Source organism: Clytia hemisphaerica, unplaced genomic scaffold, assembly GCF_902728285.1.
Source record: "Clytia hemisphaerica strain Z4C2 unplaced genomic scaffold, Clytia hemisphaerica genome assembly, whole genome shotgun sequence".
Classification (NCBI taxonomy): domain Eukaryota; kingdom Metazoa; phylum Cnidaria; class Hydrozoa; order Leptothecata; family Clytiidae; genus Clytia; species Clytia hemisphaerica.
The window spans coordinates 2,993,460-3,054,407 of record NW_027104594.1 but is presented as its reverse complement, the minus strand read 5'-3'; the positions used below and the strand labels follow the sequence as shown (position 1 = coordinate 3,054,407).

At 34.9% G+C, this 60,948-nt stretch overlaps 5 protein-coding genes and 1 long non-coding RNA gene across 6 annotated transcripts; 3 read left to right on the top strand and 3 right to left on the bottom strand.

Annotated features, from left to right (window-relative positions):
* Window positions 1-1,155: 1,155 nt before the first annotated feature.
* Window positions 1,156-23,535, top strand: LOC136823826 (transcription initiation factor TFIID subunit 4-like). The gene is made up of 10 exons (XM_067079996.1): window positions 1,156-2,190; window positions 9,174-9,263; window positions 9,430-9,848; window positions 9,996-10,047; window positions 10,270-10,384; window positions 10,568-10,698; window positions 20,186-20,311; window positions 21,379-21,435; window positions 22,247-22,432; window positions 23,401-23,535. The coding sequence occupies exons 1-10, from the start codon at window positions 1,186-1,188 to the stop codon at window positions 23,509-23,511; spliced, it is 2,292 nt and encodes a 763-aa protein (XP_066936097.1). The 5' UTR covers window positions 1,156-1,185; the 3' UTR covers window positions 23,512-23,535.
* Window positions 10,651-18,195, bottom strand: LOC136823827 (uncharacterized). The gene is made up of 7 exons (XM_067079997.1): window positions 17,850-18,195; window positions 17,345-17,447; window positions 15,547-15,661; window positions 12,798-12,952; window positions 12,398-12,554; window positions 11,051-11,157; window positions 10,651-10,729 (listed from the first exon to the last, which is right to left on the bottom strand). The coding sequence occupies exons 1-6, from the start codon at window positions 18,156-18,158 to the stop codon at window positions 11,058-11,060; spliced, it is 939 nt and encodes a 312-aa protein (XP_066936098.1). The 5' UTR covers window positions 18,159-18,195; the 3' UTR covers window positions 10,651-10,729; window positions 11,051-11,057.
* LOC136823829 (uncharacterized) lies at window positions 13,088-13,968 on the top strand. Its single transcript, XR_010849071.1, has 2 exons — window positions 13,088-13,449; window positions 13,687-13,968. It is a non-coding gene; the product is annotated as an uncharacterized lncRNA (long non-coding RNA).
* A 2,762-nt stretch (window positions 23,536-26,297) lies between the features above and the next one.
* On the top strand, window positions 26,298-48,953 carry LOC136823825 (transmembrane prolyl 4-hydroxylase-like). The gene is made up of 12 exons (XM_067079995.1): window positions 26,298-26,386; window positions 27,292-27,423; window positions 28,040-28,153; window positions 28,828-28,909; window positions 29,271-29,396; window positions 30,029-30,102; window positions 42,017-42,078; window positions 42,682-42,882; window positions 43,067-43,255; window positions 44,302-44,392; window positions 45,278-45,413; window positions 48,243-48,953. Exons 2-12 carry the CDS (start codon window positions 27,304-27,306, stop codon window positions 48,389-48,391), a joined length of 1,344 nt encoding a protein of 447 aa, XP_066936096.1. The 5' UTR covers window positions 26,298-26,386; window positions 27,292-27,303; the 3' UTR covers window positions 48,392-48,953.
* Window positions 37,182-40,664, bottom strand: LOC136823816 (uncharacterized). Its single transcript, XM_067079988.1, has 2 exons — window positions 40,532-40,664; window positions 37,182-38,849 (listed from the first exon to the last, which is right to left on the bottom strand). Exon 2 carries the CDS (start codon window positions 38,817-38,819, stop codon window positions 37,914-37,916), a length of 906 nt encoding a protein of 301 aa, XP_066936089.1. The 5' UTR covers window positions 38,820-38,849; window positions 40,532-40,664; the 3' UTR covers window positions 37,182-37,913.
* A 9,174-nt stretch (window positions 48,954-58,127) lies between the features above and the next one.
* Window positions 58,128-60,677, bottom strand: LOC136823811 (hydroxylysine kinase-like). Its single transcript, XM_067079984.1, has 3 exons — window positions 60,503-60,677; window positions 59,521-59,951; window positions 58,128-58,978 (listed from the first exon to the last, which is right to left on the bottom strand). Exons 1-3 carry the CDS (start codon window positions 60,675-60,677, stop codon window positions 58,379-58,381), a joined length of 1,206 nt encoding a protein of 401 aa, XP_066936085.1. The 3' UTR covers window positions 58,128-58,378.
* Between the last annotated feature and the right edge of the window lie 271 nt (window positions 60,678-60,948).

The window sequence follows — 60,948 nt, the reverse complement described above, 5'->3', positions numbered from 1 at the left end:
CGCTTTCGAATGTTTTGACGTTGCAATGTCTTCATTTTGAATATGGTGTTCGGATCGTTCGCAGACTGGAACCTTTTTTATATCAACTACTGGTGATATGTTTCTATTGATTTTGAATTAATGAGCTAACATGTTTCAATGAAATTTTGTGTGATGGAAGAGATAACAGGTTTTTAAAAGAGGAAAGTCATTTTCAGAACTCTTCTTGCGCAAATTTTCTTATAAAAAACATTTTCTCTCGCGATCAGCCATGTTTACAAAAATCCCGATTTTCGTGATTTTTTTACTTGGCCTCGTTCAAAATCGGTTTGGTGTTGTTCTAGTGCTCCGTTTATTTTCATTTTTGGAGAGATTGCAAGGAATAGTTTGAGGATTCTGCTGCACAAAGGAAGTTCTATAGAAGTTTGTTTTTGGTTGATTTTTTCAAGTTCAAAGCCGCTCGTTCGTGCACTGGGGCCGTTCGTGCACTGGTGATATGACTCTATCGTAGAAAAAATGTACATAAAAAAGTGGGTTGTAGCCAAACTAAATACAAGACATTTGAATTAAAATTATCAAAGAAATTAACTTGCCTAAAACCAACACTACCACACCAGATCTCGACTTGATCAGAAGACCTCCATTTGCATTTTGAAATTGTGATTTGGCTGCTCGGCCGAAAGCGTTAAAGCATTGTTTCTACTAAGGTAAAATGAATCCTGTAAAAAAAAGCAATCTAGATAGACCCTTAAAGGAGGGCGTTATAGGGCGGGAATATATTAAAGTCCCCATGAAAGGCTCATTTTTGAAACAAAGGGGGAGAATTAGCATCAAAAGACCCAAAGTATCTTCAAAAATGAAAAATTGCAAAACAGTATTGGAAAACTTACCTAAAATCTATCACAAATATTTACGCCCTTAACGCCTTCGTCATCCAAGCGCTCCTGTACCATCTGGTACATAGGAATCTACTGACATCGGTTTTCTTGTACATAAAATAACCTTCACTACTCAGGAGACCATTTTGAAAAGTTCCAAGGTTACGGTGACGAATAGAAATATTCTCAGAGGATTCTCCATATGATGAATAAATCGGGTACCGTAAACTTAGAACTCCTCCCGCCGAACTGCCTATGACGTCAGAACCACAATCCAAAGCGCGATAAAGGTATAAAAAGGTTTGTATTTCATGGAAGTGAACATCAGATGGAGTCGTCTTTTCTAGAGGATCTTCTCAAGGGAGAAGTCAACCAAAGTGAAGTAAATCAGCTCGTAGGAAACTTAGAAAATGCGTTAGGCTCCTCGCGACCGAATGTAGTACCCTCTGGAAATGTTGTCGTGTCTGCTGGTAAAACTAACTCTGTGAGCCAGGCCAATGCTTTACCACAAATTATAACTTCTTTGAAAACAATACCTGTGTCAAAAATTGCAAACAATTCTACCGCCAAAATAGGTTTACCAAAGGCAAATGGAACAGCTAATGCTAATAATAAGACTAGTAGTCCTGCAGCTCCAAAAAGTAGTGGTGCTAACATCAAATCATCTGCCATAGTAGTAACCACCCACCAGCAAGTTATAACTCCTGCAGGTGTTGCAGCTGCTTCGATCCATGGACCAAGAATCATAAAAGGCCCGAAAGGTGCTGTTCCTATAGCACCACGACTAATGGTGACTCCACAACAAGCACGACTGCTAATGGCAGCCCGACCGCACCACTTTAACCCTGCATTATTGCAGAGTAATTTAGTACGAATGCCTGGCGGAGCTACAATCCCTGTGATGCCTCGTATGCCTGGTCATCCTGGGATGCCAGTACCACCTGTTATGAACACTCAAATACCTGGAATTCCACGTGGTGCAATTATTAGTATGACTGGAAAACCTGACCCAAGGATTATACGTATGCCTGGAGGACCATCCTCTATTGCATTAACACAAGTTAAAGGATTAGCAACCTCTGTTCCTGGACAAGTGAATTATCGTTTCCGTCAAATCCACCCCACTTCAATACCTGCTGCTTCAGTAGTAAATGGAGTTTCTTCGGCAGCATCAGCAGCAGCAAGTGCTTCTTCAGCAAATAATGTTACAATGATGAGAGAATCTGTTAAAAGACTAAAGGAATTCTTTCAAAATTTGATAAATTTAGCATGTAGTCCAAATCAACCTCCGGATATTGGGAAAATGGTCAAAGAACTTGTTCATAATTTAATGGTAATGCATGTTTATTTGTCTCAAAAAAGTAAGGCGAGGAGAATTAATGAACTGGTTTACCGTCGCGTTGGAAAAAATATTTGATGCAGAGAAATTTCATTTATTCAGTAATAAGAAAAATAAGAGTAATAAGAAAAACAACAAGTTTTTATTTTCAACAAAAGTTTTTTGGTAAAACAATCTTCAGTGCTAGATGTTTTAAAAGTCAAAAGTAAATGAAATTCAAAAAAGATACACTATTATTGTACAAGGTGACGTAAACCAGGCGTAGTTAATTGATATAATCGATAATCTTGAGTAATCGATAAATAATCGATAAGTAATCGATGGATTAGATATCGATTAACCGATAGAATCGTTAGGTAATCGATACTCAAGATTTTTTCAAAGCTCGATTATTTATCGATCAATTTTGTCATCGATTGTTTATCGATTATAGATCGATTATACTTCGATTAAAATTAAGTATCGATTAAAAATCGATCGGCTATCAATTACAGCTTTTGATCGATTACATATCGATCAAAAATTGATTAATCATCGATCAAATAGTTAATCTATCAACTATCGATTCGTGATCAATTATTTATCAGATTTTAGGGAGTGGTACTTTAATTGGATAAACTTTTGTCTTTGCCAGATTAAATTTCACGATTTCTCGAATTTTTGTCATTTTCGCGAAATTAAAAGCAACATTTTTCGCTGATCTCAATTGGGATGTACTTTTGAATTGAATCTAATCCGCTGGTAGCATAGGGCCTAGAAAAGCTACTACACTACACTCATTTTTTTTATAAGGCGAACCCTAAAAATATTTTTGTTTCCGGTCCACCGGGTGACGAAAAAAACACTCACCCGGCCGGCCGCAAAAAAATTTTTTTTGCTAAATTTCGATCCCAAAACTCGATTTTTTAAAGCACTCGTAGAAGTTAAAATGATGGTCTTCAGTCGGGTGTTTAAGATAAAAACTGCAATTATTGCTCTTTTCGGAAATTATTGCCGAAAACGGCAATTTTTTTAACGATGAAATGCTGAATCAGCAGAAAAATAAAAAAGTAAATAAATGAAAATTGCCATTTTCGGCAATTATTGCCGTTTTTGCAAATAAAAGCTGATTTTATTATTGAACACGTGGTATTTGACACCCTCGCGATAAGTAGGCCCACTGTGCCTCGTTTAGTTTTGTTTTCAACTGTTTTTTGTTGGAAATGCAGATAGCAAAATCGAGTCATTATGTAAACAAATTTACAACGGGGGTTTTGTTATCTCTTTCTGGCTGTGTTTCGGCATCGATGCAGGATCTTTTAACTTATTATTTTAGAACTTTTCATGTTATTGAGCAACGAAAAATTGAAAAAATCACTTTTAAAAATCCGAAAAACCTTTTTCTCGATGCAATTTTACTATTTTCAAACACCTCTGACATCTTTGCCCTTAAAAGGACAACACATTTTGCTGATTCAGCATTTCATCGTTAAAAAAATTGCCATTTTCGGCAATAATTTCCGAAAAGAGCAATAATTGCAGTTTTTATCTTAAACACCCGACTGGTCTTCTTTACCTTAAATCTGTAGTAACTTGACACCGCTACAGGCTTTGGCATAAGAAAAATTCACGTGTGATCATCGCACGCCTAGATTTTGATTTATAGTGGTCTAGGCGTGCGATTATTCAAATACTTAATTTTCATTGTTTATATTTTCAACTGTGTTACAATATCTCTAAGAACTGGACACTCTCTTTCAGTTTGAATATTTATCTTCAATTGCTAAAGGCTCCAAACTGTGATTACGAAGTGAACTTTTTTGAGAAAAAAGTAGAGTGAGAGAAACATTTCCCCAATTTTTTAAATCCTCACTTTATGAATGTTTCTTTTTATTTAACTCACAAGTCAGCACGATTCCTTTTATAAAAACAAAACTGTTTACTTACTGAAAAGTCCCCACTTTGTGAATGTTTCTATTTATTTTACTCACAAATCAGCATGATTCTTTTATAAAAACCAAGTTGTATATAAAAGAAAACATTCTTAAAGGTTGAGTTGCAAGCAAGAATTAACAAAAACAATGCAGGGTTTAGTTTGAGGTGAATAAAATTTCATTTCTATAACAATGATCGGCGTGCATTTTACAGTAGAATATAAAATATCACGTGCGATAAATCACACGCCTCAAAAACTGATTCTTGAAGGTTTTCCAAACAAACAAACTAACCCTAACCCTAACGATGATGTACAAAAAAAAAAATGCGGCCGGGTGACGACAAAATAAATTTTCACCCGGCCGGTGGACCGGAAACAAAAATTTTTTTCGGGTTCGCCTAAGCATACAGTAAATTTCGGCTGAAGCATTCTCAAACCCTCTGAAAGGCTGAACAAAAAAAAGTAAAAAAAAAAATTACTGTTTTATTTAAAGAAGGGGCGTTATTGAATGGTTTGCCTTTTTGGAGGAGCATTATTAATTCGAAAGCGGGCGTTTATCCAAAGTAATACGATTGGTATGAGATTTGGCGAATTCCAGAAATTTTCTTTACTTCATTAGATACCTTATCTTGGCCCTTTTTACGCCGGACCTTATTAACGTTATTTTTGGGCTCGTTGGTGGAATAAGGGCCGGCATAAAAAGGGCCGGTAATGTAGTCAATAGTCGGTCACGATCGATATATAATCGATAACGATACGTGAGCAAAGATAAGTAAATAATTGATAAGTAATCAATGCACGAACGATAAGTAATCGACGATTGTTTAACAATCAATACATGATTGATAAGTAATCGATAGGTTGTATGTAGTCGATATGTGATCGATAAGTAATCGATAGCTTGGAAATTATCGATCGCTGATCGATACTCAAAATTTTTTGAAGTTCTGATTACCTATCGATTCTATCGGTTAATCGATATCTAATCCATCGATTACTTATCGATTACTCAAGATTATCGATTATATCGATTAACTACGCCTTGCGTAAAATGTTGTAAAAATCTGAAAAAAGGTTAGATAAACTAAAATACTAAAACAGTATAAAAGATTGTTGATTGTTGTTTTTCTTATTAATATTTCCGATCTTCCAATCAAAAAGCGGGATTTAGATCATGTGATTACATCATGTGATTACATAGTTCCGATCTTCTAATCAAAAAGTGGGATTTTCAATCGCGTGACTACAGATATCTTCAACATCATTGAATTTTCCAATTGCAGTGCGCTAGAACCTCAAAAATGGTGTATGTGGAAGGTTTTATAGGTGATTTCAGATGATATAATATTGGGAAATTTTAAAAGAAAACAAGATAATGAACTTTTATTGAAATAATGAACTCTTTTAAGCGGCAGCTTGAAGGCATGCGAGCAGTAGACGGTAAGCTGGTTCATTAATTCCCTTCTCCCTTCTTTTTTGGTCTATAAAAACCTTTTCCAAATTACAATCTCATTTCCAGCCAACTCCAATCAATGTGTTGTCAGAGTTATTAAATTAATAAACATGGCATTATGATTAGAAAAAGTCCTATTGGAAACTTATGTCCCTTTTGTAGGACCAGGGGGGTCAGTGTACCAGAAGGTGGCATGTATCCTGGGGTGGGTGGGTGTTTGAGAAAAAAATTTGTCATGTACTACCTGTGTACTATAATTGGGGTGTTGGGTCCAAACTCGATTTTGATTTTTACTACCTGTGTACCAAAATAGGGGTGTTTGGTCCAAAATTGAATTTGATTTTTACTACCTGTGTACCAAAATAGGGGTGTTGGGTCCAAAATCGATTTTGACTTTTACTACCTGTGTACCAAAATAGGGGTGTTGGGTCTAAAATCGATTTTGATTTTTACTACCTGTGTACCAAAATAGGGGTGTTGGGTCCAAAATCGATGTTAACAGTGTGGAAACAAAAAGGTTAAGAAATTATCTGCTAAAATAGAAATGTAAAGTTGTTCTATTATAAATTGATCAAGCCAAGTTTGTCCAGGCCCGGCGGAAGCGGGGAGACTGGAGAGACTTCAGCCTCCCCATTTTTAACCAAAAGAGAGTTTTTGCTCAAATTCCTAGCGAATTTCATCTCATTTTGAGTCTCCAGCCTTCCCATTTTTACGGTTGGTCCGCCGGGTCTGTTGTCCAAGATCATTCTTCCAAACTTCTTGGAATGAATAGACCTTTTCATAAATTACGTCACGAACATCACTTACCTCGATTTGAAATTATTGCCATGGTGATTAACTTCCAGCAGATTTTATTGAAACTACTTTCTATTCATAAAAAATCATTTTTCTCTCAAGGGACATAATAACCATGCTAATTGTTTGAATACGAGGCAAGTGATGTTCGTGACGTAATTTATGAAAAGGACTATTGAAATCCTACCAGATCCCACTGAAATGAAGGTTTATCAAGTCAATGTAAACATTCGAACATTTGAATTCAAACATTCAACATTCGTACATTAGAGGTGCCAACTCTCACGCATTGGGTGTGAGACTCATGCATTTCTACATGGTCTCACGTAATTTTTGAAAAGATTGATTTCTCACCCATTTTGGATTTTTGAGAAAATTTTTCCTGTTTTTCCGATTTTTGGAAAAAAGTTTTCCCAATTTCCCGATTTCCCGATTTCCCGATTTTCCGAAAAAAAGTTTTCCCGATTTCCCGACTTTTGGAAAAATGTTTACCCGATTTTCCGATTTTCGGAAAAAAGTTTCTCTATTTTCCGGATTTTTCAAGGTAGTACCCGGTAGTAAATGGGGGGTATGGAGTGGTTTTGGTTTTTTACCAGGTACTACCTGGGTAGTAGTACTACCTGGGTAGTAAATATGGGGTATGGGGTGGTTTTGGGATTTTTCCATGTAGTATGGTGTACTTCAGGGGTGGGTGGGTGTCAAGTTTTGAAAAATACCTTGTAGTACACATACATGCCGCCTTCTAGTACACTGACCCGGGGGGGGTAGGACACAATGTTATGTTGGTAACAATAAAAGTAAGTTTGTCTAATGTCGACTTCCTTGTGTAATTCCAACACCCTTCTTAGAGATTAAACGGAAAGTCGGAATCACTGATTGAAAAAAAGGATGATTTTCTCTCTGACCACTAAATAGGGATCATTGATTCTGACCTTTTTATTATTTCCAGGTTTAAAGAAGGGTGTCGGAATTAGATGAGGGATGTAAACATTAGACCAACTTACGTAACAACATAAAAAAGTATAATTAGGGGGTATTCAAAAGGTACGCTCATCATCTAAGGGCCCCCCTCGGTCAACCAGAAAGCGAAAAAGGAGTGGAGGGAGTCAAGTGTGTCAAATTTATGTAGGCTTTTGAAGAGGGTGGTCTAGTTTCAATCTTGATCGAATAGATGACTTTTCTTTCTTTTCTTTACTGATCACACTTTTCATTTAAATCACAGATCTGACCGATTATTGATTAATTATTGTTCTATTATTCGTAAGATTAACCAATTATCCAGGGTAACAAAATTTTCTTTGAAGTCCCCTTTATTAGATTTTCAATAATTATCTTCAAGATGACTTTATAAACTCCATAATCATTTTCATAAGTTTTCATAAGTTTTAATATTGAAACTTTCAAAATTGGAGGGGTTCAGAATTCTAAGATTGAAAACAAGCATACTGAGGCGTGGGATTACTTCAAAACAAACACTGGCGAACAATAAGTCAAAATAGACATAATTATATTTAAGATGATGTCATGTCCCGCAAAAGATCTATTGCTCCAGCACAAAAATATTGACAATAACTATTAAAGACACATTTTACTTATGCAGAATGCCTCATTGTTCTAATGCAGGAGGAATAAGTTATTCAAGACCTCACTGTTTTTACGAAATGATCTTTTAGCACAGGGGGGGGTACCAAGTTATGGTACTGGACCAGTGCCGAAAAGTTGTACTTTCTTGTTTTTTGAAATTTATCAGAGACCACCACCACTTAGTACCCTGGTACTAAATTGAATATACCCCTTAAAATAGGTATACCACCCCTTAGTACCCGGTACAACCTTGATATCACCATTGAGAAATGACACACCACCGTTAAGTACATGTTTTTTATGAAGGCTCAGATTTGCAGAATTCCTAAACATAACATAAGCATATATGTCAGCCTGAAATATTTTTTAAGTTGTCATTTTTATTGGTTTAAAAAGGTTTGGTAGAGGTCAAGTAAAAAAAAAGACTTTCCACGGTTTTCTACATTCCACTGCTCCCAAAATCTGAACAAATTTTTACAAAATTTCTGAAATTTCACTAAAAACTTGGCTCGAGGTGAATCATAAGCATGATTCATAAGCATATAATAAGCATAATCTATGCCTGAATGCTTTGAGAACTTAATCATACATGAGCCTAACCAAGGGGCATACACTTGTTTATAAAAAAAAACATGTACCCAGTACTAAGTTGCTTCCCCCCCTCAAAATAAGTATATCACCCAGGACCACCAGTTAGTACCATGTACAAAGTTGTTTTTTACTTACCTTATCAGACCACCACCCGGCACTGGCCCCCACAACTTAGTACCGACCCCTCCCCCTGTTTAGTATACTGCAATGTATTACTAGTAATACACCTACAAAATCGAAAAATCAAATACGCAAAAAATGAAAAATAGGTAGAGATTCGCAAAGTTTTGAAAATAGAAGAGAGAATGAATTTTTATAAGGTATCAGTGATATTTTGTTACAATTTTGATACTATTTTTGCACCTAATACATTTTTAAGTTTCAAGCTAAATTAGTTTTTTTTGTTTTTAAACCCTTTTATTAAAAAATATCCAATTAAGTGAATCACAAAATTTAATACTTGTAACCTAAAAATTCCAGAATGAGGAAATGACAAAATTTTGTAATCATGACTGCTCACGATACACATTTGCCAGAAAAAAGTTTGTCATTTGCAAAAATTTAGTAATCTGCGAAAATGTATACACTTAAAGTATGTGGTTTTTAATTATTTTGTTCTTTCTTTTTCTTATTCTTCAGCAAGGGAAGGTCTCTGAAGAAGAGTTTATCGAGAAGTTGCAGAAAACTTTGAAGTCAGACCCTCAACCAAATCTTGTTCATTTTTTAAAGGTTTGTTATTCTTGAAAATCTGCAATAATATTTTTCACATACATTTAAAGACAGAAGTGCAGCTATCCATCTTTATCCACTAGGTCAGAAAAATTGAAGCAAATGAGACTATCATCCAAATGTTCTTGTAATCTTTAAAGTAAAATACTCATTTCTTTTATTTTAGAAAACATTACCACATTTGCGAGAAACAATTAAGAAACAACAAATGCAGCAAATTATCAAATCAAATGTACAAGCTGTTGTATCAGCAAGTCGTTTGAAACCTGGACAGACTGTGAATACTCCTATAACAGGGGCACGTTTACCAGCCACTCCTAATCAAGTTGTTAAAAAGAACTTAACCATTCCTGAGCAAATGTTACAAAAACAAATGTTTAATACAATCACAGCAACTACTGGTCAAACATCAGCAATAACCAATCTTATGCAAGGTTCTCATCCAAGAGGGGCAGCAGCAGCTCACCCAAGGGGTGGGGCAGCAGCTTTTCATCCAAGAGGTGCCGCAGCTGCTGGCCCAAAAGGTGCTAAGGCAGGTGCAGCAAACCAGAAAAATGACAAACAGAAAAGTTCATTCTATTCAGGGTAAAATTTTCTTTCTCTTAATAGTTCAATCTTAGGAAACCTTATTATTTTTTAAATACATCCAGACTATAACAGCTAATATATTTTTTGTATCATTATTCTTTGATTGATACTTTACTATTTTAATATTCCATTTTATTTTTGTAGAGCTGACGATGATATCATTGATGTTACCTGTATGGCAGGGGTCAATTTACAGGTACAACAAAGTTTCGGCCTTTCATGATTTTTATAGTCCTTTCCAGATTAGTAAAAAAAGTTTTTTTTGAATTTGAAAAGAAACAACGAGAAAAAACAACAAGCATGTTGTGATTTAGGCCACTCAAAATTCAATCCTGCTAACCCGTAACCGTGAGGTGTTTCAATATTTTAATAATTACAAAACCTTAAAAACTAGTGCAAACTTTTTATGTTTTTATAGGAAGAAAGTCAAAAGATTTTATCAACTGGTGATTTTATGTCATATCAAACAAGAAGCATCAAAGACAAACCTATACTGAATATTGATATTTTGAGGAGAATGATTTTGAAAAAAGGTTTAAGATTTGTTTTTTTTTAATTAAAACCTCTTTTTAAAATACTATAGAGTGTAGATAGATTTTTCTTGAAAATTATAAAACTTCTTATACTTTTAGTCTAACTAGTATGTATAGTCAATTTACTCGGAATGTAATACTAAAACTCTGATTTAAACAATGTTTATAAAAATCTTTCTCCAGTCCATCTTCACGGTATTGGAGAGGTTACAAATGATGCAATGGCTGTCATATCGCATGCAACTGAACACCACATGAGAAACATTCTGGAGCGGTTAACTGCTTGCTGTATGCATCGGAATGATCCACACAAAGTAAGTGTCATTTCTTTAGTGTGACTGCACCCTGTTAGAAAGTTAAAAAAATCACTTCGTAATACATAAGGGCAAAATTCATGAAAAAAATCAGAAATCTATTAAGGCTGATGGTTCTCTTTTATGATTCCTAAATCTCTGTGAGTCTTAAAATCTGAAACACTATTTGCTTTTTTTTACAATTAAAAATAAAGACAACAATTTTCTCGATAGTACGTTAAAATTACGTTGATGTTAATTTTGTTAGTCAACGACCTCACACAATTTTGCGAGTTTTACTTTTGTGAAATTGGCAAAAATTTGGACAAACTACGAAAATTAATCCGCTTAAATTAACGAGAGATTTATCTACCTTTACATTATTGAAATTCGCTTTGTTCTTGGATAAGACAAATTCTGTTTGTATCGTTTGGATTTTCAGTATATGTTGTTGCCTTCATACAATTGCAAATGGAGTTTCTGATAAAAATGTTTGTGAAAGAGTTAAGTTTTAATGCATTCAGAAATCGGAATGCAAGACATGCCTACTTTGTCACATCAGGGGGGGGGGTCAGTGTACCAGAAGGTGGCATGTATCCTGGGGTGGGTGGGTGTTTGAGAAAAAAATTTGTCATGTACTACCTGTGTACTATAATTGGGGTGTTAGGTCCAAATTCGATTTTGATTTTTACTACCTGTGTACCAAAATAGGGGTGTGTTGGGCCCAAAATCGATGTTAACAGTATGGAAACAAAAAGGTTCAGAAATTATCTGCTAAAATAGAAATGTAAAGTTGTTCTATTATAAATTGATCAAGCCAAGTTTGTCCAAGATCATTCTTCCAAACTTCTTTTGAAATAGAAATCCTACCAGATCCCACTGAAATGAAGGTTTATCGAGTCAATGTAAACATTCGAACATTCAAATTCGAACATTCGAACATCAGAGGTGCCAACTCTCACGCATGGGGTGTGAGACTCACGCATTTCCACATGGTCTCACGCAATTTTTGAAAAGTTTGATTTCTCACGCATTTTGGATTTTTGAGAAAAATTCTCCTGTTTTTCCAATTTTTGGAAAAACGTTTTCCTGATTTCCCGAGTTTCCGAAAAAAAGTTTCCCGATTTCCCGATTTTTGAAAAAATGTTTACCCGATTTTCCGATTTTTTCCAGGTAGTACCCAGTAGTAAATGGGGGGTATGGGGTGGTATGGGTTTTTTTCCAGGTACTACCCGGTAGTAAACAGGGGGTATGGGGTGTTTTTGGATTTTTCCATGTAGTATGGTGTACTTCAGGGGTGGGTGGGTGTCAAGTTTTGAAAATACCTTGTAGTACACATACATGCCGCCTTCTAGTACACTGACCCCCCCCCTGGTCACATAAATAATTGCATGCATCTAATAGTCTACACCTTGTTGGATTAACATGCCAAGTTAACAGTAGAAACCTCGAATTTATAAATAAAAAAAGAAAAAGAAAAATTTACTTCTTTAGTCCAAGTTAGCTGAAAAACAAGTGGTTCTTTCTTCTCAAACTTAATTTTTTTGGAAGAGAATGTATTGTTATGAATCCAGATAGCAAATAAATTGTTTGCTAAGATTTTACATTTTTAGGGGTTTGTATATATAGATTTTACTTTGCAGAATTAGTTTTTGCAATAAACCTTTCTAGTCGACACCGAAAAATATGAAAATAAGTTGCCTTAAGATGTCTCACTTACGTGACATCATACTTCATTGCATTGATTGTATCATCCGTCTCTCTCCTTCTATCAAAACAAACTTTTCTGCAAAAACCTTCAGTTAGTACTGACGGCTGGCTGTACTTTAATTCTGAGTGGCCGAACCAGTCACCGTTCACATAAAGGCACGTCAAAGCTGAAAAGAGTAAAATGAAATAAATATAAATAATTGTCCGTCCCAGCGGATTTTGTTGTGTGAAATCCATCTTCCATCTAAGATAATGACAAATGAGTCTGCTTTGACCAATGACAAATCAGGACCAATGTAGCCAATGTTTAGTAAAACTTTTGATGAAGAGGGTTTATTAAGGAATCAGTTTATTTTATCGAAAAAAAGAAAAAGAAAACTGTTTACGAAATTTCAAAATTTTAAACTCACTAGTATTTCTCATGCAATTTTTTCTTATAATTGTAAAGCATCCCATAGGAGACGTCTGAGGCTCAGTGTCTGAGTAACCTCCTCCATATCTTGCAGTGCACCATGCTTTACCATCACTTTGTCGGATGTGATAATCACAACCATCTGCCTCTTCCCTGAAGTTAAAAAGACATTTCTGAAAAAACTTTCCTTCTTTACTCAGTTGTCAATATGTTAGTCTTTTTTTTTTTGGGGGGGGGGGGGGGGGGTGGTGTCTTCCCTGGGAATTCGTTTTTATAAGGCTCTAATTGCTCCCGAAGGGAGCCTATGTTGCTTCACGAGGCCGTGCTGGGGATCGAGCTGGCGAAAAATTGTTCAAGAAAAAAAACGGGACGATGTAACCTAGTGACCGCATCTACTAAAATATTGCCGAGTGGTGAGCTTTTAAGCTAGCTCGACCGCGCGAACAAATATTTTGCGTTTTTGGCGCTCCAAAGTCATAGCTTGGAATACAACAACGCCGCGTGAACAGAAATTTAGCGTCTTTAGCGCTCCAAAGTCATAGCTTGGAATACAACAACAAAAAGCAACGAAGCAGGGGCAGGGACCAGTCTGCCAGTTGGTTTCAGAAAGTAGAAGGTATAATCCCATATACTGTTCTGCAACTTTGATAGTAAGTATATAATACTATTTTATCAAAAGTAATGTTTCAGATAGGAAAATTAATGTTTCAGATAGGATGTATGACTGTATGATTGAAAATTATTTTAAAGAATTTCTTTTTGCTTTATATCCTTGCTGTATAATCAGGCATCAGTTTAATACTTTACTGTTACTTTTGGGTAATTATTATCAGAAATTGGAAAAAACATTGCATACCACCATTAACGAACCTTCTGTTTATCTCCAGGCGATGTCAATTGAATTCAATTGATCCAAATTTTCGCAATTGAACTATCAAATTTTATCAAACAGAATCAAACTATAGGTGTTTGGTTACTGAACCTGATCGAAGACGACCCTGTCGAACGAAAAAATATTTCTATCCCCAGACAAACAAATTGCGCTGCCAGATAAGTGAACCACGCGGCTGGATAAGTGAACGTGTTGTCACGAGTAAACGCACGGTCAACTAAGTTTGCATGAAAGCGGGCAGAATAGGGATGGTGAAATTGACGCCCATGTGTGATCGCCCAATTTTTTAAGTACGTCTCCCAGACCATGCGTTTTGTCCGGGGTAAGTCTCAAAAAGTAATGTTAAAATCCTCGGACACGCAACAAAAATATCCCTTGAGTCCGGGGAATCGGCAGGGTCGTTCGAACATAATTCAACTTTACCAGAGCAGAATCTTTTAGTTTCGTGACTCTTCGATTTGGTTGCGGTAATCTAACACCTATCGTTTGATAATGTTAGATTAGATTGGTACCCGTGAAAAAGGGTAATTTGCATCATTTGAGGGAAACTTTACATTCCCTCCAAACTGCAGACTTCTTGGTCAGCACTTTGTCTAAGATAAAATGTAAATTAAATGTTTTTGACTTTTGAATTTTTACAATTTTATTACCAGAAAGCTCTACTATTTGGAGGCGATACCAGTTTCCCTCCAGTGATACCTTTTTCACGGTAATCAAACAGTCTGATTGACATCACCTGGATGATCTGTTTGTTGTTGAAGAGGATGTGACGATAGAGAGAAAAAGCTGACCAGAAAGCAGTATGTCCCATGTTATCTCAAGTAATCCCATTTTAGAGCAGTTGACGGTACACAAACTTGACATTAACACTCCTTTTGTTGGAGAAATTCCTGAAGGATATTTCATGTTATGTTCCTGTTGTTTGGTTGTATTTTGAATCATTTTGGTTTTGGAATGCTTCTGTACCCACTGTATTCTTTACAAAACAATATTACATTACGATATAGACAACAACTTAGCTGAAAATTTTATCATTGTCAAAATATAGTCTTGGAAATTATAAATTAATGTTTTGATATGTTTGTTATTTTTATTTTTGTTATTGTTGTTTCAAAGGAAATGATTTTGAGAAGAAAGTCATTCTAAATATTTCCTGAAGATTATTCCAAGACCCTGCCTATAAAACATGAAAAGATTTTTAATTCAAGCTTTATAAGGTATCTATTAAAGGGGGCGTGTTTAGTGCAAGCTATGGCTGAGAAAAATTGAATACTTTGCAATATCACTGTATTTCTGACAAAAATAAACACAGCATTTCGCCTTTTCTGAATTTCAATCAATCACTGTCAAATGCCTGTCATCGGGAGCATCATAGCGAAAGCTACTTGCTAGTATTAACTTAGAAGCATATTCATGAATGTTTCTTGGATTTGACCACGTAAGGATGGTTCACCAACCTTACCGTCTCCGTTGTAGAAAACCACACACACAGAAACTCGGTAATGTGTAGACTGCTTCAGACATTTTGATGTCAATCCTTCCTGGTAAACTCTAACTCAATCTCTATGCTTTGAGGTTTAACAGGTGTACCTCAAGTGGATCGATTTTCGCGAATTGAGAATCCAAAATTTTCGCGTGGATTGGATAAAATTTCGTGAATCAGCCTCTTTTTCCACCAATTTCTTTCATTTTCCTAGGGGTTTTCGGCGAAATTCTGATTTTTAAATTCTTCGCGAGGACTAGTTTTTGCGAACATAGCCAAAATTCGCGAAAATTATTCCACGCAAAATTTAATACACAAGACGTGTTATTTACCAAACAATGTCATCGCTGAAAGGCCAAAAAGCAATAATACCTGATGCATCTGTTTACACAATGAGACAAAGAATCAAGTATGCCGAAATGATTGTTTGTCTTTGTCGCAGTGTGAGTATCAATACAGTAACCAAAGTATCTTTCCAAACAAATATCTAAATATAATTAAAAAATTAATGAACTATCTTTTCGGGAAAATTCTGTGTTTTTTCTATTCCATTGAGAAATTACAATATAGTCAGTCTCTACCCTTACACTTATCACCGTTTAGCAAACGTATGTAGTTAAGGGCTCTGACCATAGTGAATTTTTCAAATTTGTCACATACAAAATATAAATTTCTGCCTGATATCGCTAAAAAAACTTTGACATGTTATACATTTTCTGTTAGGTCAACTATCCTTGAGTCTGAAAATTTAAAAATTACAAAGAAAAAATTTGATGAAGAAGAAAATGAAAACTTTAGTGACGAAGAGTATTTCAACTTGGAAGAGCTTATTTTCAGCGAAGAAATATTTTGAAAAACTTTTTGTGGTAGATGGTGTATCTTTTTTACCGAACTAAAATAATATTTTCGGAAAATTTTTCTAAAAGCATGCTTGTCTCAAAATCTTGAAAAAAGTGCTTTTTGACCAATTTTTCATTCCAATTTGTATCACTTGTAGCACTTGTTATAAAAGAAGGTGATGCAACACATTATTAACGTATTTTTAAAGTTCATAACCAGTGGCGTTGTGGCAGGGGGGGCCGGGGGGGCCATGGCCCCCCCAGCGGAGCTTTTTTGAAGGGGCGCCGAGGAGCAAGGGGCGCCAAAAGAGATTTTCTAAACGCCCCAATCTTAAAAATCATACTTTATGCGCCTTAAATTGCGCCCAGGACCAATTTTACTGAGATAATTTTAAAATACTTGCATTTTTTTTCGCTCGCTTCGCTCGCAATAAAGTTAATTGGTAACTTCTTTGCAATCTAGGTATTTTACAAGTTTTTTTTGTGTACAATATAGCATTTTTTATTAAATGAAAATCTAAGTGCGCCCCAAGACTAATTTGCTGACAACAATATTGAAATCATAAACCATCAGTTTTTCCGCTCGCTTCGCTCGCATTACACATTGTTTCTTTAAGTTTCTTTTCACTCTAGCAAGTGTCAAATTTGTCTATTTTCATTTAGTGATTTAGGGTATCTTGGCAGCCGATTTTTAAAAATTTTCTAGTCGGCCCCAACCATGGTGGGGCCTGTTTTTTCCTTTTTCCATTCATCAAAGATATATCTACTCTTCTCCATTAAATATTTCCTTCCTCGTTATGCCTAGGCAAATGAAGTAGTAATTAAGTTTAGAAAATGGTGGGTGAGGACACCACTTTCGAAAATTGGGGGGGGGGCGCCATTTCTAAAAAATTTACTTTGGCCCCTCCAGAAAAATTTTCCCACAACGCCACTGTCATAACGTCATTTTTGAAATTAAATTCTTGATTACTTTTAAGGGATTCGATTAAAAAGCAATTTGTAAAGGTAACTCTTTGTTAAAAGTGTAACGGAACCTGAAACATAACTTCTAAGCTCAAATACCAAAATCAATTTTTTGACTATGGCCAGAGCCCTTAAAGGAAGTATTTTTAGTAGGTTGATTTACTTCTTGCCTTTTCAGAGGAAATTTAATTTGTTGGTTCATTAAAAAAAGAAATTTAAATCTAGAAAGGAATCATAATTTGGTGATTAAAGGTTATCAAGACCAAAAAAACGAATTTAGGCTTGATAACGTCATGTTTTTGAATGTTTAAACTAAATTTTGAATTAAGAAATATTTGACATAGTTTTTTGAAGAGATAAAGTCTTACTTGTGTACTGACAACGATTTCCGCTTTTTCCTTTTGGACAACAATATTTTTCACCATGTGTATTTTGCAGATCTGCAAATTCGCAATTTTCTTTCCGTACATCCTTTGGTAAAAATAACATTGAGATATAATGACCATGTTATCTTTCAGGGAATTTGTTTATTTGATTAAGTCTAGAAATATCATATTTTGGAAAGAAATTTTTTATAATCTTTATAGCTAAGAATAGACCTTTTCATAAATTACGTCACGAACCAGCACGAACATGCGTATGCATCACTTGCCTTGTTTTGAAATTATTGCTTTGGTCAGTAACTCCCAGTGGATTTTATCAAAACTACTTCCTATTTGTAAAAGAATCATTTAATGTCTCAAGGGACACAATCACCATGGTAATTGTTTGAATACGAGGCAAATGGTGTTCGTGACGTAATTTATGAAAAGGTCTATCTAAACCGTCCAAAAATACTTAGAATTTATCGTTCTTAATGTCAAGTGGACTTACCTCTTCTCTGGGTCCATAGTAAAGCCATCCCTTAGCATCCTTTCCTTGGTCTGGCCTTTCATTCATTGTGGTGCCAAGTAGCTCACATTTCCTCAGCTCAGCATTGAAATTGACCGCAAGGCATGTCGGGTTATTCAAGCAATGCGCTATGCATTTTGGGAGTCTTTCTTCAGGGATACATAGCAACACTTGTGTTTCAAGTCGAAAATTCCTTCGAGCATCGTTGAATGTTAATGATGGTTTTCTCTTACTACTGGTAATATACTTCACAACACAAAGGAAGAGGAATTTAATCCAAGTCCTGGTCATACTTTACATTTTTTTAATATCTTATCAGCATCAGCCCCAGTTTCTTTTGACTTACAAAGTTTGATTTCATCTTTTTTTTTATCATCAATTCGAACAGCTTTTTCTTATAGCTTTAGTTTATTCCGTCTATTCTCGCCGTTAATTCAAAATTTATTTTCATTTTAAGATTCATTAAAACATATAATTGAGATTCATGTTTCTGATTTAGTTTGATGTTAATTCACACGTCACTCATAATGTAACATAATTTATTATTTATGAAACTTTTAATTAAAACTTTTAGTTATGTATTTTACATGGTGATTTTTGGAAGTACAACTTTATTAATTTATTATTTATATATTATGTTACATTTTAGTTGAGTTATATTGACTAGTATTCATAGTGCATTCGTTTTATAAGCATCTGGGGAAAATATTCAGTTTTCTAAAGATTAAATGCTTCAATTTCGACACCCTTGATATTCAAAAACATCAATTATTTGATTGCGTTTGGTTTCATAAATAGGCCTAGAAAAAGGATCACATCTCCAGGGAATTTTGATTCACATATTCACATTGAGTTCCTCAAAACAAGCTGTTCTTCATAATCAAGTTTGGATTTTTAGGCTATTAAAAATGCATGAAAACACTCTTAGGACGTTAAAGAGGGCAAATATTTCCTTTGTCGCCTAACTGGTGGGCGACATTTAATACCACTGCATTGAAACTCAATCTTTCAGACCAAAACGGTGGTAAGAAAAAATGCTTAGAAAATACCCTGGGATCTCTCAATTTTTGGTATTGCATTATAATGTTTCTAACGCCTACTTATTCTGGATCTTTTTGTTCATGATAAATTTAATAAGTAATGCACGGTGAATTTAAAATATGATTTGTTTACTCTTCGTCATAGTATCCTAACTATTTTCCCGGTTCAATAAATATTTGCAGCTATATGTCAATTCCCATGGGAGTTCGATTTATAGAGTTCTAACTAATACAGACTAACTAACTAACATATATCAACTAACATACTTTTTGTCCCCTTTGCTAACACGTCATGTTAATCTATCCTACTTTTAAATATTGCCGACATATAAGGCTCAATGTTGAAAAATCGATTGCAAAAACGGATGTTAATCTATCCTTGCTCGGAAGTAGGATCGATATACCTTCGAAGAACCTTGAATAATGAATAGCGGTCAATAGACATTTTCATAAATAAAGTCCTGAGCTACGCTTACCTCGTCTTAAAAATATTGCTATTATAATTGATTGCCAGAAAAGTTCAAAAGGAAATTACCTCATTTATAAAAGTAACACTTTCAAAACTAGGCAGTCATCGCACTCAAAATAATTTATGAAAAGGATATTTATACAACTATCAAACCTTTATAACTCTTAGACCACGAGGGACGCGTATATGCGTCCGAAACAAGCAGAAATACTGAGTCTCAGACTTGAGGCCATAGCTCCTGACCACTTAATTTAAAGGGGCATAAACCGAATGTTTTTAGAAAGAGTATAAAAATAGCTTTCTAATGGTACCAAAACCATCTTCTAAATCAAAAGCTACAAGCTTTAATGGCACTTTAAAGTTTTGAGTTTCAGAAAATAATTTAAGAAAAATTTCAACTTGTTCAAAAAAACAGCGCGCGCAAAGGGTTAATGTCGATTTTAAAGGACTAGAATTGAAGGAGATGACGTCGAATTATTTTTGTCTTTGAAAATGACAATGCAACGAAGTGAAACTTAAGACGAAAGTTTGGCAGTGAAGATAGAATCCTCGAAGGAACCCATGCTTGATGAATTGAGACATGATAGAATTTTTAGAAAAAAATACACAATTTGTTCCACAGTGCTTTAAGTTTCATGTTAATACAATCATTAGATGTACTTTACCGAAGAAAAGTTTTTAGGTCATTTTCTTCGGTAATGTACTGTGTGTGAAGCAAATTGTGTATTTTTTATGAAGATTTTTGGTTATATCCACCTACTCTTGTACGAGCAGTTGAGTAATTTCCCACAACTATTTTTATTTTCTAGGGTGAGGTACGTTACGAGACGATATCAGACGTTCGGAATCAACTACGTGTTTTCGAGGAGATCGATGAAGTCGAAAGAAAACATCGGGAAAGTCGAGAACGAGAAATTCTTATGCGAGTCGCTAAGGTAATGAATTCAATAGATAGCAAAAAGCAATTCGAAAAATGAATTACAAATAACAGCCTCTCTAAGTCTAATCTAGTCAGTTTTAAACCTGTATCATCCCCTATAAAAGGGGGGATTCTGATTTTGTCCCTTTTCTTGGAGTATGGGGGGAAATGAAAAATTTGAAATTTGATGGGGGAAATAAAAGGGGGGGAACCATAAATTTTGGAAATTTTGCTTGGGGAACTTCGCTGATCTCAAAGTGATCTCGTACAAGACCAGTTTAAACAATAAGAGAAGCAAATCTTCTTAAACCAATTTCAAACTTGATTCAAGGCCTTTTTATGCTAACCATGCCATATGGGGAACCCGCAAAATCTTCAAATAGATAGGGGAAAGCAAAACAGGGGGGGGGTCTCAAAAATTTGGCGGGGGATAAAAAAGAGGGAGAAATCGAGAAAAATCTGGAATTTTAGTAGGGGAACCAACCCAGGAGTCAGTTTGCAGAGTGTTACACGTTTGCTCGAGATCTCGAGTGCACAACTCGGAAAAAGTCGAGTGTAGGTGCAAAATTAGAGGTTTTCAGGTGCAAGTGCAGACGGTTTTTTAACCTCAGGTGCAGAGTTCAGCCTTTTGGGGTGAATATTTGAGGTAAACGTGCACCTTGTCCGGACTAAAATGTACCGCCAACCTGCAGAACTTGCTTAGTAGTCAGGAGCTAACTACGCAGTTATTTTGGTAGTGCAATCAATTTGATTGTCTCGAAACTGATTCTGCGTGACATCATTTTCACCTACGATCAGTCATTCTCCTAAGAAATGGCATAAGGAATATGTATACAGAATGACTAAGTAGCGCCTTGCTTAGCTCCAAGCCTTATTAAGTATTTCTCTTTTGGACCCTGCGCATAGATTTTTGTTTATGTTTTTATTTTGTGGGTGAAGTTTATGTCAGCTAGGAACAGGCTTGCTTGAGATATAGTTGAAGATAGTTCCTTAACTGGATTTTACCGTAGTAGTCAGGACTAACTACAAAGCAGGTTATCTATTCACTGATCACCTGTTTATAATCGATTTTCACTTTTTTAGAGTCGGTCAAGGACGGAAGATCCAGAACAAGCACGGCTCAAAGAAAAAGCGAAACAGGTACCTATTTTGTCATTGTTAGTAGGGGGCCATTCTTTAGGACCCGTGACTTTTTTGCTCATTCGAAAGAAGAATGTATTTAGAAACTTTTTTGAGAGGGAGTAAATTAATTAGGTCAAGTAATTTTTTCTATGGGGAAAAGACTGACGTCACAAGCAAAAACCCTTGGGACCCGAAATTGGACGAAATTTCAAAGTCGCTAAAACACAAAACCACTTATACCATTGGAAAGCTCTCGAAAAACGATAAAGAGGACTTTGAAGCGGATATGGTCGATTTCTCAACCTAACTCGAGAAAAACGGTGCCAAAGTGACGTTTTCTCAATGTTTGACGTAAATTTTCTCGAGTTACGTTGAGAAATCTTTGGCTTTGGCAGGGTGGGATAAGTATTATAAAAACGTCTTCTAAGTATAGTTGGTGTTGTTTTAAGGAAACGACGAGGTCCTCTATCGAAATTCTTAACATGTAAATAATCTGTAGGGGAGACGTAAAGAATGTGTGTTCTTACCCGCGCCGTCTTGTCGACATCAAACTTTCAAATTTTTCAAATCAGCTGTCTGTTACGAACATTAGTGAAATTTTGCAGGCCGGTTATAACTTTGAAAAAGACTGGAATAGCTCGAATAGCTTCAAAATTGTTTTGAATAATTCTTGGAACGGGGGAGTCGTAAAGAAACAAGCACTTTTACCGTCCTCGGTTTTGTTGGTCAAAACTGTGGGTTTAACAAAACTGCTCCTGTCACTTCGCCGTTCTCAAAAGTGCAAATACATAAATTCACTAATGCTTTCTTTCCACCCATCTTACCTTAGATGCAACAAGAAGAAGAAGAGTTGAATCGAAAGCGAGCAGCCAACAGAACAGCATTGGAGGCTATCGGTGGTAAAAAGAAAAAACGAAAATTAGACGAAGCTTTAGAATCTTTACAGAACGCATCCACACCTGGTGGCACGAGTACCACCTCAACTACTACTACAAATTCAAATACTAATTCACAGGTAAGAAGCTCTCGGACATACAGTGTGTCCGGAATGATTCGTATCGAAATTCGCACGGCAAAAATACTCTCGTGATTTACGTAATTTTTTATGGAGTAGTAACTATCCCTTTTTGGACCTACCTAGAGGTCCTTTAATTTGACCGTTGTCCGTCCGTCCGTTCGTCTGTTACAAGCTTTTCTCGGGATCGGCTCGTTAGTTTTTTTGAAATTTTGCACAATGATGTAAAATAGCACGTCTAAAACGTGACGGAGCCCAATTTTTTGAAGAAAAAAATTGGGGTGCAAATTTGGGACAAAAACTCCCTAAAAATAGGGTTTTTTGAACTTTGTGCAAAATCGCTTCATTAGTTTTTCCTGATTTTTGGCAGAAAGATAGTGCTTGGTGCCCTAAATTGTGGATGAACAGGAATCAAATGATTTTTCTTGGAAATTTTTTTTTCGTAGTAAAATACGGATTTTCGTTTTTTGGGGAAATTCCCTTTTAACATGTTCCTGTTACCAGCTTTTCTCGAGATCGGCTCGTTAGTTTTTAGTTTTTCAGGTTTTTTTGCACAAACATACAACATGATAATGCCAAAATGTTTTTTTTTTGTGAGGGGTCATAAAATGTCTAAAAATAGGGTTTTTTGGACTTTGTGTGAAATTGCTTCGTTAGTTTCTTCTAATTTTTTGCATAAAGATAGAGGGCAAGGTTCTCTACACTATGGATCAAGTCGTTTTTTTTCCAGAATTTTTTTTGCCGTCGGAAATCGGACAGTTGAATCTCCATAACTCGAACACGCACAGAGATCACAAATTTGTTCGATTTAAGGAAATTTCAGGTCACGGGGTAAGGTTTTTTAAGGCATTGTAAACTGAAGGGACGAGAAAACTTGTTCGAGTCTTGGATACATTCGAGTTATAGAGGTTCGAGTTAAAGATGCTACTGTATTTTACATTTTCTTTTTCTTTTTTTTTCAATTCCAGACAATACGTACCCGTCAAAACAGAATAACCATGACAGACTACAACTTAGTTCTTGAAACTGAGAAAAACACAACAAAATCGCTTGCCTTATACCGTTCCCATCTCAGGTGACACACGGTAATATCTATTTACAAATGAACACAACAATTTAAGTGGAGGCTGGAGAAGGCTTTAGCTACGCGTGTATTTAGTAAAAATGGAAACTTTAGTGTATATTTATTTTTTTAATGAAAATGGTTTTTGTTTTATATTATATATGCGTGCTGCGAAAGCTTTAGTTGCTCTCTAATTAATCCAGTTTTGCTAAAGTCGATCGGAATATTTTTACCGTTAACCCCACTCATAAGCGACAAAGCTTTTCTAGAAATTCAATTGCTCGTTGAATTATAGTTTGGCGGTGAATGATAGCTTTGTTCCCAGTAGATTTACTCAATTTTGAAATTTGTTGATATAAGGCTAACCGGGCCCTGAAAACGACCCTTGAATGCCGAGATAGAAAGATTCAAGCTGCAGAAATTATTATATCCTAAGAATTTATTCTACATACCCATTTTCCTATTATGTTCAGTCTAGCCTAAAAAATTCAAAATTGACTTTGCAAACTGCCTGAAGGTTATCGCCTCCAATCTATATAATATACTTTAATGGTATAGTATACTTTAATTAAATCTAATTTTTTTAAAGTGATTCCAAAAGTGATTGCGAAATCGGGGTAGCAAACAGAACTTCTCTCAAAGTTTTGATAAGGTAGTGTGCAAAAAATTCGAAAAATAACGAAGATATTTTCTTCAATGCGGGGTTTGAGTAGTCTTATTTGTGGGATGAAAAAACGACGATAGAAAATTTGAAATTTTCACGTATCGAAGGAAGATTTCAAATTTTTCGTGCGTACTTAATTTCGCGGATTTTCGCGGATTTTCGCGGATGACACCGAAATCTGTGAAATCTGCGAAATTTAATCCCCGTGAAAGTTTATCCCATTAAAGTAACTTTAATCTGATCCTTGAAATTAAATATCTAGTAGCAATAACTTAGTGGCAACGACTAGTTACAAATTAATTTTAGGGAAATCTCTTTATTTAAATAATTATATCCCATTATTCAATGAAATCAATTTTTAAAAGAAAAAAGGTACCTATTATAAATAAAAATGTCAGAAAATTCAAAATTTACTTACTTTAGTACTAAAAACAGTTAAAAAAAGTTTTTTTATCCACATTTTTTAAAATATTGTATCATTTTTTGCTCTTTTTTGCTTTATTTTAGTTAATTTGTTTAATTTTTTAAAAGGTTTGGACAAGGAAAGGGTGGGTCTTAAATCCCAGATAGAATTCGTAGAAAAATACATAACAAGTTGGATTTCTAAGTTTTATTTTAAAAATTTATGAACTGTATTTTGTGAATGATCTTCTTAATGTTCGTTGGTCAAGATTTTTTCGACAAATTCATTAAAGGGATAATCAAAAGGTTTGAGATATTTTGCATGAAGAAACAAACCTTCTGTGGTCCTTAGAAAAACCTCAAAGTATTTTTTTGTAACTGTTTTCCAAAGTCGAGATATCACAATGTGAAATTTCTGAAAATGGGTTCTTAAACGGTTCTTACGTTGAAATTCTATTGCTTTCTTACTAAAAGTAAAAAACTTGTAATTTAAATATCTCGACTTTGGAAAATATTTAGGTAAAAATATTTTGAGGTTTTGCCCAAGACAATAGAAAGTAGAAAGATTTCACACGCCAAATATTCCAAACCATCTGATTACCCCTTTAAGCTCTAGTTTAAAGGCCGACTTTCAACCCTGCATATACTATTTGTTAAAGTGGGCAGAAAGTTGGTAATCTTTACTTGTAAAAGTTTGAAAGAAATCCTTGTTTTGATGTCAAAAGAGGACAACTACCAACTCTCTGCCTTCTTTGATTCACAACTAGAAAAGGCAAGGCGGAAATTATAGGCCTTCTAAACCAGAACTAAACTATTTTCAAAAAACAATCGGAGTGTTTCATTTCCGGGAGTTTGCGGTATTGTCCGATACGAAAAATGATATAATCTTGACTTGCGTATATCATGAATTAGCCACTTTGCTTATTTTTCACTTTATACCACCCACGACCGCCCCTGCCCACCCGCATGAACACTGTGACTTAATTCTTATCCATTTGGTTCTTTTAGTCCCCTTGCGGTGTTAAGTGTATCGAAGAGATAAGTCTTTTATATGACGGTGACGTTTTTGTCTTTTCAGGGGAATAATTAAAAATAAGAACTAATTCATGTTTAAACCTTGAAACTGGAAGACAATGCAAGAAGTTTTCAATATCGTTATTAAGATGTTGTCGGTCATTGGTCATCGCTGCAACATCCTTATTTGATGGTTCCACCAAGGAAATGTAAGAATTTGCTTTTATAACAAAATCAAAAGGAGTCTTCTACAGTATTCAATAAGTCCTACAGTGTCCTCCTCCTCTGACTTATATCAACTGCTTTTATCTCCTAACTGGTGTCCTAACTTTAAGGTAACGTTAAATACGTTAAATACGTTCATAAGATAGCCAATCAGATTCGCGCATTTCAAATCAAAACGGTAATATCATTTCAACCATTGTTCTAAAGCCAATGGAATTCTGCACCAGGATCCTGTATATTCATTAATACCTACTGCTATCTTTCCTCTGTTTTTCCGTGAAGTCCAGTACACACGTCGAATCGTTTTATATAGACAGTATGTAGACCGAGTCTCTCAGGTAGGTCATTCCATGTTTAGGGTTCTTTTAAAACTGTTTTATTTTTTTTGACATTTTTCTGTCTCTTGTGCTTTTAAATAATGGAAAAACAGTCATCCCATTGTGCAGGGTATTTCGTGACATTCAACACGAGTCTTTCCTTTTGTTACAGGGGGTGATGTGCTGGACATGCCGAAGTCATATTCTGTTTCTTTTGTTCGTCCATGGTCTAACTGAAGAAAACACAAACGTTGCATGATGTACTCAAAGTGTGTATGATTCTTTCTCTTTTCTTCATCTTCTTGAAACCGCATATTCATCATTTATCAAAGACGCTTTTAAGTGATCGCTGTGTTGATGACTAGAGTCTGTATCAAAAGTATATGGACACTTTACTATTTTAACATTTCCCCTGTACTAATTGTGCTATGTTTGAAAGTTATACACCGTTGGAAAGAAATTGAAGAAAGTGAAGTGTTCACAAACTTTTGATACAAACTTTATGTGCATGCAATTATGTCTACTATAGATTGTTACTAAACACAGATTAGACGAATGACACTAAAATGAATTTTGAGAAAGAATGGAATATTGTTTGACCAATAGATGTGTCGAGAGTTTTGATTTGACGATTATTAATTATATAGTCTCTTGAAATTACCATAGGACTTTCGTGAGACTTTAAAGTTGTAATGAAAAACTTTTAACACACGCTTTTTTTAAATAACTACGCGTTTTTTTTCATAAGGAACCTTCACTTGGCTCCGAGCCTGGAGTTCCTCATTTTTTCAGAGAATTCCAGCCTCAAAGTTCCTTATCGAGTTCAAAGTTTGGACTGATATGATGCTCTTTGTCAAACAATTGACTACAGTACAGAAAAAATCGAAAAAACATTGGACATCAATAACTTTTTGTTGAGGTTTTTGTAAATGTGTGCAAGTTCAGGTTCAACTCTTACTGTTTCTTAAACTTGATTTCTCATTGGGACCATTTTCAGCATCAAGTTCCTTATAAACATGTTCCTCATAAAAAAAAAGTGTTTTTGACGAGGCTCGGCTGTTCTTATATTTGTAGCACTTTGAGCCTAAAATTGTCATGTTCTAATATTCAGGGCTTTACTGAGGTACATCAGGTTTAATACTCTATTGTTATCATAATCCTATCGTTTATTTAGATTCAGATCAAAATGAAGATCTACCTTTTATTCCTACTTATCGTGGCCTTACACGCTGAAAATAAATATACATCAAACCAAGGCGAATGTACTGTGGATAGTACGGAACAGCATTGTCTAAAGAAAAACCAGGTATAATCGATTTTATATGCGTTGAATTTTTATAATACTATTTTCGATTAAAACAACTGGAAGTGTTCTATTTTTGGCATCTTCAGGAACATTTTAGCTGATTTTAAAATCGTAAATGCGAAATTGAGGCCGAGCAAAATTTTGCCAAAAGCTGTTTCGCGAAAATAAATCCAAAAAATTTCGTGATTTCTTGAACTCGCAAATTGAATCTGACAAAAATTAATTCCCTTAAAAGTTTTTTTTTTAAGTGTTTTAAGTGTTGCCGTTTCATATCAGACACATATTTCATATCAGGACAGTGTCTGCCTATTGTTATATTATGCTGATATAAGAAATGTTTTTCTTTTCCTCTTTCTGACCAATCTTGCTCCACATCCGTGTCATTCCAAAATGAAAATGCTTGTAAATTAAAATTAAAGAGTAAGCAAACGATATCACCTTTATTTAAAAACAAAACCTTTAACTGATTTTAATCACTAATACGAAATTAAATCCAAGCGAAATTTTTCCAAAAGCTGTTTCGTGAAAATAAATCCAAAAAATTTCGTGATTTCTTGGACTCGCGAATTGAATTAATTAAAAAAAATTAATTCGATTAAAATACTTTTATTTGTAGTCTGTAGAAGAAGATGACGATGAGCCCGTTTTTTATGAGGAAGATGAAATTGCTGAGGATCCTTCTGAAAAATGGAAAGGACGTGAAGCACTCTTCCAATGGGACCCAGTCAAGGTGAGTTCCCTTTTATTCTAGACCATTTCGTGCCCAATTACAGCGAACAAATTGAGCTTTTCATTCGAAAATAATCTGTAAGTGGACCTGTAGAAAACTTGCAATTAAGCGAAGTATACAAAGAGGCTTTTCTGTCTCAAAATTCTGCATTATTCACCAAAAATTCAAGAGCAGTGTGTGCTAATTTGCTGTGTAAAGTCCTTTTTCCGTCATCTAAAAATTAGTCCAATGTCCATCAGTCAACGGTTCAACCAAATTGGTTTTTAATGGCAGTACACTAATCTCGTGTGATGCTTATATGAAAGTTTTTGTGTGTAAGATGTCAATGCTTGGTTAGGGCTTAAACTTGTGTCAAGTGAAAAGAAAAAAATCGTTTGGACCTACAATCCCCAAGTAAATATCTTGAGACTATAGAATCATCATCACCAACATCGCAAAGCAATTCACCCAAAGCAAATGTTGACCAGAAATTTTATAATTTATCTATTTGTCAAAATCTATCCATGGTTAAAATTTCAGCTTTATAGCACCGCCAATCTTCAGATAGGAGGCTTTTAGGTCCCTCGTGAAGCTCTGTATATAAAAAATATGCTCGAAGGGTTAGCGTTTCTTCTAGAAAAAAGCTCATTCTATCTACTTACAGAGAAAATGAAAGAAATTGTTTATTTCTTAAGGTTGGGCATGAACGCCGAATAGAAGTCGCACCTGGACAAACAGTATCCATGGTTACTGCTGCTGTCAAACCAAAAGCCTTCCGTAAGTGTATTTATCATCCTCGGCCTCGAAATTAGAAAGGCGGAATGGACGAAAGTTCGTTATGTTACTCTTGGTGACGACGACATGTTTTCAGTTTCGACGTTTTATAACGGGAAAACGGGTAGGGCCTGTATGCCAAGAAAAAAAAGTATTGTAATTTACTTCTAAGTTTTTAACGAAACTTCTACATGATCTGATGTCTCGATATTCCTTGGTCCAATAATTTATTTCATTAAAGCTCAGTGTCCAGTGGTCAACGCTTTCAACATTTGACAATATAAGCTTGATAATAACAAAATCAATACAAGGATTTTTTTAACATCTTCTAAAAAGTTTTTCTCGCCCTCTTTTTTTCTTACAGTGATTGACAACTTTCTTACGGAAGCCGAGTGTGATCACGTGATCAACAAAGCTTTGACGAATGGATTGCATGACAGCTCGCTTCACATTGACCCTGAGACAAGAAAAAGCAAGCAGTACACACAAGGTAGGTTAGGTTAAACGTAAAGCTGTATTCATGACGTAATGTTTTCTACGGAAAGACCCCGGTTTTTGCCAGTTGTGGCAACTTTTATACAATTTTTGTCTAGTTTAAATTTGACACTACTGGCTAAAACCGGGGTATTTCCGTAGAAAACATTACGTCATGAATATCATGAATTTGGTCATTCCATTTTATATCCATGCAGGGAATTGACGAACATTTCCAGGGGGTAATCGGAGAAAAATTTTCAGGGGGATAAGAAGTATTTTTTCATTTTTCCAGGGGGTAAATGGTTATTCTAATGTTTCCATGGGGCAAAGACTAATTTTAGTTGGTCTTCAAGGGTTCTTTTGCAAGTTTTGCCATTTTCCATTTTTTCGTTTTTTGCCATTAAAAGGGTCGTCTACCCTCTTTATGGAAATTTAACTGTTACTACCCCTTCTCATAGACTGTGTAGTCTAGCAAGCTAGACGACTAATTCAGACATTGTATAAAGTTTAGAGATATAAGAGGAGATATAAAGAGAATAAAGGTTGGTATTGTTAACTGAAGGGACGAGAAAACTTGTTCGAGTAATAGAGGTTCGAGATAAAGAGACATTGAGTTGAAAATGTTTGTTCTCCTTCTTTACGCAGGTCATTCAAATTCAGCAATCGGTGATTTCCGACACTGGGATCGAAACCAAGATGGTGAAGCTACTATACAAGAGGTACTCTATCAATTTTACCACAATTTCTCACGCTGTCTGTTTTTTATTTTTTATAAGTATGGCGTTTATAAGAATGTGCAGGCATAATACGTGCCTGATACAGGGGTAGACACTTGCTTATTAAAAAAAAAAAACAAGTATTTGTTACTACGTTTAAGCTCAGTAATTCCTACGACGAATTTGTTTGCTGTTACATCAAAGTGAGTCACAAAAACTTGATGGCTAAGCTACCATACAATACTTGACCAATAAAGACAATAATTACAGTGTCGTAAAAACCGCTCTCATCCATAAACTTTAAAAAAAACCATTCCTACCGTACCTTGAAATAAGATTAAGATATTTCGTCTTTCAATGAAATCAAATATTTAATGGTATGATAAAATGGTAAAATAAAACTGCAATGTCAAGTATAAATTTACTGTCAATATTTTTTAAAGATTTCATACAAAATTGCATTGAATAAATTTTTATCAAAATCATAATCTACATAATCTAAGGCAAACTAAAATATTTACTTTCAAAGATAACTATTACAAATTACATTATATCCTAAATTTGGTTCTAATAACGCTTCGCTGTAGTGTATAGTCCGCCCACTACATGCTCTTTTTATAAGAACACGAGGCTGAAAATTGGCAAATTGAGGCCCAGCTATAGCAACTATATTTAAGAACAAACTAAATATGACCGAGATTGAAGCAAATATATATAGAAATAAACACCGTTACGCTCGAAAAGCAGAATTAAGAACATTGCAGACTCAAAATAAATGAAATGTGCTAAAGTCATGATACATTGAGAACACTTTAAGAACATTTAAGCCCGAAAATTTCAAAAAATTAAGAACGACCCAGCGTGAGCCAAAATTTACTGGTTCTTATAAAAGAAAGCATGCGTCTGTCAATGTCGTCAAGTTAAAGCAGATGCTTTTTGAAACACCTTTTTGTGATGTTTTTCTCAGAGATAAAGATTTCATATTCCATTCCCAACATTTCTTAACATTATAGCAGTTTCGTCATTCTTACTGGTAGCTTTGCAGTGAGCAAAAAGTTTAGAAAGCAGTGAAACTTCTGTAGACTTTAATACTCGTGCTACCAGACGCGTCAGGTCTTATTTGTCGATTTCGCAACGAGTATTTCTCCCCGACCGGTTTCTTACGCTCGTAAGACTTGAAAAACAAAATAACCAATCGCGTGAACAATAGCACACACGTGATTCCTAATAAGCCAATCACAAGCGTCGAAATGCCATATTCGTCATCTGATTGGCGCGTTTTTCGATGTATACTGATGAATGATCCAATCAAAACAATGTAATGCGAGAACGTGAATTGAGTGTATTCCTTCAAAAGGGTGTTCTCTAAGATAAACCATGTAACCATGACAACACCTAGTAACGCTAACACACCTAGTGACGTCGAATAACATCCGGTTCCAAGCTCCCAATGGAGAAAGGAAGACATTGTCAACAAAGACCATACGGTATTCCAAGCTGCGGAAAACATAATACCATTTTGTATAAGCATTCGATGACACCATACATCACGTATATTATCAAGCGTAATAGCGTAATACCGTAAATAATAGTGCAAGTCTTCGCAGGCATAACCATAACATATATTTAAGAGAAATTGACCAAGGACTATTAGGACTAATGATAAAGATAAGTTTCCGTGTGTCCATGCAAATAACCAAATTATACCAGTGAGCGTGTAACCAAGGAAAGCCATTAAGGTTTGACTTGACTGAATTGTGGCCTCACTTCCTCCACGAAAAATATTTACCAAGCAGTAAATCAACCAGACGCACTGATAGACAATGTTGATTGTCCATAGGATAAAGATCCGTGAAGTTGGTGTTATCTCCATAATGTAATTATCCGAGATCTGGTTGAATGTCATTGGAAAAGCAGGCGAGCCACCATGATAAGCAATAAAACTGAAGATTACAAATATTAGATAGATAACGCAACTCGTTATAAGAATGCCACGATAAGCGCTTTTTGTGTTCAACATTTTCGTAAAAATTATGTCTGAAATGAACAATATAACATGTATATAAAGTCTAAATCAACTTTTGAATCTACTTATGACTTAAATGCTTCCCAATAGCTCTTTGACGCTGATGAAGTCCAATGAAATAGTTTTCAGTGCCATCTAGTCTATCAAATAACGGTCCCCAGCCTAAATATAGTATAATCGTTTAAAATTGAGTAAATCATAGGCGTAGTGAGATACCCTGCAAAAAAGAGCGGTTTTTACGACATTGTAATTATTATCTTTGTTTTATCAAAAGATAATGAATATGTCATAAAAGTCTGGCACTCCCTCGTAAATCTTGCAGGGTATCTCGCTACGCCTATGGTAGTACGAAATCATAAATCACGCTACCACGCCGAAAAAGGCCCAATTACGACTTCAGGCAAACCGCTGGGGCCTCTTGAGCGGTAGTATCTAAAATCTATTTAGCTGAAACACACAAGCTGAAAATCCTGCAACTTATTTTATAAACACGAGTCTGAGTAATGACAGCCGTAATAATCACTCTCTAAAAACTCTGTTCTGATGAATATCTAAATCTCGTTATAATAAAAAGTTTCAAATTTCTATATCATCTCATCTTGTCTCATCTCTTACCCCTCTCTCATATCGAACCCATAAAATGATTTAAAAGTATCAACTAAGGAACTTCAATAAAGAGATATTTCATTTAAGTTGTCTTGAAAGTATATACACTTTGATAAATACATCATCTGATCTACGGTCTTGTCTCTCGTGTTGAAAACCATAACATGATTTAAAAGTATCAAGGAACTTTGATAAAAATATTTTTTATTTGAGTCTCCTTAAAAGTATATACACTCTGATAAAAATATCAGGGAAACGATAAAAAGCTTGACGATCACATGTTATATTTTGAAACCTTCACTTTCCTGTTCTGGAAACACGTTTAAGATGGAGCGCGTCAACGTTCTCCTCCTATGTGACTCCAGTCAACTTTCTTGCCAAAAAGTAAACAAACTTACTCTTGCACTTATAAACTAAAATGCTATGGCAATGTCATATATTTTATCATAATATACACATTTTTTATAAAAACATTCAAAATTTTTGAAGCATTTGGATGTTCTTAACTTTTTGAGTGTTAAGCCTATTTTCAAAATTTTTTGAATATTTTTGTCCATTGTTTTTAAAGAAATTGGGTGTTTTAGAGTCCGCAAAGCCTTAAAATGTTCTAAGCCTGTTCTTAATACTTTGGACATCGATGCCTTATGTTCTTGTGCAGTTTGCTTTTATAAAGAAGGATAAAAAAATGTTGGATGTTCTTGTGAAAAAAACGTGTAAATCGGATGAATCTCAAAGATATTTAGGTTGAAAGCGGTAACATAAGAATTAAGCAATGAATATTGAAGCGATTTGAGAAGCCGAAAAACGAAGGTCCCGCTAAGAAAATTGGCGTAGGCGGCTGAGCCTAATGAGATGTAGCTGGCTGCAGGCTACACAGAAAGAAATCTTCAACCTTTTCTAGGCAAGCAAAAGGGTCCACAAAATTTGCACCGTATTACGGATGACTGATTGAATCTAAAACTTCTTTCATGCTCTTCGAATACTAGTGGCAAATGTTTTCGCCAACGCAGGCTGCGTAAGCTATGTAGGAATTAAATGGCTTCAAAGTCATATAAAACAGCCTTTCTCCTAGACCCACTGAGAACCTTCCCCACTGGAAAGATTGGTCAAAATATCGTCCCCCACTAGAAAATAATCAGATAAGCAAATCTTCACTACAAAAAATTGTGCTATTTTTTCCATCCCCACTGAATTTTGTTGCTCAAAAACAATGGACTTCAAATCCCTAGTCATAAAAAACATGGGAATATCAATCCCCTCGAGTTTTGGTCCGTTAATTTAACCCATTGGCTGATAAAATCCCACCGGGTCAGTGAGAAGGGGGTGTTGTAACTCCCCTTATAAATGAGATTCGACTCCACAGAGCCTCAAGATAATTTAGAGTGTGATTAATTACGTATGTCCCGTGCCCTCATGCCCTCGTGCCCTCGTGCGTCGTGGGTAGTTCGTGGGTCCAGAAAAAAATTACGTGGGTCCTGAAAAAAATTACGTGGGTCCTGAAAAAAAATTACGTGGGTCCTGAAGATGATTTTGTGGGTCCGGAAAATGATTTCATGGGCTCAAGTCACGTGTGTCCTTGTAATTGTGTGGAATCTTCTTTGGAGAATTTGTTGGGATAAATTTGAGAGTTTAATTGGATATTGTTCTCCTAAAGCTATACTTTGAGACAACAAGTTCAAGTTGTATTTCAGTGTGATGCTTGTCTATTTCAGAAAAGTTCTTATAATTAACACTATATCCATCACTTATAATAAAAACCTGAATAGTTCGGTTAAATAACCCGAAAATAAATTTTTCTGCATCTGTTGACATAACAGATAAATTTAAGGGCTCTGATAATAGCGAGCCTACACGTTTTTTTTTTATAAGAACGTCAAAAATTTTCGAAGCCTTCGGATGTTCTTAGTTTTTTGGATTTGAAGCCTAAAAATGTTCTTAAAATGTTCTTATTTTCAGCATTTTTTGAGCATTTTGATGTAATTTCTTAAGAAAATGCATGTTTTTAAGTCCCCAAAGCCTTAGAATGTTCTTAGAATGTTCTTAAATTTTTGGGCCTCGAAGCCTTATGTTCTTATATAGTTTGTTCTTATAAAAAAAAAACGTGTAATCGTTTGTGTTTACAAGATTTTGTAAAAAGTTTTTGACAAATTTATACAAAGCCTCCCCCTTCGTGGCATCGAACCATAGACTTTTCGCACCTCAACTTAACCAAATTTTCTATAATAATTCTGGTATGTCAAGTATATGTTTTTTGGACCCACGAACTACCCACGTAATTTTTTCGGGACCCACGAACTACCCACGAGATTTTTTTCGGGACCCACGTATTTTTTTTTGGACCCACGTAATTTTTTTTAGGACCCACGTATTTTTTTTTTTGGACATACGTATTTTTTTTCGGGACCCACGAGGGCACGAAGGCACGGGGGCACAGGATGTACGAGGCACGAAGGCACGACCCACGAGGGTACGAGGGAGCGGGACGCACGTAATTAATCACACTCGATAATCTACAGTCTTTACTATCTCTTTTACTGTAGAAAAAGTTTTATGCCACCCCCGGCTGGTAGTTAATCCACAAAAATTAACCAACAAAAAAAGCAAAGAATACTGAATCCTCCAAGAAATTGTTATATCTTTCACAAGTCTAAAACCAAACCAACTTTGTTTCTGTCTATTCAGAACTTTGTGTTTCATGTTTGTAGCTAGTTTGTTCTCTATGTTGAAATTTGAGAAACCAAAATAAAAAGTGAATCATAAAAACGTTATTTTTGAACATGATAACAAAACAAAAAACTGCATTTATGCTGAAACAATAACTTTAGGTCTGATTTTAAAAACCCTTTGTTTAATACCCATAATCAGACTTAATCTTTCTTTATCTCCTTTACATGAAAATTATAACCGAGATGTTTGAATCACCCTCTTTCTGTTGCTAAAGCTGTCCCCGCCCCAGACATCGCCCATTAAGGTGATACCCTTTTTGTTCTGCTGTTATTTCAATTCGAGAGTGGCAGAATTCCAACGACGAGATAGGGACTTTTTCTTCGTGATTACGTGATGAGAGGTCAAATCGATCATGATTCGAAAAATTTTTGAGCCGTGATACATGATTTGGACTTTTTCAAAGGGATGCGTGATTGTCCATTTCTATTTGCTGATTTGCGTGATCGTGAAGAAAAGAAAACTGCGTGATATCGTGATCAGAGTTACCGCTGGGGGCCTCATTCGAGGTTTCATTCCCAATCAACTAACTGGCTGATCAAAAATTCAAAATTCACTTTTTTTTTTCGAAATTCAAGCAAGCTGATTTTCCAACATTGGTAAAATTTGCACCGACTCACAAACTTTTGAATTCACGCAAATCGTTTTCAATTCACGCATTCACGTATTCACGTATTCACGTATTCACGTAACGTAAAACGCCCATTGACGAATTCACGCAAACTGTTGGATGTTCCCTTATACAGTGTTGAACTACTGGCATGCTAAATGACAAAAAATATTAAGAGTAAAAGTGCAACAAAGACTTTGAGGGAATCTGAAGTAAAATAAAACCCCTTCTCACAGACCCACTGAGACCCCTTCCCACTGAAAATATTGGCCAAAATATCGTCCCCGGTGGAAAATTATACTCCAATTTTTGTTCCGACTAAAAATAATTAAAGAAAATTCTTCACTGCAAAATATTATGCTATTTTTCCCATCCTTACTGAATTTTTTGACTTGAAAACATAAGAATTGAAATTCCCGGCCATAAAAAATATGGGAACATCAATGTCCTCGTCGAGTTTTAGTCCCTTATTTTTACCCATACCGGCTGAAAAAATCCTGCCAGGTCTGTGAGAAGGGGGTGTAGACACGTGTCAAGTCGCCAAAAGTAATGTCGACCGCTTCCCGTACTAAGATTCTACTAACTTTTCTGAGATTTTTCTGTTGTCTTTTCCGTGAAAGCCGGCTGAAGTTAAATTGGAAAGTGTTTTTTTTTCAAGCTTATGTTGAGTTAGGAAGGTCAATTTTCCAAAACTCATTCTTTTAACTACTGGGACTTGTTGACTTTCCCCTCTAGAGAGCGACAGTGGAGTCTCTTACCAGAAACGACAGTAATGTTGTATAATCAGGCCCGGCGGAACAACCGTAAAATTGGGGAGGCTGAAGGCTCAAAATAAGATAAAATTCGCAAGGAATTTGAGAAAAAAAATCTCATTTGCTCAAAGTTGGGGAGGCAGTTGGGGGGGGGTTGAAGTCTCCCCAATCTCATCGTTAAAGCATGTATATACTTTTACTAGGGAATACTTATTTCTTTGAGGACAGCAAAGTCTAAAGAATATCGCGCCTTAGTCTCTCTTGTAATGGTCGGTTTTGGCAACCCTCCAACCTTATCAGTACATTTTTATTTACGTTTATAAAGTAAAGTCGGCGAATTTATGAAAAAACGGAAAAAGTGAAATACTTTCTTTCTAAAATAATATATTTTTCACATTTTTACAGTTTTTTTACAAGAAAAAAGTGTTTTAACATATTTTTAGCACTAAAATAAGAAAATAACTAAAATAACTATAAGATATTATTAAAATAAAAAAGAACCTAGGAAGCAGATAACTTTTCCTACCCCTTAGTACACGAAAGGAAAGGATTGGGCTCTAGTTTACCATCGTCCAATTTTCGCAAATCGTCATATTATATTTAGCACTAAAAAGCTTACCCCTGGAAAACTCGAAATCGACCCCCTTTAAAACACCACATGGCTCAGATAAAAAGTTAAATCGATGATTGTAAGACTGCTAACACATGATATCTTCATCAACTATGTTTTTGAAAGTACTCTTAGGTACCTAATAGCCAGGAGGGGTTAGAATAAGCGGGAGTAAAGATGTCCCGGGTGGAAAACTTTTGAAAAGAACGCTGATACAGCAGAATTGGGACAAAAGAGGAAAATTTCAAAAAAATTTCCCCAAAAATTAATAAGCGCTGGGTTGGAATAAGAATGTCATGGGTGGAATATTTTCGAAAAATCAATTACCAGGGGAAGGGGGGTTGTTAGGTACCCGTGACTATCTTACATTCAAGTGTCTTGTAGATTGTGGTTTCTATGATAATTGAGGATCCTGTTACACGGAATTGATATCCCTTAATATTTTGGGATCTGTTTCTGTGTGTGGTTATTCTTGGGGTGATGGTTTTAAGCGTTAACGGTTTCAGTACGGACAGTGTAAGTGATATTCTCATAAGAACCTCTCTTCGATGATCGGTAAGCCAAGATGAAGACACGGATAATGAAGATGACGCACGTGGCAGCTAAGAAAAAGACTGAGAAACCACCCACGGTTTTGTCTTGGTCCCAGACCTTTGCTACGGTACCGCTCATGTAGAAGATGGTGACCAAATAGGCTGAGAAGGTGTATTCAGTGAATCGTCGGATAGCGAAGGTTTCGATTGCAAACCAAACCAGGGTTGCGATTCCAAGAAAGATCAACATACCCAGAGATACTGAGAAATCAGATGCTCCTAACTCATAGTGAAGGAAGATTGAGACGGCACCAATGAACCCGTAAGTAGCGGCGGCTAGGACGAAAAGGACAGCGTTTTGGACAATGAAACGGTGGCACCAGACGTCGCATTTGTTTTCTTCTTTCTTACCAACGACACGGATGAATTCTGCGATATCGTAAGAATGGAAGAAGAAGGTCAAAACCAAGAAAATTATTTTGAAAATATAAACAATGAAAGCTGCCATAAGTTGATCTCTCCACCATGCGAAACCAAGACCAATAGTAAATGCAAGGTTGACGATATATGCTGCGAAGAATTTCCAATTGAAAATCCCGGTGCCTTCACCATGACGACAGATACAAGATAGGGCGTATGCAAGCCATAGAAGATCAGCAACGAAGGTCAGAACGGCCAGAGCTGATTGCGTTTTGTAGACAGGGAACATTAAGAGATCGTATTTTTCAAGCATTTCCTTTTCCGTCTCAGCGTGTAAGTCACCGGTGTAAACGCCCAGTGACGCGAGTACGACGTACGTCACGAATACGGCGAACGCTAACAGCGTCATACCAGTATATTTCATTTTGTCGCTCGGCATTGTGTCAGAGTTGTTGCTGCAGTGTTCTACCTGAAAAAGAGAATGTTGAAGAATGAAATTTTTGTGACGTTTTCTTAACGTACATAATATGTTTTTGGATGATGTGAATGTGGGATGGATACGTGGGTAGCCATTGTTCGAATGTTTTATACCAGCAAACGTATTGTCACGTTCAAAATTGTCAGGTTTAAAGACTATTCTAAGTTTAGGAACAATATTTGTTCATTTTCTAATAGTTTACACGCTTTTTTTATAAGAATGTCCATAATGGCCAAAAAATTAAGAATATGTTAAGAATATCACCATCATGGAATTTTGCTGTTCAAGCTAAGAATGCCATTTTTAGAGAATTTTTCAATTCTAAATTGTCAATTACCCCCAAGGCTCACTCCTTTCACAAAAATGCCATTTTATGCTTGAGAAATGTACTAAATGTTCTAATCTAGTCTGAATTAGGATCCTAACCTAAGAATGCTGTAAGAATATTTTAGGATGATTTTCCCAAAAAAGCTAAGAATATCCATGATGAAATGGATTTATAAAAAAAAAAGCGTGTATCCCAAATTTCTTTGGATGGTACACTTCCTCTCGCAAACGAGCTTGTTTAATACTTTTCATTTCGAAATCAATAAAAAAGAAAGACACCACATCACGATTAACCAAAAAGTCCTCGATATCAGAAGCTCTTTAAAGAACCACAAGAAGGAAAAACAGGCATAATTATGACAGATAGTAGAGGAAACAAAGGAAACCGATCAATTTTAAAGCACAGTTGATGACGTAAGCAGAGAATTAAGTACTTTGACCTATTACTATTTCGTGAAGTTCTTTTAAACTTTTAACAGTTTTAATGACCCTAAAGATCATATTACGTCGCTTTAATAAACTTAGTTACCATGAAAAGTATGTTCCAAAAATTTATTTGATACAGATACTATTTGTGCTTTAAGCATTAGCCTGTGATGGACTATTCCACAGTCCTTAATACACCTTAACCAAAGCCTTATAGCCTGTGCTGGACTATTCCACAGTTGTTAAGTTAATACACTTTTTCGACCGTAGTCGCGTAGTCAGGGGTGTGCCACTTTATTATTTAAATATCCCCCTAAACTTGATCCAATCCTTTTTTTACACCTTTTTCTATTGCCTATAGGTGCGAAAAAAGACTGGGTGGTTTTAGGGTGGTAAAACGGACAAAAAATGCCCGCGCGGCAATTAGCGACTACGGTCGAAAAAGTGTATAGAGCGGAGTCAAAAAAAATTAAAAAGATGAAAAACGCAAATTAAAAGGTGGGCTGTTGAAGTTTAACTAAAGGCTTGGGGACACGAGAAGTTTTTTTCGTGTTGGTGCAATGCAACATGCTCCATCCCACTAACCTGAAATGCTTTCTCGTGTCTCCACCCCATTTTTCTTTTAGCTTCTCTCACTTTTGTCCCTGGGACAATGGAGCAAAATTGATTCGAATCGAATGTCTAAGCTTGTTGTGGCCTGTTTTGCCCAACAGCACTGTTCATTATAACAAAAGTAATTACATTTTTGTTCAGCCTTGATATAGGAAAATCAAATCTTGAGACTTTTTGTATGGATTCGAGGTGAAAAGTTGAAATCTTTCGATAATTCACTGTGAAAAAAAGTTTTTTATTGATTTTCTACAGTGAAAAATGCTTCAATATACTAAAATAATGCTTCGAAATACATGAATAGCTCTTACCTCAAATGGATAACAAAGTGTGCTTCACGTTCGCCCGCGTGGCCTTCCTCTTCACCGTCAACTATCTGAACGAACACGTTTGAAATCGAACCACCTTTTTTTCTCTCATTCCATCCCCACCTCTTTTCATAACAAAAGATTTCCGCCGTCAAACATATTTGTTAGATAAATAATCATAAGATTATTGTAGTTAGCGACTAAAAACGCACTCCTTAACGACTTTTCCCAGTCGCTAACGTAAATAATGGGCTATAAGATGGAGATATTTTATGCCTTGCTTTCTTTTTATAAACACTACTACTAGAAGAGAAAATTAATACGATGAGTATAAGAATTATCCTAGGTAGTCAATCCTTTCTTTTTCGAACCTCTTTAATCCGAATCCTTCTGCATTTCGAACTAAGATATTGGTCACCTCAGCTAAAAATTCGTATAAAACACTCTGTCATAATTTGAATCTTTCTCTAATTTGAAGAAAAGTCTTAGTACCTTGAAGATCGAATTAGAAAGTAGCAACTGCAGTTAAAATTAACTTGAATCCTTGGATTTTTTCAAAAATTGATTTGAAATTAGTAAAATTTTAGTTTACTTTCCAAAATTCAACGAAACTAGGCCTGACCTGGCATGGATTATTCTTACCCTCCACCTTGGCAATTCTTTGTTATGTAAACAAAGCAGCGACCATTAACTTGTTAAGAAAATAAACAAACCAAAAAAAAAAAATCAGGGGTGTTAAGAAGGAAATCCTTTCGCGAGATTTATCAGGAAAATGAAATAAAGGTCTTATCACAGTTAGTATAAAAGACCACTTTACTCTGTTATCCCATATCATTTGCCTCGATGAGTCATGACATGGTCCATACATTTCTTGAGGTTATTCAAGCTTGAACTTCTCTAAGTTACTTGGTGTGTCTCTCATATCATTTGTCTCGATAAGTCATGTCGCGACAGTCAATTGACATTACAGGAGTGCTAAATCTTTTTTCCAGCTCCTTTTGTTTTTACTATGATCTACGGCCTTGAAAGTGTTTTCAGTCAGTTCTACTACGGCCTAAACCCACTAGATTTAGGATTGGAATTTAAGCTAATAAACCATTCGGAAACAGCGCCAGACTCGATCACCCATGCAAAGTTATGTTGGTGGAACTAACATTACCTTTGTGTGTATAAAGGACGCACAGGACACCTTATAAATATTAAAGGTACTTAAGCTCAGACCAAAACTGGAAAAGGAACTCCCGATGTCTTTGGAGTAACAAATTTTCTGTGATCCTGTTCCAAATCTCCATAATTTCAACAACAATTCGCATCAGAGAAAAATACACAGCTTCGGTGATTCTTTCAGGGAATAAGATGCCTTATTCTATACTCCAACATATTTGGAAAACGTAGTGAAAGTGATTGATGAATTCCTGTCTGAACCCTGTATTTCTAGTTAATAAACGACCGCGCTTATCATCTTCCTTATCTTTGTCCACTCAACAGGTGAAAAGAATGGCAGAGAAGACGATCAAACTTTATTTCAACGAATCAGACATCAAAGAAATGTAAGCTTCATTTCTTCCACCAAACTCTAAAAATGAAAACCGTTTTCATCTCTACTTAAAGGTGCAGTGGAGGTTAGTTTTGCGCTCATAAGCAACCGTCTTGTGGTTAAAATCCCCCCTGGGTCATACCAAGGACCTGAGGTTATTGCTTGGTCCCTCTCTATCTTTAATGTTCCGCTACTGAATGATGAGGGTCAAATACTAGCCACGAAACCCAGGGCAAGGAGTGGCACTCTCTCCACCCTTTGGTTAGATAGCACAAGAAAAGCCCAGGAAAAGGGAGCCTTTGATTCGCCCCCGCCCCGGAGGGGGCACTCGATTAAGAAACGACCGTAGGTTAGGCCAACAATTTGACTTTTGAAAACGGACCTTTACAGTGCAGAGAAAGTCTTGTCAAATTTTGATAAGGACCCTTAAGGGCCGCACGCACGGTATTTCATTTACCTTGAGTGCCTCACCCGGGGACCCGCCTATGATCGGAAACTTTCTTATCTATTATCTTAACTACTGGAATTTATCGATGAAAAAATATAAAAACTTCTAAAAGTTTTAAAGAGTCTGATATCACTCTATGCTACTCAAACTGTCTTTTTTTATTCTTAGGTTCGAAATTTTGAAAATCAACACTTTAGATGATGGTATAATTACTCGTGATGAATTTACGACCATGAATACAGCTGGTCTCTCGCAATACATGAACGATTTACGCGAAGAAAACCCACGGTTTCGAGATCGTTTTAGTGAACAGATTTGGTTACGACAAGGTGATTCATCGGACCGCGTTATGCAAGGCTTAAGAGAAAAGTAAGTTTAAATTTCATCTGTCACTTTTCGTTTTTCAAAATAGGCATTATGTACAACGGTACTTTTTAATTCCCTAAATAGGTTTCATGCGGTGATTCTGAGTGTAATTTGATGCACTGTGATACTCACGGTAACTTCATCGTCTCAATAGCTTTTATTCTATTTTATTTCTTTTCAAAAACAGAGTACGAAAGCTAACAAATCTTCCGGAGTACATCGTCAACGGCGGTGAAGCTCTCCAGGTTCTCCGATATCAACCTTTCGGTCACTATCACGCACATTTCGATTCACAAGACAAAGAAGCTCATCCAGATAAACCGATGTGTTGCCATATGGATCCTGAAGCATCACCCGATAACTGTCGACTCTGCAGGTACATCACATATTCTTCAAATTGTTGTAATAAACTTCTCAAATTATAAGTGAATAAGAGAGCTGGAAATTAAAGCTATGTAATCATTACACCCCTGTGTCACAGACTCGCTGGGACCCCATCCCTACTGGATAATTTGGCAAAAATTTCGTCCCTGGTGGGAAAATACCCTGAATTTCAGCCCCACTGGAAAATTGACTTTGATTTCATACCAACTCGAAATTCAATCAATGTTTAAAAATTACACTTCAAAACCATCAATGGATTTTTTAGCCTTGGAACAATTCCCCATTGGGATTTCAACAGGATTCTTTATCCCAACTGAGGAAAAAAGTTCCCCTGGGGCTGCGAGACAGGGGTGTATCATTCAATAACATGAATAAAATTCTCTTATCTGTTGAAAAAGTGGCTTACGCGAAAGCAAAAACACTGTACAGATCAAATGTACGTCTATTTTTACAGTGGAGTCTCTACAACTCCAACACTCACAGGGAACGCAGATTTCTTCGAGTTATGTAAAAGATTTGGTTTATAGAGACGTATTCATAAAACTTTGTCACCTGAGGAGACTCGTAACCAAGGAGACTTTCGAGTTATAGAGATTCGAGTTATTGAGACTCTACTGTATAAAGTCAACTCTCTCTAATTCGAACTTTTATTATTCGAATCTCTCTGTGATTTGAACTGAAATATTAGTCCCCTCAGCTTGAAGTGGTTTAAATTACTCTCTGTAATTCAAATCTTCTTCTTATTCGAATAAAATATTTGGTTCCTTGAAGTTCGAATTAGAGAGAGTCCTTTCTTTCTCCCATTCTAGACTGGTAACCATCTTATATTTTTTTGCTATTTTTCTCCCATTCTAGACTTGTGACCATCTTATATTTTTTGCTATTTTTCTCCCATTCTAGACTGGTGACCATCTTATATTTTTTTGCTATTTTTCTCCCATTCTAGACTGGTGACCATCTTAATTTTTTTTGCTATTTTTCTCCCATTCTAGACTGGTAACCATCTTATATTTTTTTGCTATTTTTCTCCCATTCTAGACTGGTAACCATTTTATATTTTTTGAGTGACGTTGAAGAAGGAGGAGAGACTGCATTCCCAGTTGCCGATAAAGATGACTATGACCACGAGGTGAGTTGGATTCTCTTTCTAGCTGGCACACAACGTTGTTTCAACGTTTATGTAACGTTCCCAACGTCCATTTAACGCTAGATGGACGTTGAAACAACGTTGTGTGGCAGCCGGCTATAGAACTCTTTGTAAGCTTCAGTTTAATCGGTCGACAGAAAATCTTACTAAAGTTCTTAAGCTAAACCCAACAAAGAAATTGTAATTCTAGTAATGTGACTGCGGATTCGGGGATTCGGGGTGGCTTGATTATGAAAAGGATGAAGAAATTAATTTACAAGTTGTTATTTGATTTTGTTGGTCGTTGGCCTGTAATCAAACAATTTTGTTACTTTTTCTAAAGAACGCATCATTTTTATTACTTCAAATGACCAATTAGTGCTTTTAAAAACTCCAACTCATCCCAAGCTCAGAGTAAAGTCTTTGATGTGTGGTAGTAAAAAATACTAGGATTAGGGTAATTTTCCTAAAGGGCATTCGGGGTAAAAGGGGACCTCAGGAGTACCTCATATCGCCGAAAAAATTCTAATCACAACATCACGCTGAAAATATCTTTTCAACGCGCTATTCCACCTGTAAAATTCTTTCATCAATTACGTATAATGAATGCTTTTTCATGTCATAAAAAGGGCCCAATCCCATCATACGAACCGCCGGGGCAGCATAGACAATTTGGGATTCTAATCTATTGGCCATTCTGATATTTGGTCATTTACAGTAATAAAAATGACGCGTTCTTCAAACAAAGTAACAGAATTGTTTTATTACTGGTTAACGGCCAACCAAGTCAAATCAAATAAGAGCTTGTAAAAACTCCATCTCATCCCTCTAAATCCAACCGAAGTTGAGAATTAACATTTCCATACTCTATTTCCTCTTATTTTCCAGGAATTTCGAAAACGTGAGAAAGACGATTTGTACAATCTGAGTAAATTTTGCCATAATGCAACTTTGGTCGTGAAGCCAAAGAAAGGACGAGCTCTCATGTGGTATAACCATCACCTTGACAACAACAAATGGCTAGGTATGTTCAAGTACTCTCCTGTGCTTCATTGTAGAGGGGGTCACTTTGAAAATTTTCAAAAAAAATCGCCCTATATAGCATTTTATTATGACCCACCTATTTTATCAAATTTTCCTGAAAAAGTGCCAAAGTCTTCATTTTCCTAGGGTTTTTTAGGAAAATCACCCCAAAATCACTTGATATTGACCCCCCCCCCCATTTTATGCATTTTCTCCCAGTGTACCAACCCCACCTGCTCATTCTACCCTTCCCTACAATTAAGGACAGAAGAGTATTTATAATAAATACCACTAAAAATAAGCTTTGGTTTGGATGTATTTCCTAAAATGTGGACAACGCATTTGTCCCTTAAAATGGAAAATTTACAAACAATGTTCAAATAGCTTACCTTATCAGTAGGAAATTCCGGGGTGAAAAAATTCGTCAAAAAAATTTCGTCAGCAAAGAATATTCGTCAGCAAAAAATATTTGTCGGCAAATTTCGTCACTTGCAAATTATTTTGTCATTTTTTGCTGACTAATTTTCTGCTGATAAGGTATACAGTGTGTCCCAAAAAAAAAATTCTCATAAATTATGCGAAGTTTTATGACTTCTATACATAACTAGCCGTCCCGGCGTCGTCCGAGACGACTTCTTACTCCTTTTAATACGCTCGCTTCGCTCGCTTTTCTATTTTTCAGAAACTTGTAGGGATTTGTATACAAATGTACTTATTTTGCGAGAAGAAATGTTCTTAAATTTAGGCCTTTTTCGTAAAAATTGATGTTTAAAATTTTTAAGGGGACACTAAAATTAATGCACATTAAAAAATATGGTGAAAGTATTTTTACTTGAATTTTGATTTTTCTTCTCCTTATTAAATTGTATAAATTTGTCATAATTTCTTTTGTTGAAAACCTTCAAACAATAATGTTCTTGACTCGCTAAAAATAATGCTCATGCAAATATTGGTGAAAATTGAGTTAAAAATTTCTCGCGAGAAATCGGTTATACTTTAAACGTGCTTTTTTTTTTGGGTTTTGGGAGAGGAAAGACTATTATTTTCCTCACGCAAGGATGAAGATAAAAAACAAATAGAAATTCAAATTCAGTATTAGAGGTACTTGGCAACACCGATCACTCCAAAGACCACAGTGCTTTACGGTGGAATATAAAGAGTGCCTTTTTTCAATACCTCTTAACAGAGTCAACAATTAATTAACAATTAAACTCAATGCGTAAGTAAAAAGCGTTTTCATTTTGCTATCTCAATAGAACAAAAAATAGCAAACATTGATTAAAAAATTTTCCATAATTGAATTGGGAATAAGTCATCAACTTTCTTCATATTGTCCAAGGTCCATTAAATTGAAATGTTTTTATCAGAGTATCAAATAGAAGGGAAATGTCATCGGAGCTTTATTAATCTCAAGGGTAATCATAAATATGATGTCTTTTTGAAAACTCAAATTTTATCTTCGACGTATTCCCATGTGAATCAAAATTATTTCATAACCGACATAAACTTTTTTTTTTAAAACTATAAATTATGCTGATACTGCTATTGCACAGTCAGTTGTGTTTCTCCATCAAGGAGAAATGTGCTCTCTTGAATGGAAGTGCGCTTGGCGAATAGAATTGAATATACAATCAAAAAGGCGCGAAAAAAATTGCCGTGTATTTAAAAATCGCTAGCGAAAAAGCTTCATGCGAGAATGGGAGAGTTCCGATTTAAGCGTATTATCTATACATAATATTTCCATCTCAAAAACTATTCAATCATCTTTTGGGAATTGAATTTCTATTGTTTGAACACTGTAATCCAATTTCAATTACCTTAAAGGAAGAAATTTTGGCGGGAATTTGATTTGGTGGATAGCCGAAAAAGTTTTTCAGAGGGAATTTGATTTGGCAGATAGCTGGTAAATTTGACGGAAATTTAATTTGGTGGTTGCAGGATATTTTTGGCCAAAAGCGTTATTAGATAAGCAAAAAAAAACCTGTTTTAAGGCTTGAAATAGCATGAATTGGGGGAATGCGTGAAATAAATTGAATTTGGTGGATGGAGGAAAAAATTTTGGCTGGATCTTAATTTGGCGGATTTTGGCTAAATCTTTCCGCCAAAATTTTTCCTTTAAGGTACTATTAGCCCAGTTTAGATAATGAGTTTTCAGGATTTAACTTTATATAATAGTCGAACGTGCGCACCGCACTGGGCTCAACTTCAGATTTTCCCGTTATTAGAAGGCCCAATTGTAACATTTCAAATATTTAGTATTAGGTAGCAAATATACTTTGTCCGTTTTGGCTGAAATTTGGTACACTTGTTCCTGGGGGTGTTTTTATCTTAATTTTTTCATTTTTTTATGTGCGTTAGAATAGTGTCCTCGTCCTAAGAGCCTTTCAAAAATCAAAATCAAAATTTTCAAAAAATGAAAAAAACACCCCCAGATATTCACCCAAGGAACAAGTGTGCCAAATTTCAGCCAAATCGGACCGTTTTTAAAGTCTCCAAGCTGCCAGCCTCGTTTTGGTGAAAAACTCGTCCCCAGGCCCCAAAAATCAAAATTTTCAAAAAATGAAAAAAACACCCCCAGATATTCACCCAAGGAACAAGTGTGCCAAATTTCAGCCAAATCCGACCTTTTTTGAAGTGTCCAGCCTGCCCTAAAGTTTTCGGACGGACGTACATACATACATACAGACATACAGACATACATACATACAGACATTCTCAGATTATAGCTCAACTGAAGTTGAGAAAAACTTGCCCCCTTTTTTCGTGACACACTGTATAGCATAAATACCAATTCGTTCTTTCATTATCCTCTTTATCTTTCATCATTCAGGAGCCATGGATTACTGGTCATTGCATGGTGGTTGTGATATCATCAAAGGAACCAAATGGCTTGCCAACAACTGGTTGACTGCACCAACAGCTGAACTTGCACATATTGATAGTTTATATCTTAGTGTTGAAGCTCCTGGTGCTTTTTAAGAATAATTTCTTATCATATTTCTTATCTAACTCAAACACTTTCACAAACCTTTAAACACCCCTGTCTCACAGCTCCGGATGAACAGTTTTCTTCAGCAGGGATAAAAATCCCTATCGAAATCCCAATGGGGATAGAAATTTTATTGTTTATTTAAAAAATCCAGTGGGGATGGTTTTGGAGTGCAATTTTTAGACATTGATTTCTCGAGTGGGGATGAAATCAAAGTCAATTTCCCAGAGGGGCTGAAATTCCAGGGTATTTTCCCGCCGGGGACCAAATTTTTGCCAATTTTTCCAGTGGGGATGGTGTCCTAGTGGGTCTGTGACACAGGGGTGTCTTTAACGATGGAGTTGATGGTGGTAATATTGGCCTAGTCTACTGTCCAGTCTCCTCGGCCATACAGAACACTGCTAGATTTACTTTACCTAATTTTTCTAATAACCATTTTCCTTAATTTTTCAGAGCAATTTAAATTTAAGTGCATGCTTGATACCCAATTTTTTAGCTTTTGTAAATAGATATTTATTGACATTCATCAGTCAAAGAGAATAATTAATTTTACAGAGATTGTGTTCATTCATGTGCTAAAGCCCAAAATTTTGAGTGTTACACGTTTTTTAAAACATAGTTTGAAACATCTTATTGATATCTAAAAAATGTGAAAATTTAAAGTTAATTGGATGACTATATCAAAATTTTTGCTACGTTTAAGATTTTAGGGTTTTAGCTGGATTTTGTGACATACCTGCACAAAACAGATTTCCAGTGACCTTATTAGCAAAAAAGCGCACTCCCCCTGATAAAAATAGGTATTTTTGTCCATTTTCTTAAGAAATTGGATGATTTAGAGTCTGCAAAGCCAAAAAGTATTTTGTCGTTAATAAGTGCATTGAGTTTAATTAGATATAGCAACCTACTCCAAAAAAGCTAATCTCTACTTTTTAAGTCTTATGTTCTTTGATGAATTTTTTATATCAATGATGTGATCTTTTAAAAAGAAATACCCGAAAGTGCTCCACTTTTAAAATCTTTAAACGCATGTTTCCGTGTAAAATAGAATATGTAATCGATATCAATACGCATTCCTGGAATATGAAAGATATCGTCAGAAATGTTTGCAGCAGAAGTAATTGACGTCAAATACAATTTCTAATTTTTTTTCTTACAATACTGATACCACAAAAATCAAAGAATTATATATTGGACATATTGATATGAGGATGTGATTGAATGACAAAAATGGATGAAAATCACTGGGCGAAATAAAAGATTTCAAATTCTGGCAATATCTTGAAAATATGATATTTCCATATACATTTGTAAATATGAAATTATGACTTTTTTATATTTCCAAAGTTAAGGAAATATCATATTTCATATGAAGTTATAGGAAGACTTTGATATTACAGACGAAGTTATAGGAAGACTTGGATATTACAAATGAAGTTATAAGACAGTGCTGTAGGAAGCATTTTCGTATTGGGGGGGGGGGGGCTGAAGTTTAGTGACACCGCGAGGGCCAAGCATGGTTTGGCCCGAGGGGGGAAATTTTGAAAATTTGAGCTCTAGATTGCTTAAAAATACACTCAAAACATGCACATAAAAGATAATTATGACAAATTAAAAATGAAAAACTTTGCATTTTGCAAAATAACCATTTTTGAAAAAATTATTGGGGGGGCTCCCCCCCTTGCCCCCCCCCCCAGTTGCTACGGCACTGTATAAGAAGACTTTGATATTACAAATGAAGTTATAGGAAGATCTGGATAATACAAATGAAGTTATAGGAAGACTTGGATATTACAAACGATGAAGTTATAGGAAGACTTGGATATTACAAAGAAGTTATAAGAAGACTTTGACATTACAAATGAAGCTATCGGAAGACTTGGATGTTTCAAATGAAGTTATAGGAAGACTTTGATATCACAAAGGAAATTATAGGAAGATCTGGATATTTCAAATGAAGTTATAGGAAGACTTGGATATCACAAATGAAGTTATAGGAAGACTTGGATATTACAAAGTAAGTTATAGGAAGACTTGGATATTACAAATGAAGTAATAGGAAGACTTGGATATCACAAATGTAGTTATAGGAAGACTTGAATATTACAAATGAAGTTATAGGAAAACTTGGATATCACAAATGAAGTTATAGGAAGACTTGAATATTACAAATGAAGTTATAGGAAAACTTGAATATTACAAATGAAGTTATAGGAAGACTTGGATATCACAAATGAAGTTATAGGAAGACTTGGATATTACAAAGTAAGTTATAGGAAGACTTGGATATTACAAATATTAAAGAGATATTATATAAAGTTATTAGTAAGTTATAGAAGACTTTGACATTACAAAGTTATAAGAAGACTTTGACATTACGGAAACTTGATGATAAGTTTACAAATAAGTTATGAAGTTATAGGAAGAACTTGGATATCACAAATGAAGTTATAGGAAGACTTGGATGTTACAAATGAAATTATAGGAAGACTTGGATATCACAAATGAAGTTATAGGAAGACTTGAATATTACAAACTGAGTTTGGAAGACTTGGATATTCAAGTAAGTTATAGGAAGACTTGGATATTACAAAGAAGTTATAGAAGACTTGGATATTACAACTATGAAGTTATAGGAAGAGGAAGACTTGGATATTACAAAAGATGAAGGTATAGGAAACTATGAAGTTAAAGGAAGACTTGATATTAGATGAAGTTATTGAAGACTTGGATATTACAAAGAAGTTATAGGAAGACTTGGATATTACAAACGATGAAGTTATAGGAAGACTTGGATATTACAAAGATATTATAGAAAGAGACGATGGTATGGATTATTACAAACGATTAAAGTTAGGAAGACTTGGATATTACAAAGTAAGTTATAAGAAGACTTTGACATTAAACGATGAAGTTATAGAAGACTTTGACAAATTTGAAGACTGGAGTTACAAATAGAACTTGGATATCACAAATGAAGTTTAGGAAGACTTGGATGTTACAATGACATTATAGGAAGACAAATGAAGTTTGGATATTACAAATGAAGTTATAGGAAAACTTGAATATTACAAATGAAGTTATAGGAAGACTTGGATATTACAAAGTAAGTTATAAGAAGACTTTGACATTACAAACGATGAAGTTATAGGAAGACTTGGATATTACAAATGAAGTTATAGGAAGACTTGGATATTACAAACTATGAAGTTATAGGAAGACTTGGATATTACAAACGATGAAGTTATAGGAAGACTTAGATATTACAAACGATGAAGTTATAGGAAGACTTGGATATTACAAATGAAGTTATAGGAAGACTTGGATATTACAAAAGAAGTTATAGAAAGACTTGGATATTACAAACTATGAAGTTATAGGAAGACTTGGATATTACAAACGATGAAGTTATAGGAAGACTTGGATATTACAAATGAAGTTATAGGAAGACTTGGATATTACAAAGAAGTTTGACTTGGATATTGAAGTTATAGAAGACAGATACAATTGAAGTATAGGAAGACTTGGATATTACAAACGATGAAGTTATAGGAAGAAGAAGTTATAGGAAGACTTGGATATTACAAAAGAAGTTATAAAGCCTTGGATATTACAAACAATAACGATATTATAGGAAGACTTGGATATTACAAAAGAGTTATATGGATATTACAAAACGATAAGTTATAGGAAGACTTGGATATACAAACGTAAAGTTTATAGGAAGACTTGGATATACAAAGTAAGTTATAAGAAGACTTTGACATTTAAACGATGAAGTTTATAGAAGACTTTGACATTACAAATGAAGCTATCGGAAGACTTGGATGTTACAAATGAAGTTATAGGAAGACTTGGATATCACAAATGAAGTTATAGGAAGACTTGGATGTTACAAATGAAGTTATAGGAAGACTTGGATATTACAAAAGAAGTTATAGGAAGACTTGGATATTACAAAAGAAGTTATAGAAAGACTTGGATATTACAATGTAGCTCTTTTTGGTAACCAATTAAATTCCTCAGTAATCTAAGTTCTTTTTTCTGCAATATTCAATTACCTCTTAATCCAAAGTGGTTGCCTTTTTATTAAATTCTAGATTTTACTATATTTAGATAGATTTTATTTTATTACCATTTTATTTTACATTCAGGAAATTGTACGTATGTACCCTCTGAATTACTGAATAGAAATAGAGAAATACAAACTATGAAGTTATAGGAAGACTTGGATATTACAAACGATGAAGTTATAGGAAGACTTGGATATTACAAATGAAGCTATCGGAAGACTTGGATGTTACAAATGAAGTTATAGGAAGACTTGGATATCACAAATGAAGTTATAGGAAGACTTGGATGTTACAAATGAAATTATAGGAAGACTTTGATATCACAAATGAAGTTATAGGAAGACTTGAATATTACAAATGAAGTTATAGGAAAACTTGAATATTACAAATGAAGTTATAGGAAGACTTGGATATTACAAAGTAAGTTATAGGAAGACTTGGATATTACAAAAGAAGTTATAGAAAGACTTGGATATTACAAACTATGAAGTTATAGGAAGACTTGGATATTACAAACGATGAAGTTATAGGAAGACTTGGATATTACAAACGATGAAGTTATAGGAAGACTTGGATATTACAAAAGAAGTTATAGAAAGACTTGGATATTACAAACTATGAAGTTATAGGAAGACTTGGATATTACAAACGATGAAGTTATAGGAAGACTTGGATATTACAAATGAAGTTATAGGAAGACTTGGATATTACAAAAGAAGTTATAGTAGACGGACTTGGATATTACAAAGTAAGTTATAGGAAGACTTGGATATTACAAAAGAAGTTATAGAAAGACTTGGATATTACAAACGATGAAGTTATAGGAAGACTTGGATATTACAAACGATAAAGTTATAGGAAGACTTGGATATTACAAAGTAAGTTATAAGAAGACTTTGACATTACAAACGATGAAGTTATAAGAAGACTTTGACATTACAAATGAAGCTATCGGAAGACTTGGATGTTACAAATGAAGTTATAGGAAGACTTGGATATCACAAATGAAGTTATAGGAAGACTTGGATGTTACAAATGAAGTTATAGGAAGACTTGGATATTACAAAAGAAGTTATAGGAAGACTTGGATATTACAAAAGAAGTTATAGAAAGACTTGGATATTACAATGTAGCTCTTTTTGGTAACCAATTAAATTCCTCAGTAATCTAAGTTCTTTTTTCTGCAATATTCAATTACCTCTTAATCCAAAGTGGTTGCCTTTTTATTAAATTCTAGATTTTACTATATTTAGATAGATTTTATCTTATTACCATTTTATTTTACATTCAGGAAATTGTACGTATGTACCCTCTGAATTACTGAATAGAAATAGAGAAATACAAACTATGAAGTTATAGGAAGACTTGGATATTACAAACGATGAAGTTATAGGAAGACTTGGATATTACAAATGAAGTTATAGGAAGACTTGGATATTACAAAAGAAGTTATAGGAAGACTTGGATATTACAAACGATGAAGTTATAGGAAGACTTGGATATTACAAAGTAAGTTATAGGAAGACTTGGATATTACAAAGTAAGTTATAAGAAGACTTATAGGATAAGACTTGGATATTACAAACGATAAAGTTATAGGAAGACTTGGATATTACAAAGTAAGTTATAAGAAGACTTTGACATTATAAACGATGAAGTTATAAGAAGACTTTGACATTACAAATGAAGCTATCGGAAGACTTGGATGTTACAAATGAAGTTATAGGAAGACTTGGATATCACAAATGAAGTTATAGGAAGACTTGGATGTTACAAATGAAGTTTATAGAAGACTTGGACTTGGATATTACAAAAGAAGTTATAGAAAGACTTGGATAGACTGGTAGCTCTTTTTTGGTAACCAATTAAATTCCTCAGTAATCTAAGTTCTTTTTTCTGCCAATATTCAATTACCTCTTAATCCAAAGTGGTTGCCTTTTTATTAAATTCTAGATTTTACTATATTTAGATAGATTTTATTTTATTACCATTTTATTTTACATTCAGGAAATTGTACGTATGTACCCTCTGAATTACTGAATAGAAATAGAGAAATACAAACTATGAAGTTATAGGAAGACTTGGATATTACAAACGATGAAGTTATAGGAAGACTTGGATATTACAAATGAAGCTATCGGAAGACTTGGATGTTACAAATGAAGTTATAGGAAGACTTGGATATCACAAATGAAGTTATAGGAAGACTTGATGTTTCACAAATGAAGTTATAGGAAGACTTGATATTACAAATGAAGTTATAGGAAGACTTGAATATTACAAATGAAGTTATAGGAAAACTTGAATATTACAAATGAAGTTATAGTACAAAGTGTATAGGAAGACTTGGATATTACAAAATGAAGTTTAGGAAGACTTGGATATTACAAACGATGAAGTTATACGGAAAGACTTGGATATTAAAAATGAATTATAGGAAGACTTGGATATTGACGTTACGATATTACAAAAGAAGTTATAGAAGACTTGGATATTACAAACTATGAAGTTATAGGAAGACTTGGATATTACAAACGATGAAGTTATAGGAAGACTTGGATATTACAAATGAAGTTATAGGAAGACTTGGATATTACAACTATGAAGTTATAGGAAGACTTGGATATTACAAACGATGAAGTTATAGGAAGACTTGGATATTACAAAGTAAGTTATAGGAAGACTTGGATATTACAAAAGAAGTTATAGAAAGACTTGGATATTACAAACGATGAAGTTATAGGAAGACTTGGATATTACAAACGATAAAGTTATAGGAAGACTTGGATATTACAAAGTAAGTTATAAGAAGACTTTGACATTACAAACGATGAAGTTATAAGAAGACTTTGACATTACAAATGAAGCTATCGGAAGACTTGGATGTTACAAATGAAGTTATAGGAAGACTTGGATATCACAAATGAAGTTATAGGAAGACTTGGATGTTACAAATGAAGTTATAGGAAGACTTGGATATTACAAAAGAAGTTATAGGAAGACTTGGATATTACAAAAGAAGTTATAGAAAGACTTGGATATTACAAATGAAGTTATAGGAAGACTTGGATATCACAAATGAAGTTATAGGAAGACTTGGATATTACAAAGTAAGTTATATGAAGACTTGGATATTACAAATGAAATTATAGGAAGACTTGGATATTACAGATGAAGTTATAGGAAGACTTGGATATCACAAATGAAGTTATAGGAAGACTTGGATATTACAAAGTAAGTTATAGGAAGACTTGGATATTACAAATGAAATTATAGGAAGACTTGGATATTACAAATGAAGTTATAGGAAGACTTGGATATCACAAATGAAGTTATAGGAAGACTTGGATATTACAAAGTAAGTTATAGGAAGACTTGGATATTACAAATGAAATTATAGGAAGACTTGGATATTACGATGAAGTTATAGGAAGACTTGGGTAGTATAAAAGAAAATTTCATGTTCGTGTCCATCTATAACTTAACATTGGAAAAACAACCACGCAATTCAGTCAACGACTAAAAGAACACTTCCAAAAACTTAGGAAATAGTACAGAAAGGTTAGGGTAGAAATAAGAAAAAGATTTTTTTTGTATTCATAGAATATTCTTCCTACTAATTGTACCTAAATGATATATGCAAAATACTATGATGCTAAAAAAATTAAAGAAAATATTCTACTATACAAAGATATCGTTTTTTACTGAAAAATAAGCATAAAATTTGTTAAGAATGGCACAGAATTAATCATTCGAGGTTTCAAAGGATGTTACAAAAATACTTGCTCAAAAGTTTTTGAATGCTATATTTTAATTTAGCATCTCCTGTATCAAAGAATAAAGAGCACGAAACCTACCAATACAAACTGATTCAAATCTATGAGAGCTTCAACGTTATAATTCCTGCATTTGCTAGAAATAGACAAAAAGAGCGAAATAAAGAACGACAAATTCACGCCGACCTTGATACAGTATATGGCCCCCAAAACGGAGACGGCCCCCAAAACGGAGGTCGTCATTAAAATGAGGATTCTGACTTGTAAATTTATCAGAATTAAACGATTTTTGTTGAATGATGGTTATACTTAAAAATGAGCATGTTTTTGATGGTTTGAGCCGGATTCAAAATAACATATTTGCGTCTGAAGGAAATATTTCAACACCAAAATTAGATAAAAATTACATATAACTCACTCTAGCTCCTTGGATATTGAAAATGAGTTATGAAAACGGGGTATAGGAAACTTTCTACACCTAATGCCGTTCAGAAAATGCAGATACATCTGTGACTTTAGAGGATAGGTAAAAGATATAGCATCTTAAAGGTCAACTAGTATTTTGGGACCCTGGAATCAGCATTGATAAAACCGAAGATTCCAAATATGAGAAACAGCCATTCCTATCACCTTGAGTTAATAGCTTATGACAAAAAATTAACATTATGTATAAAATTTTTCGCTGAATCAGCAAAAACTGCAAATTCGGTCATTTTTTTGCAAAATATAGGAGAAAAATATCTTTAAAGTTTAATATTTTCCAGTTTAAATTAAGCTTTTTTTCTGAAATTTTCACAGCTTATTCCATACACGAATAGAAGTATTTTCAAATGAGATTGGGTTTCAGAAACTTGATTAAGACGTTGTTAAACCAAAATTGTCATTTTGAAAATTTCTAAATTTTCAGTTTGGACATTGCAATATCGAAAATCTTGAAATATTTCATAAAAATCATAAATTTTACATCCATCGGGTTGTAAATAAGGAAAAACACAAATATGTTCATAGTCCTCCCCCCTATTACCCCCGGGGGGGGGGTACTAGGGTTGGCAAATGAGGGGTATCTGCGGACGGGACCTCCGAAAACTGATCCTTATAGAGACTTTTTAATTTTTTTTTCTCGATTTTTGAAAAAAGTCATACCCTTAGAGAGACTTTATTACAATTTTTTCTCTGGAAATCAAAAAATTTCCTAAAAATCCTGAATTTTCCGACCCTTAGAGAGACTACCTTAAGTGGATTAATTTTCGCGTGGACAAAATTTCGCGAATGGAAGATTGAAAATTTTCGCGTGGACTAAATTTCGCGATTTTGGCCTGTTTTTTACCTAATTTCTTTCATTTTCCTAGGGGTTTTGGCAAAAATTGCAATTCTAAAAATTTCGCGTGGACAAAATTTCGCGAAAATGGCCAAAATACGCGAAAATCGCGAAAATTAATCCACTTAAGGTAATTTAAAACTTTCTGAGTTTTCCGACCCTTAGAGAGACTTTGAAAGGTGAAAAAACCGACTCTTACCGTCCGCATATACCCATCATCCATTTTTGTCTAAGTACGGGGGGTATTACCACTGGGCTTAATAATTTGATTTTAACTACACCTACGTTCTGGGGGCCCCAAACCTGTGTTTTGACAACCAGGGCTATACTGTAAAAATTTTATCAAACAAATTTAGCCCAAAACCCTCTAAATCATATTTTCAAAACTATGGTCAAAACTTTGTATTCATATCTTAAAGATATCTCGAGAAATCGCTAAAATTGCAAACCTCCGTTTTGGGGGCCATTAGAAAAAAGCTACCTATCTTTAAGCGATTGAAAAATGTTATTGAAATTAAAGATTTTGAAAAAGAACTTCGGGGAAATAAAGTAAAGATGTTAAAGTTTTTCATGCAGCAAAAACTTTTGTAAAACCTCTTTGCCTCTAGATTTGAGAGAAATTTTAAATTTGATCGGCGTTTTGGGGGCCACATACTGTAGTTTGTCTACCTCATATTTTCTCTTTTATTGCAAAGATTAACAATTATGGTTTTAAAGAACGATAAATTACGCATGCGTGTTTATTAATGCAGGAATCGTCAGTCGAACCCAATGCCATTCAAGAGCAGACCTCCAATTCAAGAAAACCAATCATTCGGAACATACTCTTTTCATGAACTCATCAGGGCCAAGCCCAATCAAAAAACTCATCTTTTGAAAATTATTCTTAGTGTGAAGTAACAAATAATCATTAGTAGGGTCAATAACTTCGTGTTGATAAATAGATACAGAGGTTGATTGAGCGTACCTCATCAAACAGATATTAAACAGTAGAGATTTCTCAACCTCTGACAACTTGCGAATTGAATTATACCCTTTATACATCATGTTTAATTTATGAATCATATCTTTTTCACTACAACCTACAGATAGATACATCATTGAAGTAGCAAGATCGATGACTGGATATGACCACACGACATCGTCAAAATCAAGAATACCGGCAACTTTGTCCTCATTACTGATCAAAAGATTCTGTTCATTCAGATCACCATGGATGTACGATTTAGTGAAATGTTTATCCAGCTCTGGAATTGTCTTGCTTTCAAATTCATTGATAACGTCCTCGAGAACCTTTTTCAGTGCCATATCTTTGATGACATTGAGGCAAGAATTTTTCAATATTTTACCACATGAGAGGAGATCCCAGATCCAACCTGTTCGATCAACATCTTTAAATTGGGGTACATCCTGTAGGAAATTAAGATTCGATCTACTCATTATCAATGTTTCCACTTGATAATAACACAGTCATCTGGCACGTGGTAAGGTGACATAATTTGGTGTCACTCATTAAAATTAAGTTTTGGGCACTCTAAGGGTCGTCTACACCAAATTTCATGCTTTTATTACCATATATGTGCTAACAGACCTCACTATTTATAAACTCGAGATTTTCAAAGAAAATTCAAATTTAGAATGGATAGGAATTTTTTTTGAAAGTTTGAAAAGCTCTTTCATATAAAACAGTAGCGTAGACAGGAGGTACGCAAAATTTGTGTGGGAGGGCAGATTTTCATGACACTGTAATTATCTATTCATAATGTAAAAATATAATTAGTGTCATAAAAATCTGTTCTCCTACACAAATATTGTGCCCCTCTTGGCTACGCTACGCTACTTTAAAACGTATCCTGTTTGAAAAATGAAAGGTTCTGTGGCGGTACAAGAAGATTAATTTGAACTCTCAAAAACAGTCTCTGACAAAACGTGAAATCAAGCGTTAAACTTACCAACATAGCATTGCAAAGGTTCGCACAAGTTCTTCCCGTATCCTCAGCAAAGGTATCCGAACAATTCTCTTTGCTGTAATCAGGAACTTTTCCTTCCAGAAAGGTCACTAATCGAATATCATGGGAACAAGTCACAACATTGTTTTCACCAACACTGAGTAATCCTTTGTTTATCAACTTTTCTTTGGTGCAACCATCATAACAAGCTTCACCAAGAACTGGAATGTGATAAGAAGCAATGAATTGTGGAGCATCTTCACCATTAGACTTGATCGAAGGAACAGGAGTTTGAACAGCAAAACCTCCCATACTTTTTGAAGCACAATGTGACATCAGTTTGACAACAGATTCCAATACTCCTTTACTAGCAGATCCACTATTAAAGATTTTCAAAACAAATTGTTTTGTTTCGTCTTGGCCCTTCAGTTTCCCTGGAATTATAGATATTTTATTTTTATTAGTTTTACACCTAGGACTCCCCTCCTGGGTTTAACCTTAAAGGGTGACAATAGAAAGTCAAAAAAAGTCTCCCTAAGGGTCGAGAATTTCCCCCTTTTGGGCATCTCTACGGGTTCGATAACCATGAAAAGTCACTTTTTTCACCGATTATATATCTCTTAGGGTGGCCTTTTGCCAAAAAAATCCTAGTTTCTCTAAGAATCAGTTTTCAGAGGTCTGGTCTGCACATACCCAACATTCTCTAAATCCAGTACCTCTGGCATTTTCATTGAATTAATGACCGGCATATACAATAGGATAAAAACTCCTATGGAAGTCCATTTGATTTAAAAGTGCATTCTTCTATTCAAACATATGGAAACCATTTATTAGATTGCTTCCCTTGAGATGGTTTCCACAGGGTAGCAAAAAAGAATCCACACTATGGACTTTAATAAAGCTCATTATCAATATATTTAGTCAAAGTATTTTGAAAAAATTTGTGGTCCAAATAGACGGAGCTTTATTTTAGGAGAGTCTTTACCTTTTATCCGAAAGTTACGATCATCATATGACACCATTTCTACAGGTTCACTGTCTCCATCAAGTTCAAGACCAAAACATTGTAAAACAATCTCTTTCAACTGTTCATTGTCAACATAAGGTCTGATCTTCAATTCTCCATTCAATAAAACTATATTTTGTTTGTTAGAAGTCATCTAAAAATATAAACATATAGTATGTAGTATTTGATAGTTTGATTATCTTGATTTTGTCCTTGTGAGAGCCCCCCCCAGCGGCACCCCTAATCACGCCATCACGCAAAAAAAAATTCTCCATCACGCATCACGAAAATCGCTAAAAATTTGTCATCACGCGAAAAATAACGAAAATTAGCCCAAATCACGCATCGCGCCTCAAATCTTTGCCCTATCACGCATCACGCCAAAATCTTGATCACGCCATCACGCCATAAAAAATCTCTAATCA

What these genes read in the sequence shown, in the direction of transcription:
- LOC136823826 (XM_067079996.1), top strand. Translation starts at nt 1,186, where the DNA reads ATGGAGTCGTCTTTTCTAGAGGATCTTCTCAAGGGAGAAGTCAACCAA. An exon ending in ATCTTGTTCATTTTTTAAAG is followed by an intron (nt 9,264 to 9,429) that starts GTTTGTTATTCT and finishes CTTTTATTTTAG; the next exon opens with AAAACATTACCACATTTGCG. An exon ending in AAAAGTTCATTCTATTCAGG is followed by an intron (nt 9,849 to 9,995) that starts GTAAAATTTTCT and finishes TTATTTTTGTAG; the next exon opens with AGCTGACGATGATATCATTG.
- LOC136823827 (XM_067079997.1), bottom strand. Translation starts at nt 18,158, where the DNA reads ATGACCAGGACTTGGATTAAATTCCTCTTCCTTTGTGTTGTGAAGTAT. An exon ending in TGTGTAAACAGATGCATCAG is followed by an intron (nt 12,953 to 15,546) that starts GTATTATTGCTT and finishes TTTTAACTTCAG; the next exon opens with GGAAGAGGCAGATGGTTGTG. An exon ending in GCAATGAAGTATGATGTCAC is followed by an intron (nt 11,158 to 12,397) that starts GTAAGTGAGACA and finishes CATTTTTATCAG; the next exon opens with AAACTCCATTTGCAATTGTA.
- LOC136823825 (XM_067079995.1), top strand. Translation starts at nt 27,304, where the DNA reads ATGAAGATCTACCTTTTATTCCTACTTATCGTGGCCTTACACGCTGAA. An exon ending in TCCAATGGGACCCAGTCAAG is followed by an intron (nt 28,154 to 28,827) that starts GTGAGTTCCCTT and finishes TTATTTCTTAAG; the next exon opens with GTTGGGCATGAACGCCGAAT. An exon ending in ATGCAAGGCTTAAGAGAAAA is followed by an intron (nt 42,883 to 43,066) that starts GTAAGTTTAAAT and finishes TTTCAAAAACAG; the next exon opens with AGTACGAAAGCTAACAAATC.
- LOC136823816 (XM_067079988.1), bottom strand. Translation starts at nt 38,819, where the DNA reads ATGCCGAGCGACAAAATGAAATATACTGGTATGACGCTGTTAGCGTTC.
- LOC136823811 (XM_067079984.1), bottom strand. Translation starts at nt 60,677, where the DNA reads ATGACTTCTAACAAACAAAATATAGTTTTATTGAATGGAGAATTGAAG. An exon ending in TCGTAACTTTCGGATAAAAG is followed by an intron (nt 59,952 to 60,502) that starts GTAAAGACTCTC and finishes CTATAATTCCAG; the next exon opens with GGAAACTGAAGGGCCAAGAC. An exon ending in ACCTTTGCAATGCTATGTTG is followed by an intron (nt 58,979 to 59,520) that starts GTAAGTTTAACG and finishes AATTTCCTACAG; the next exon opens with GATGTACCCCAATTTAAAGA.